Source organism: Henckelia pumila, chromosome 3 (assembly GCF_033568475.1).
Source record: "Henckelia pumila isolate YLH828 chromosome 3, ASM3356847v2, whole genome shotgun sequence".
Lineage (NCBI taxonomy): Eukaryota > Viridiplantae > Streptophyta > Magnoliopsida > Lamiales > Gesneriaceae > Henckelia > Henckelia pumila.
Window position 1 is genome coordinate 15,776,882 of NC_133122.1, and position 72,089 is coordinate 15,848,970.

Sequence of the window (72,089 nt, forward strand, 5' to 3'; positions counted from 1 at the left end):
TGTCTTTGGGATCAGCTAGAGTGACCTCAGGAGCTGATGAGGCACCTTCCCGGATTATCACACCTTTTGTAGGACGAGGAGCAGTAGAAGCAACAACGGTGGTAGTCTCGACCGTTGGCAGGGTAGGAGCAAGTCCAGAAAGAGACTTTAGCTTCTTGTGCTGCCTCTTCTTCTCGCCTGCAGGCGTGGATGACACAGCTGCTTTGGAGACCGAAGGAGATGACTTGCTGAAGGCTTGAATCAGTGGAACATTCTCACGTGATTCATCTTCAGAGTCAGATTCGATGATCAGTTGACGCTTGGCAGACTTTTTGGTATGGACTGGTTTGGCCACGATCGAAACCGTTGAAAGTGGTTGAGGGATAGCAATAACCTTTGCGGTTGAGGGCAAGGTGTCGACCGCAGTCTCTTTCTTGTTCAGGAATTTGAGAATCGTAGACTTGTTGAACCATTTGGTGGGATGCAGAGGCTCAGTCTTGGAAAAGTCCACTCCAAGGACGCCCAAGATGTGGCAGATTTGCAAAGCAAATCCCTCGGATTGCCCTTTGCCCCTGATCATTTCACATAGAATATTGAACAGAATGTCTGACCAGTTTATGTTGATCTTGGAGGCAATACAAGCCATGTATTGAAATTTCTCCAGCGTCACCTTGTCGTAAGATCCAGCCTTGGCCAGAAGATTCTTGGCCACGATATTAGTCAGTAGTCTGAATGGAGCTTTGAGAGATGTCTTCTGGGCCGGCAGTTTGATCGGAGCATCAGTAGTTGAGAACTCCTTCAACCAATAAGAGCAGTTACCATCTGGAAGATCCGTGCATTTTGTCAAACCCCTGGAGGGCAGATCAAATGTGCTGGCGAAGAACTTCTGATTGAAGGAGTAGGCCTCTGTCTTAATCAAGCATTTGATAGTCCCATGCTCGATTTGAGCGGTTGCGAAGAACTCCTTCAAAATAGGCAAATCGCAGATGGCGCTGCATTCCAGAAATTTCTTTAGTCCAGAGGCTTCAAGCATGGTGAAGACCTCAGTTATTCCTGCGTTGTTTGCCTTAACAACGGAATCAAAGTTGATGGCAAGGCAAGTCTTCTGGATCGACATGATATCTGTAGATAAGAACTCGAGCAAAGAGTAAGCAAGAGCTTGAGAGTAATTTGATGGACCGTTTAATACAATATGAAAGCTTTTAGCAAAGGTGAAAGATTGATATACGAGTGTAAAGAGGTATATATAGGAACCTATGGGCCATAGGGTGACGTCATGAAAAGTATTTTTGAAATTCAAAAAGTTTTGAAGTGCATAATCACGGCGCCTCAATTAATGTCATTTGGTTCAAAGCACCAAGCTGCTAGTACGAAGCCTGTCAGAGACAAGTTAAAGGCGGATGATATGCCAATATTTATGGCAATCGTAACAGCTAATCTATTAATGTCATATTGACAATCATTCCCCCTAAACACATGCATACTAACTTAAATCTACTAAGCCAAGAATATTTCGAAAATATGAAAACTTAGCGTCCGGTAGAGGCTTGGTGAATATGTCTGCTGCTTGCTGATCGGTAGAGATGTATTCCAGCCTGATTTCCTTCTTTAAGACATGATCTCGGATAAAGTGATGCCTGACATCAATGTGCTTTGTCCGAGAGTGCATCACTGGATTGTGAGTGATGGCTATGGCACTTGTATTGTCACAGTAGATTGGAGCTTCACTCGACCGAATCCCATAATCATTAAGCTGCTGTTGAATCCAGAGTATTTGAGCACAACAGCTGCCAGCAGCAAGGTATTCTGCTTCGGCGGTCGAGGTAGCAATTGATGTCTGCTTCTTACTTGACCACGAAATTAGTCTATCTCCAAGGAATTGACATGTGCCACTTGTACTTTTGCGATCAATTCTACAACCTGCATAATCTGCATCTGAATAGCCAATAAGATTAAGATTTGAATCTTTGGGATACCAAAGACCCACATTAGTAGTTCCTTTAATATATTTAAGTATTCGTTTGGTAGCAATGAAATGAGATTGCTTAGGTGCGGCTTGAAATCTAGCACATAAACAAACTGAATACATGATATCCGGTCGACTGGCAGTCAAATAGAGCAGTGAACCAATAAGGCCTCGATACATGGTTACCTCGACCGGAATTCCCCCTTCATCTTTATCAAGCTTAATTGATGTACTCATGGGGGTAGATACAGTTGAGCATTGTTCCATTCCAAACTTCTTTACCAATTCCTTGGCATACTTGGACTGATTGATGAATATTCCAGTTTCAAGTTGCTTTACTTGAAGTCCAAGAAAGAAGTTTAGCTCGCCCATCATGCTCATTTCAAACTTCTCCTTCATCAGTTTAGAGAACTTTGAGCACAACTTGGGGTTAGTTGACCCAAATATAATGTCATCAACATAAATTTGTACTAGTAACACATGATCACCTTTTACAAATTTAAACAGGGTCTTATCGACCGTTCCAATTTGGAAATCATGTTCCAGTAAAAATTTTAGCAAAGTGTCATACCAAGCACGCGGTGCTTGTTTTAATCCATAGAGAGCTTTGTCAAGTTTATAGATATATTGAGGATGAGTAGGATTGACAAAACCTGGTGGTTGTTCAACGTACACCTCTTCTTGAAGTAGACCATTGAGGAATGCAGACTTCACATCCATTTGATAAACTTTAAAATTCTTGAAGGCTGCATGTGCAAGAAAGATGCGGATTGCTTCTAGTCTTGCAACTGGCGCGAAAGATTCCTCAAAGTCTATGCCTTCTTCTTGTCTGAATCCTTGAGCAACAAGTCGAGCTTTGTTACGCACAACAGTGCCATGTTCATCGAGCTTGTTACGAAACACCCATCTAGTTCCAATCACATTTTGATTTTTCGGTCGAGGAACTAGATGCCAAACATTGTTGCGGGTGAATTGATTCAACTCTTCTTGCATAGCTTCAATCCAGCTGGCATCTGATAGAGCTTCATCTATTTTCTTGGGTTCTACCTGAGATATGAAAGCGGCATGCAAGAATTCATTAATCATTTGACCACGCGTTTTTCGAGGAGCAGAAGGGTCACCTATGACCAACCCAGGTGGATGATCTTTGTTCCACCTAAAATAATTCCCTAAAGGGTTGTCATCAATTGGTTGATGAACGTCCTCGTTTACTGGATCATCATTGGCTGGAGGATTGTTATCAACCGGTGGATCCACTTCTGGCCTTGTTTGATCACACCCGGTAGAGGGAACTGGATCATCCTTCTTTGGAGGATATAGATCACTGTCACTCTCTTCCTGTAGATTTGTGTTTTCCAGTCTGTGACTCAGATCATTTATGCTCCCTTGAGTTTGTTCTGTACATAGAGTAGATTCATCAAAAACAACATGAATGGTTTCCTCGACCGTTAGTGATCTTTGATTGAACACTCGATAAGCTCTGCTAACGGCTGAGTAACCAATAAAAGTTCCTTCGTCTGCTTTGGCATCGAAGGCTGTCAAATGGTTTTTGCCATTGTTGTGGATAAAGCATTTGCACCCAAAAATTTTGAAATAAGAAATATCAGGTTTTGTGCCATTCCAGATCTCATATGGAGTTTTGTTAAATCGTTTATTAATCATAGATCTGTTTTGAGTATAGCAAGCTGTGTTAACTGCTTCTGCCCAAAGTCTTTGAGAAACATTTGAATCAGCAATCATAGTTCTGGCTGCTTCTTTTAAAGTACGGTTCCTTCTTTCAGCCACCCCATTTTGCTGTGGGGATCTAGCAGCTGACAACTCATGCTTGATTCCCTGATCATCTAGATAAGTCATAAGAGTGGTGTTTAAAAATTCAGTCCCTCTATCACTCCTGATTCTATCTATCACAGTAGATTGTTCATTTTGCAAGCGTTTAAAAAGCTTAATCAGGTGAGGTGCAGTTTGATCTTTTGAAGAGAGAAAGATGACCCAAGTAAATCGAGAAAAGTCATCTATAACAACAAGAGCATATCTCATTCCCCCTATGCTTCTTACTGGTATAGGACCAAATAGGTCCATGTGAAGTAAGTCTAAACATTTGGAAGAAGACATACACCCTTTATTTTTAAAAGTTGCTCTCACCTGCTTTCCTTGTTGACAAGCAGGACAAACTTTGTCTTTTATAAAATCTCCTTCGGGCAGACCAGAAACCAAATCATGCTTCCTCAAGTTAAAAATGGACTTAAAATTTAGATGATTTAACCGCTTATGCCACAACCAATGTTTATCATGATGAGCAGTAAGACAAGTAGGTGAAGAACTATGTGAGCAAGACCAGTTTACCTTGTAGGTGTTTAGGTCTCGTACACCGGTCATAAGAGTCTCACCTTTGTCATTTTTTATGAGGCAAGTGTGTTTGTGAAACTCGACCGAATGATCATTGTCACATAGTTGACTAATACTTATCAAATTATAGCATAGTTTGTCAACAAGTAACACATCTTTAATAATGATGTTACCATGGATGATCTTACCCTTACCCACGGTTTTACCTTTGGAGTTGTCTCCAAAGCTGATCTTTGGTCCTTTGCACAACACCACTTCTGTTAGAAGTTCTGGATTCCCTGTCATGTGTCGTGAGCAACCGCTATCTAAATACCAGGTAGTGTCCTTGATAGAAGTGGTTTTCTCGCCCGTTTGGACTTTTAGTACCTGCAAAGAGTGAAGAACTTTTGGTACCCATATCTAGTAGGGTCCAGGTCGGATTAGCCCTTTCGGGACCCACACCTGGAACACCCTTACAGGTTTGCCCGTGTGTGTGTCCAGAAATCTGTGCGGTCGATAGGCAGTAAATGTGTGTGCTTGTGAGGTTGCTGTGTGCTGCTTGCCTTTTTTATTTTCATCAGTTAGCCTGTACCTCTTTTGAACTGGCCTGCAATTAAAGTACTGGTAAGGCTTCTCCTTTGACCATCTTTTCTTAGAGTAGTTAGACTCATTCCATGGCTTTTTGAAATTAGATTGGTTTCCCTTTCTTCTTTCATTAGGTTTTGGTTTGATCCAAGTTCCTCTTTGATTAGAGGTCTGGGGATCCACATATCCCAGCCCTCTATGCTTAGAGCTTCGTTCGTTCGATACTTTCTGATTTTTGTCAAAGCTGCACTTATCGTGTTCATATATCGTGCTGGACCTGACAAATCTTATTTTGTTAAGATTGCCTTTGTCCAGGCTTGACTGAATACAGGATTCCATAGACTGTTCATTTGTTCCAAACCCTAGACCGGTTTTATCATGTACCGGTCTTTGGATTTCTTGAATCTTGTCAATGGTTACCGAAGATTTATTCCTAGCCTTAATGGTTTCAAGTAGTTTTTTATTCTCAATCAAGGTAGCTTGGAATACTCTTTTCAAGGTGTCGTTCTCAGTAGCCAGCAGACTTAGCTTGACCTTAAGACCATCAAGCTCTTTTTGCTGCATGCAGCTTGATTTGCTTGACTTATCTTTTAGGTCAGCTCTTTCTGCCTTTACTTCCTCGAACTCCTTGGATAATGCTTTGTATTCATTAGCCATTTCGTGTAAAGCAGTAACTAAATCACTGTGAGTAAATTCAGGTGAGCCAAAGTCAAATACCTCCTCAGCTTCTTCTTCGATGTCGGCCATAAGGCATTCCACTTTTTCATCATCGCTGTCATCTGAAGAGCTTCCGGTATTGGAGTTGTCAGAGTCAGACTCAGCCCACTTGCTTTTGCTTTCGTCTGCTACTAGAACCCTTTGGTCTCTTCCTTTTCTAAACGTCCTTTTATCCTCCTTACCCCTTCTTCTTTCGGAGAATTGCTTCTGATCATTGTTCTTAGGCTTGGTGCAGTCTGCAATGAAGTGGCCTGGCTTTCCACAGTTAAAACAAGTAGGACCATCGTTTGTATGGTCCGATTTATGATAATTTTTAAATTTAGAATTGTTTTTACGCATAAATTTACCAAATTTCTTGACAAAGAGTGTCATGGCTTCATTGCTGATTTGCTCAGCTGATCTCTTTGGAGCTACCTCGACCGGTGGACATATCACGGTTGAGGTTAAGGCCTTGGTTGGTTGAGAAGTAGATGGTTCATCTTCTGTTCTCATGTTGAGCTCGAACTCATAGGCTTTGAGATCTGCAAAGAGATCATGCAGTTCAACCTTGCTCAAGTCTTTTGACTCTCTCATGGCCACTGTCTTGATCTCCCATTCTTTGGGCAGAGCTCTCATAACCTTCACAGCAATTTCACGGTTAGTATAAGTTTTACCTAAAGCAATAAGATCACAGATGATACTACTGAACCGTTCATCAAATTCAGCCATGGTTTCCCCTGGCTTCATTTTGGCGTTGTCATATTTTTGAATGGCCAGAGTGAGCTTGTTTTCCTTTGTCTGGTCATTCCCTTCACACAGCTGAGTGAGCTTCTCCCAAATCTCCTTTGCTGTGGAACATGACTTGATTTTGCTGAACATATTCTTGTCCAGTGTTTTGTATAGGATGTCCCGGGCCACATTGTCAAGATTGGCCTTCTTTTTGTCCTCAGTGGTCCACTCAGCTCTTGGTTTCTCAATCATTTGTCCTGCACCATCGGCTAGAGCTGGGTTGACCTTCATAATTTTGATAGGACCGTCTGTTATGACATATAGCATGTCATCATCCTGTGCTGCAAGATGTGCCTGCATGCGAATTTTCCAATCATCATACTCTTCTTTAGAAAACATAGGAATTCTGTTGAAAGAAGTCATGATTTGAAAACTTCAGATCAGCAGTTGAGAAAGGAACCCGCTTTGATACCACTTGTTGGGATCGGTTCAGAGGGTAGAGGGGGGGTGAATACACTCTGAAACTTTTCTTTTTCTTCTTTAAAATGATCAAGTGAGGTTTAGTTCACTTAACCAGTTTTCTCAACTTCTAAAACGTTTTGAACAACTTAAATAGTGCGGAAATAGTTCAGAGGTTTTAGTGATGCAAAGTTTATAATGCAATGTATGAGCAGGATGTAAGATAAATGGCAGTAAATGCTAAAGCACGATTTTATGGAAGTTCGAAGGCTTAATCCTTCTACGTCTCCCCTTCTTCCACTTAGGAAGGAATTCACTAGAAGACTTTGGTTATTACAACGTCTTGTAATACACCCACTTCAGACTTAGGACTTATCCAATGCCTAATCCGAAACTCCTAGATTTACACAGATAGGATTCTCAGTTCTTATCAGACTGGTGGAAGCTTTCAGAGCAGCTTCAAGTCTCTTCAACACTGAGTATAGTTGAGTTGAGCTTCTCAGACTGCAGAGCGGTCGAGAGGCTTGAAAACCCTAGGATGATCCTTGACGATCAGATGTGTGAACTGTAGGCGAGGGTTTATTTGAGCAGCAGATGAATGATCTTGTAAGTGTGCTTAAGTATATCAGATGAGGACTTCTGATATTATTCAAGTGATTGAAATTTTTCTGAGTTGCTTGTCTCTCTTCGTTGTCTCGTATCACTTGTTGTTGTTCACGTTGTATCTCTCTTTTTGAGCAATCTTCCCTTTATATAGGTCAATCATCAACGTCTTTATTTTGAACGTTCTGATGCTGCATTGAATGCACATTTAATGCTCATAAATGCATTGATGATTCTGCATGAGGATCGTACACTGCAGACAACTTCCAGGGTCCAAAACTGGAATAAACGGTCGAATGCTTTATCTGCAGTCATTCTGTGTTTTTGCCATTTTGGTACAACCTGTTGTCTTGATTTGCAGGAGTCAACAAATCTTCTGAAACGCCGGTTCTGCTTTTAATAAAGGATCCTGCAAAGAACATCTTGTCACAGGTACTTGTCTCGAGATATCTAGATAGGCAGTTGGCATTCTACCGGTAGAGATATTTGTCCTCTGCTGGTTTGAATAACCAGTCGATAAGCTTGTGACTTCAATCGGTCGAGAGATAAAGGCGGTTGACAAGCTTCCGGTAGATAGATTTATCCTCTGCTGGTTTTGATAGCCAGTCGATAGGCTTGTGACTTCAGCCGGTCGAGGGCAAAGGCGGTTGACAAGCTTCCGGTAGATAGATTTATCCTCTGCTGGTTTTGATAGCCAGTCGATAGGCTTGTGACTTCAGCCGGTCGAGGGCAAAGGCGGTTGACAAGCTTCCGGTAGAAGTTGTAGTAGATTCCTGAAATACAATGGTTGGCAGCACATTCCTATACAATGAGTTGTTGTTTGTTATCACCAAAATATCGGATTCAACAATATTCTTCCTTGAAGAATTAAACTACAGTGTATCAACTGTGTTCATTGGCACTCTCACATTCACTTAAAAGAATGGACCACATTAATCAGACAACTTTCATAATTGTCTTTCCTTGAACAAAATACTATAAATAAGATATTATAATAAAAGAATTAAAATTGAAAAATCGAACGTACCTTTTCAAATACATGTATGCATCAAGTAGATCTTTTACCTTCAACATTAACATTCGATCTATCACGAATATCATTTCACATTAAATTTGTATTCCTTTTCAAATTCTTGTATGCACCAAGTAGATCTTTTACCTTCAATAATGACATTCAATCTATCACGAATGTCATTTTACATTAAATCATGTTCCTACATGTAAGATAATAACATGTGATAAAAATACTCTATCATTTATTTAAAAAATGATAGATTAATAAAATGATTGAAAAAATTCAAAATTTATATCCACAATCAAAATTGATCAATTTAAAATCCATAATCAAATTTTATTAAATAAAAGATTTAACAACTCAATATATCGTTAAAATATAAAAATTCTCAAATCAAAAAATTTATCACCAAATTGCATAATCAATATCTCATGCAATATATTGACTAATAGAATAGATTCACAAAATTTTTAGTTTTTATTTTATATCATCAAAATAATTCATGTGAATCAAAACACAACACATGCTAGAGTTTTCCATAATTTAGTTTAAACAAATACAAAATTAATTTACCAAAGATAAATTAGTACAATAAATAAATAAAATGACTTGAAGTTAGTCATAAATCAACTCATTGACATCATCATGCATAGGCTACCATCAATCCATCATCGTCTTTGCCCAATATAGATGATGGTCCAATTCATTGGGTTTAACATTTATTTTTCTTTTCCGGTTGATAGTGTTGCGATCTTACTACCGCACATTCATAATTTTCAATCAATAGCCTATGCAGTTCATCATTGAACATCAAGTCTCTATTCATAAAAATAGTGACAAATAATAGATCATGCTTCTTCTAGAGCATTGAAAACAAATATATGATTTGAATCGATATCAATTCAATATCTTTTGATATATATCTCACATATATCTTTAATAATATTTTCTTATGGATATTGACTATTTTAGATCATATATCGATATTCATTGAGAAATTGTACTAAATTTCCCAATTCATAAGATCCTCAACAACCTTTCGCAGCGTTAAATTATATTCTTCGAGAATATTTCCAAATCTTGGATCTTATATTAATATTCTTCATAAATATTATCAAATCTTGCATCTTTTTATCAATATTTTAATATTGATACACTTTGACATGAGATCTATTTTTTCAATTATATTTATAGATCTTGGATATTATATCAGATATCAATCATGGTTTCTTCAGTTTCTTGATATACGAAATCATATATCATATCTTTATCATGAATCTATTCAGATTCTCTATATATTATATTATAACTAGGAATCTGTTTAGATTCTCAATATATTTGATCTTATATAAGATCTTAAACTTGAATATCTCAATATTTAATATATTATATTATGAATTCATGAATATCTTTCGATATATTCAAAATTGTAATCATGAATCTTTCAAAATTCTCAATATATTATATCATGATCATGAATTTCTTCAAATTCTCAATATAAAATCATGTTGTGCAACTTTATAGCCATCAACATATTCATGATATTTCATGGGAACCAATATATCAATTGTTTTCATTGTGCTACTTCTAGAGCATCAATGAATATCTCTTTATGTTACTTCTAGAGCACCAATGAATATCTCTTATAAATTTGAGTATTGACAACACGTTGTACTATTCCAATAACATCAATAAAACGAGAATTATTTTCATTCTCAGTTGGTTACAGCATCGTGCTGATAACGTGTTATAAATCACGAGAGAAATAAGAGAGATGAATAGAGAGAATTTATGAGAGAAGAGAGAATTCATATGAGTCAATACTCAGGTGCAGTTTTCATTAAACTCAATCACCCTTATTTATAGGAAAATATTACAAGATACAAATTTTTACAAATATTATCTTGACATATTTATCTTGATCACATATTTTTAATAAGATAATCATCTATAATAATAATATATTTATAACAGTGAAGATATTTTAAAATATTAAATTTTTTTAAATGTTTAGTTGTTCAAAATTGAAATATAGAACAAAATTTTTGTAAATGAAATTTTTTAAGGGCAATATTTTATTATTTAAGGAATGATATTATAAGGTCAATTTTGTCTAATAATAAGTAAGGAATGTGAAATGTTATTAATATTTGTTGGAATGCAAATAACAGTTTCTATATATATATTTATATATATATATATTCTTTAAGGATAATAACAAACACAAGAAAAGGTCAATATTTTGAACCGAAAAAGAGAACCGGGGCTCAAGTTTTTGTCATAATCGGAGAAAGATACAAAAGCTTCTCATTTATTTGTTTGCCTCCGTGAGTGGACCGACGAGAATTGCGTCACATGCAAATATTTTAGAAAATTGAGAATTACATTGGACCCATTTACTAATTATATAATAAAGACGAAAATTAAAAGCATTTTTCTTGATTTTTTACCATTAATTTAAAGTTGCTTCTTGTAATGTATCATATACTATACATATTAAACGACCCTCTTCTAATAGAAACTCGTGTAATTTTGTATACTTTCATGTACAAAAATAGTTTGAAAACTCTGAAAAAGTCAAGGCTTAAATTTTCAATCAAGAACAATGCATGAAATTTGAGGTAATTTCGTCTCAGTCAGGAAACTTTTTAATATGCGGAAAGCTTTCTACATAAACTTTTTTTAAAAAATAATTTCTATATAAATTCACTTTTGGTAGCTCTCAAATTAATAGAAAAAATTATTTTGTAATATATACATTTTATTTACACTTCAATAAATTCTAATTACGTCTCAATTTCACATTTCTATCTTATCAATTGTTTGAAAAACCCTCTCAAAAAAAAAAAAAAATTGTTTGAAAAACTACCTCTAATTATGACTTTCTTTATATATATAATTTGATTGATCCAGCAAAATTTGTACTTTTGCTTAATCTATTCTAGTTATTATATTAAAAAAAATATACAATTTTTATTATATAAAATAAATAATAATAATTTTATGTTTAGATTTCAATATATTTTTATATTTCATCTCGAGCATTGTAGGAATGAAGTGTATCAAATTTTATATGGCTAATTTTTTTTTTGACACCATGGTTGTATTTAAAAAGCATTATTATTTTATTTTAAATCATTATACTTTTGCAGCTTGTACGAAAAAAATAATATTTCAGGAAAAAAATATCATGTATTCATATTTTGATTATATTGTTTTTTTTTTTTGAAATAATTATTCAAGTACGTTAATATAAATTAACATAATATATTTCAAATATTGTACTATCGATATACGAACTATTCATTACAGCATTTTTTGTATTAAGATATTGTAGTGATATTGAAGATTGTATAATGTACACGGTTTAAAATATATATAGTTTAAATAGTAGATTTTTAAGAAAAAACTTTGATTACTTGATTACACTCAATTTATAAATTTGACCCCTTTAATTAATCTCTATTGTGTTGTGACTTTTTGATTTATATAACGGTTACATACTTGAATTTTGACCAAAAACATACGAAATTACTCGGATTTAGCCCCAAAACGGCCAAACCTTATACCAAATGAAAAAATTGTGACGCCTTTAGGGGTGTCCAAGTTGATAAAGTAGGTGAACTTTTGAATTTATCCGAGAATTACTTAGTACGCATTAAAGACAACGACCACAAATTCCCACGTCACAAAAAAATAAAAAAATCGTGACAACATACGCCAATAATTGCGTTACTCATATAACACAACTAATATTGAGAATTTGAAGCCAAATCTTTGTTTTCACATCTTTCTCTCTCATCCCGCCATGGACACCCTCGCATCCGCCCCCGAACACTCCGAAGAGTTTCCTCTGCTCCGGCGGAGGAACTCAATCTCCACCGCGGATTTATTGGTCCCGACCAAGCTCACCTTCCTCGACCACCTCAGCTCCTCTTCCACCGTCATCACCACCACCACCACCACCACCACCGCCACCTCCTCTTCCTCCTCCACCTCCTCCTTTCCGTCCGACGATCTGGAGCTGCTTCCGATCAAACGGAACCCCCACAGCTACACTTCGCTGAAGGACCTCCTTCCCTCAGCCGCGGTCAACTCCCCCAAGCCAAGCGCGGTCAACTTGTCCCACCCAGGATCCGACATCTGCATCCGTAACCGTCTCGTGAAGCAGGCGGCCTGGGCCTACCTCCAGCCCATGTACACCTCGCCCGGACCCTCCGGCGGTAGCTTCTTCCGCCGCTTGTGGCCTCGCGTCGCCGCCGTGTTCGACTTCATCTGCCGCAACGTTCGGATGGCCTTCGATCGGACCCTCCGGGCTCTCCGGATCCGCAGCTCCAGATAACGTAAACGGATATCCGGTGATCGATCCTGATCCGTATCCCAAAACCACAGATATGTACAATTTTTCTATTTCTTCCCAATTTTTGTCTTATGTAATCGCAAATTGAAATGTTTGTATGTATTCCGTAAGTTCCAAACAAGAAAAATGAAATAGAAAATACATATATATTTATATGCAGAAAATGAACATATAATTAATGTACATTTTGTTTTTCTTTGTTTCCTGGCACAATTCACACCATTTAGCTCGTGAACTATAATCCAAATTAAACCTGATATTCCTACAAACCCATAACTAATCAAGTATAAATGACATCCTCCGGTCGAATGAAATGTTGTTTATGATTCCTGAGTTTGGAAGGAGTGTATGGTTCCGGCGACCGCCGCTTGTCGGAGCTGTTCCTCTTGAATAATCTGGAAAACTTGCTCGGCGGCGGAGGAGTCGCCACTGAGCGCTGATCATACATGACAATCTGGTAGAGATTGAATGATTAAAGCATTGGTTAGAATTCGAATTTTTGGTGACACGAATGGGATTTTGATTTGTGAATTGTTAAGGAAGTGAGAGCCTAATTTTGTGGCTTCAATATAATGCACATGATTTGTCACCATTTCCAAGCACAATTTCAGTTGTCAATTAATCCATTGGAGATATGAATTTATATTCTAGCATATTCATCGTTTTATGATCTTTCGATTTATTTTATGGAACAATTCATAAGCAAATACTTGACTTAGCAACCAATTATTCGATGTAAAATAGCACTCAATATCTATACTAAGTTGTCAAAGTCATGTCGAGCCATATATACATATATAGACTATAGTATAGTATGGAAATTTTCTCCTCTAAATCTAAACTATATAAATGCTTGTATAAATGAGATTCGAACCCAAGACTTCGTAGTCTTAGAACCTCACTAGCTTTCGCTAAGAGATCTTTGAGGCCAGAGACTCGTATTATATTAACCATGTAAGTGAGATTTGAACCCAGTACTTCATAGTATTAAAACCTCACCTTTGCCGAGGGATCTTTGCATTTTAGAATAAGGGTGTAAATGCATGAAAAAATTCACCCGTGATAATTGTTGTAAAGTTCACTATTATATTTGCAGTTAATTCTACTTGTTAAATTTTTATTGACGTGATAGTTTTTTAAACATGTAAATTAACACACATGTGAATCAATTATTGATGTAACATTGAATGTTACACCATTTTATCACAAAAGAATTTTTCCCATGAATGCAAACAATAAGTCATTGGGAAAAAAATCAAGTTAAGTTTGAATTTGATAGTTTTAAATATAAATCGTATAATATTATTACTGAATTTAAAGGGAAAAAACTCACAATTCAACTTATTTCGTTCCTACCATTAAGGTAATTGACATGTAAATACGTGGCATTAATCCTCCTTTCAGATTTTGAAATGTGGGATGTTCTTCTATACATGCACACATATTTAATTTATTAGACAAACCGAAGATAAGGGACTAATTTCATTTCGATTACTGTTTTTTTTTTTTTTCAAAATAAATAAAGTGGATACTTTTACGATAGTAACGATGTATATAAATTAAGATATAAAAAGACTTGTATAGTTATATGGTGTGTGCTACACGATAGAAATTTGAAATATTCTCTTCTTATCATATTAAAAAAAATGTATATATATATGCATAGGAAGAAGTCGTATTTGAACTCATCTAAATCTTATTTGACAAAATTTATTTAATAGTAAGTGTGGGTATAATACCTCAATGGGTGGTGGTGTGATGTCCGTAGATCGGGAGGCGGCGGATTGGAAAAATTGAAGAATCTTAGTGGAACCCAATTCAGTGCAATTATCCCAGAAATAAATGGCTAAATTCCAGGCCCTGTCCCTAAATTCCAGTAAGCTTCTCTCAATATCTAACTCGTGCTTCCTCACATAAGGCCGCAACATACTTTCGTAGATAAATCCACTTCCCTGTAAAAACCATTAATAAATCCAATACTAAATAAATAAATATATAAAAGACTATATATAAATCAATGTTTGTGTTTGTGTTTTTGTATTTGTTTTTTTTTTTAGAGGACAATGTCTGTGTTTTTAATTACCTTGGTTTTTGGATACCATAAAAAGATGAAGAGTGCCAATTTCAGCTCACCATATATCGGGATCCTATAGAAGGATTCGAGCGATTAATTGTAAGGAACAACAAAATTATAAAGCAAGAGTTGTGACGGGGAAATGGAAAATTGAAGTACATTGTGTAAAATACATACCAAGAAACCAAAACATCGCCAACTTTCTCAAGAATGGTCAGTATTGCGACAATTATCCTTAAAAAATTACATGGTAAACAAATAATAATAATAATAATAATAATAATAATAATAATAATGATGAAGATGTGAAAGATCAAGAATGATGCCATACAATCATCGTGCTAACAAAAAAATTATACAATGTTTGAAAAAAGTAAGATATTGAATTATTAGGAGTGAATGGGCGTGTATCGTGCATAATAATTTACAATAAAAAGTTCTAAATGAAGTATTTTGTTTTTTAAAAATTATTCTTCACTCCATTAGCTATTTCCTTTCGAGAATATATATACTTCTATTTTCCATTGAAGAAGATCACTTAGGTACGATTTGCATGGAAAAATAAATAAATTAGGTGTGCACTTTTATTTAGAATATAATATAATATTTATAGTGCGTTTCTTGATCTCCCACGATTGGTTAGGAATAGAAGTCAATTTCTTGCACACATAAATTGAGATCATAAAAAAGGAATTAGGTGTCGTGTAAAATAGTTTTTAAAGTGCTACTTAGCGGGGTCCCAACTCCCAAGTACCAACAAATAAGATAGTTCAACCAAAAGCAACAAAACAGTATATAATAATTAGTCTAGTACTTTATTATAGACCAATTTACTTTTTTAAAAAATCATTAGATTAATTGATTCAACGTTTCTAAACATTAATTATTAGCTTTTAACACGTCATTAATTGTCGTCAAAATGATAATTAACTACAATTTGTATGTAACGATTTGGGTTCATGAATTAATTCAATGAACCAATTTATAAGTAAAATTATAACATGAAAAAGAGCAATTTTTTTTTTAAAATTATTATTTGAATAATAAAAAGAAAAATATTGGTCTTTCTTTTTGGGGGCCAAAATTGATGGGGAAATGCATGCTTGCTTGCTTACCAATATTGACACCAAAACCGGAGTTCTTGAATCTCAACTTTATTTTTCTCCATGGATTTGAAGCACTGTAATGCGGGATAAGCGTATCCAAGAACCAATCTAACAAGAAAATCAAATCCAATTCAAAGAAGTGAAATAATATGAACGAATTCCAAGAAAAATTTGCCCATTAAAGAAGAAAAAGATCAAATAATATTAAAGCAAAAAGAAGGCTTGAAGCAGATCATGGTTTCTTCGCTGCCAAAAAAAGCAAAAGGATTTACTTACATTAAACTTGCGGTGACGAATTCCCCGATCATCTTCAAAACAAAATTATAATTCTACAAGAAAATTAATAAAGAGAAAGGACATTATATAATTTTGTTTACGTGAAAAAAAATTAAAATACTAATCATTGAAGTAAACTCAGAGAAGATATAATAATTATATAATAATGCAATTCAAGTGACCAAAGAAAAATATAATTGGAAATTATGTTACCTCTGTAGAGTTGAGGAATTAGAAATCTTGTTAATTTGTGAAGTGAAAGGAGAAATGAAGCGGCGAGAATTAGTTGTGAAGATGGATAAAGATTGAAATATAAATAATGGCGAGAGATAATCAAATGAAGGTGGTTTCTTGGCACAGACGCCTCCTGCTTTATTTTACACGTAACTCATGTGATGATTTTTCTTTTATTTTCCTTTTTCTTTCCCTTCCATTTTAAGGTTGTTTGTTTAATTGTAGGTAACAACAAATCGACAATTGGTTGCCGATGAGGGTGATTGTGTCTTTTTATCTCTGCCGGATATTAGGTAGTCTAATTTGTCTTCGCACGACCGATTTATTTTGTCGAATTATGGATTTTAAATAAATTTATTTCAGAAAAAAATCGAAATATGTTACATTCACCCTTAATTAATGATATGTAACTATTTGGTTTTTTTTTTTTTTTTTTGAAAATGAAATAAATGTATGGAACTCAAACAAGCACCGTGATGGATTTTCATCTGAAATATATATACATTTTATTGACTTCAAATCGTCTCTTTTTTTCCCAAACACATCCTAATTCTTGTATCGTAGAAAATTATTGCACAGTAGTCAACAATGTGATTTTAAGCATATTATATGTTGGAATCTTTTTTAATAATAACTTCTTAAAGAGGAGAGTCATTTCAAAAATTGTTAATCACATTTCATTTTGTATTTTAATATTTTATTTGACAAAACTGTCCTTACATGTGATCATAATATTGATTTATCGGCCTTCCAAACTTAAAATTTTTCATATTAACTATTATAATTTTTATTTTTATTTTTTATGTATTTATTTTTTTTGAAAGCATTTTTTATGTATTTATAATCATACATGTAATCAAATAAAATAATATTAAATCTACATTCTAAGTTTAATTTCTTAATATATATATTTTTTTATCAGTTCTCGACTTAATTGAAAGTGTATAAAGCTTTCATTAAACAAAATCAGACATCAGATATTAAATAAAATTACATGTATTACTAAATTTGATTATCTTATTCTCTTTTGATTTTTAATTTTGAAAATACATGTTTTTATACAGTTTGAAAATACATGTTTTTTTTTTGTTAATTTTTTTGCAGAATTGAACGATAAATCAAATAAAAGTTCCAGATGAAAATATTTTTTTTAAAAAAATTAAATTATCTTGATTTTTCGATGTTATTACTTATTAGTTCGAAATAGATTCACAAGATTTTATTCAATTGGTAGCCAAATCAAGTAATATACAATATTAACCATGTAAATTAAGTTTACAAAGTTGGAAGTTAGAAATAGTAGTGAAGTAAAACTAATAATTTGAACGATTGGCTAATTTGGCTTAAATTAGAATCAAAGTGGGACTTAAATATTTTAACTCATGGAGTTGCACACTATTTGAAATCGCTTTGTCCACATCTCTCCTTGTAATTTCAAAAATTTCCAAAGAAGTTATTTTTCTCCAACTTATTAATGCACTCTTTGTCCCTATCCGACGTAAATGTTGGTTTGTCATCAAGTGATATGGTAATGGATCACGTCCGAGCAAGAACACGTAAAAAGTAAATTCGGGAATTTAGATAATAAGGTATTTTAAAAGATGTGTATATAAAATAGAGAATAGATGGAAATAACAGTATAAAGCTTTTAACAATCATTTACAATTATTTATCAAAACAAAGGAAGAAATGTGTCATGAACCGGTGCCTTCATGTGTATTCTGGAAATATATAAAACATGGTGCAATGCAGATGTTGCATATATTCTAGAACACTCTAGAATCTTCACGAGCTAGCCTGGTATAGAACACTCTAAAACTCACTTGTATATATAAATTTGTAGAGAATCATGTAGAAGGAAGTATCTAAACTTATGTAGATGCTAGAAACTTTTGGAAAGTTAATCTCCACCATCGGATCGAATAGATCTTAGTCATCCATTGTAAGAAGTCTCTACTATAAAAGGATGAAGCACTCATTTATAAACCATCAAATTTTGAAAGCAATACAAAAGCATTCTCAAAGATCTCTTGTGTTATTAAACACTTGCACACACACTTGCGCTACAAAGACTACTTTGCTAGTATTCGCAAGGGGCGAATAAAGAGAGATCACTATTATGAAACACATCTTATAGTCACTGTATATTCTAAACAGTTGCTAGTCAATTGAGCCGTTCGCTAATAAGGATAAGGATCGCTCGAGATTGAGACTAGCATTTATGATGTCAAGTACCACGTTTCATTGGTAATAGACATGGAGATGTTCAAAGCATGCAAATGGATATTCATATGATGAATGATCGAACAACCCTATTCGGACTTTCCAAGTGGTTATTATTATTTGAGTGGATAAGTCCGCGGTTTTGGTTGTACACCATTAGTCCTTACTACTTGAAACATCATTGAGACTCTATATGCTAGTACTGTACTTTGACTCGTTTACCGACTCTATTGGGGTCATCAGGTGTCGGGATTGGGTACAGTTATGACACATATAGGAGTCGATGCTTTGTTGTCAAGGATTCACCACATACTTGCGAGTGTGGATATCCTATGCGATCTGAGGAGATATTAGTGTGACAAATCTCTGGCCAGAGTACATGATGTGCTTTAAGAAATGGTTTCCTAGTAGCACATGCGATGTCACTATTTAATCTTCAAGATGCATTGCATAATTATCGAATCTCGAACGACTCTCGATGTACCAATGGTTGTTGATTCGATCGGGATATATGGATGAAGGGACCGTACTCTACGCTAGCCAAAACCTACTGGTTCTTGCAGGCACTATCAGTGATACCTAGGGAATCATGGGGCGATATTGCTAGGCGCTCTTACCATGATTCGATGGGTAAGTCGGAAATTGTTGTTCCGAGTCACAAGGAGTTGTGAGCCCACGGCTAGCTGTATCCCTGAACCATTGAGGGTCACACAAGTAATGGATTACTAAACCCCGTTGAGATAGTTAAATTTAAAGAGTTAAATTTAATTAAAGAGAAGTTGGACTTCTTAACTAAAATGGAGTTGAATTTCCTAAAATGACATAGGGATGAACATTTTTTGAAAATCACTGAATTCGGATTCAGAAAAATTATCTTGACTTTAAAAGATGTAGAAATGGTTTCTGTGCACATTGATAAAATCAGTTTATCAATCGGAGTCACGATGAATTTTATATTAATTTCTATAATAACAGGCTTGGCTTGTTGGGCTTAAGTTATGGATTGTGGGTCCTAAGGAGTTAGTGTCCTAATACAATTATAACTTAATCTAGTCTAGAAATTATCTATAAATACATGTGTAGTGTTCGAAAATTACATAGCATTCACTCTTGCAATTTTCGAAAATATTGCATAATATTTCAAGGGGAATTTTCGAATTTCTCTGCTCCTTTTTGAGATAATTCAGTCTGTAATTTTTGTGAAAAATTACATTCTGAATTGACAGATCAAATCTGTTTATTCTCTTCGATAAACATCTGATTGATTTGTAGTGCAATCAATCATAGGGTTTCTGTTTTCTATTCGTGAACCTAATTCCGGAGATTGATCGAGCGAGTCATCGGTTCCCGGAATTTACAACAAGAGCAGATTAAATCTGTTGGAACACGCGTTCTCTGATCACACGGATGTGATACCCGAAGCAGCGAAAGTTTAAAAATTTTGTTCTTTGATCAAACGATTAAAATTAATCGATTGTACAAAATTTTTAAGTCTCGGTTTTTGAAAAACAAAACAAAATTTTAAACGAAAATTAAATTTGAACAGGGCAACGGGGCAGCAATCGTTGCTGCCAAGGGGCAGAGAGATCGCTGCCCAAAAGGGCAGCAAGCCAAGGGGCTGCCCTACACCCCACGTGGGGGCGGGGCTGCCCAGGAACGTCCCGGGCAGCCCGAAAAATTAAATTTTTTATTTTTCCAGAATTTTAAATTTTTGAAATTTTAGTTTTTGGTCCGATCGAAAATTGTTTTTGATTGGTCCGCGAGGCATCAGATCAAATTGTTTGAGTCCGAAATTTTTAAAATTGATTTTTGGATAAATTTGAATTTTTGAAAAATTTATAAATTTTATCCGTTAAATTAGATTTTATAAAAATTAATTATTTTGATACAATTGATGATAAGATATGATCTTATGAAAGGATGAGATAAAATTTGATTTTATCTTTTTAATTATGATGCCATTGCATGTTATCCAATTATTTAATTATTGAATTAATTATTGGATAAAAGGATGATCGATTGCCATGACCAATATTATAAGTGTATGTTAGGTTGTTTACATTTAGTTTTATTGTTATTGGGTTTTATTAATGGGCTTGATTTATGGCCCAATTTGAATTGTCATTTGTAATAAAAAGTGGGCCTGGTTTATGGCCCGTTCCCACCCTTAAATATGTATCCCCTACTTGTCATCGAAATTTATTGTAAATTTATTAGACGTAGTGGGAGATAAAGATTTGAAGACAATGGTGGGCCCAGCAGACAATAAAGACCGAAGAAATGTAAATTGGAAGCTCAATGTAATAGGATTGCATTGCATACCTGCATATCACCTAGGATTGGACTTAGACTCGTGATTGGCAACCACGGGTCGATTAGTGATTGGGATCGATCATCCTTTAAATAATATATGATATTATTGTTGTATGCATGTTTAGACTAAATTGTATGAATCCCGCAAGCATACAAATATTAAATGATGAGACAGTTTTCAAAATTAAAAATCCCTCATTATAAATATGATTTAAAATTGATATCAAGATAAATAAAGGGAATTTAAATATTGTTTAAATGTTCCTACCTTCCATCAACGATCAATGTATGAGATGCTACCCGTGGGCACGGTCCGACTCATATTATTGGGGGGGCCCGTTCATCGGAAAGCTGTACATTGGATCGACACAAGTTGTAAGTTGGGTGGAACTCCCATGGGATTGGCTCATATTATTGGGGATCCACATGGCGACCGTCCATCATAACTTAATATTGATGGGTTATCTTGACATGTCACAATAAACGGCGTCATATTATTGGGCCCTTATTGGACATGAGGTAAAAACATGGGGATTGCTTTGGAAGCAATTGGACTCTACCTTTTGAAAATTATGGTTGGCTGATATTATTCGGGACTATAGTTTGTCAATTGGACTTCATGTTCCCACTAAGAAAACCAGTTTTCCGTTTTCACTAGAGGGTAGTGAAATCGTTAAAATAGTGGGAGTGAAATTTATAAAATAAATTTTGCCATATTTTATGTCTTAGTAAATTAATTAAACAATCATCGATTATTGTCTGTTTCATCTCAGTATATCATTATGATGAATCTTCGTAATCCACATGTTTCAATTCTCGAACAAAATAAACTTTCTGGCGCAAACTATACGGAAAGGTTCCATGAGTTAAGATTGTCCTGAATTCGGAAAAGATTTTCTAAGTGTTAGAAAAGGCTCCTCTGAAAAATAGCCCCGGCTGATGTAACTTCGGAAAGGTTGGCCGAACTAGAGAAATGGTAGGACCATGATCTCAAGGCCAAATGTTACATGCGAAGATGGACAAGTCTAAATAAGTTTTCCATCACTGCAAGAAACCCGGTTACTGGAAGCGCAACTGCAAAGAATGTATATCGAGTAGTTACGAACTACAAAGGATATATTTTATAAATGTTTCACTTAATATTATTTCTTGGGCATTGGATACCAGATGTAGATCTCACATTTGCAATGAGTTGCAGATGATGACAAGAAGTCGTAAGCTTAGGATGGGTGAGACCCAGTTAAGGCTCGGGAATGGTTCCAGAGTTGAATCCAAAAGCTATGGGAAACATTTGTTTAATTTTGCAAAAACAATTTTAAGCTATATTTTGAGAGAGATGTTTTTATTTGTACCAAGATTTCATTAAAACATTATTTCTTTTTCTATTCTTGATAGAGAAGATATTTCTTGAAAATTTGCGAATGAGATTTGCAATATTTACAAGAATGAATGCTTGATTTGAAATGGACAATTTAAAAATGATCTATATAACTTAAAATTAAAAGACGTTCCAGTTGATTATGTTGATAAACCGGTAACAACAAACAAAAGAAAAAACGATAGTCAAAACCCGGCAAACCTTTGGCATGCTAGGCTAGGTCATATTTCTTCAAAGAGGATGAACAAGCTAGTGGGAGAGGGCATGTTTGATATGCCTGATATTAACTCTCTACCTACTTGTGAGTCCTGCCTAAAAGGAAAAATGACTAAATCTCCTTTCAAAGGGAAACCTGAGCGTAGTCAAAATCTGTTGGATTTGATCCATACAGATGTTTGCGGACCATTTAGTATCGGTACTAAATTTGGTCACACCTACTTCATTACCTTTACTGATGATTATTCTAGGTATGGGTATTTATATTTAATGAAATATAAGTCTGAATCATTTGAAAAGTTCAAAGAATTCAAGGCTGAAGTAGAAAACAAACAAGGTAGAAGTATTAAAGCACTTCGATCAGATCGAGGTGGAGAATACTTAAGTACCGAGTTTTTGAGCTATCTAAAAGAGAATGAGATTCTCTCTCAGTGGACTCCTCCTATGACACCTCAGCTGAATGGTGTCTTGGAGCGTCGCAATCGAACTTTGTTGGACATGGTTTGATCTGTGATGAGCTTCACTGAGCTCCCTCCTTCATTTTGGGCTATGCACTTGAAACGGCGGTGTTGTTGTTGAACAATGTTCACACAAAACAGTGAATAAAACTCCATACAAGTTATGGAATGGCAAAGCTCCTAAGTATTCGTACTTGAGGATTTGGGGATGTCCTGCTTACGTGAAGCAAAGAGTGGGAGATAAGTTGGATAGTCGATCCACCTTATGTTATTTTGTAGGATATCCGAAGAATTCAATCGGATATTATTTCTATCATCCTAATGAAACAAAAGTGTTTGTTTCGAGGAATGCCACCTTCATGGAGAAGGAGTTCTTATTAGATAAGAAAGACAAGATGATGAAACTCAAAAAAATTCGAGAAGAACCCGAGATACAAAATAACGATCCCACACCTCAAGAACCTTCAACGGACATGCCAATTCCTAGAAGATCCGAGAGGACTTCTAGACCTCCTATTCAATATGGTCTTCTTCTTGAAGGGGATCAAAGTGAACCCGACATTGGATGTGATCCAAGAAACTTCAAGGAAGCAATTACTGATGCGGATTCGAATTTATGGCTTGATGCTATGCAGTCGGAAATAGATACGATGCATACAAATCAAGTTTGGTCTTTAGTAGATCCTCCCGATGGAATTGTTCCAATAGGGTGTAAATGGATCTACAAGAGAAAACTTGGGCCTGATGGCAAGGTACTAACCTACAAGGCATGATTGGTAGCAAAAGGTTATACTCAAAGACAAGGAGTTGACTATGATTAAACCTTTTCACCAGTCGCAATGTTCAAGTCCATAAGAATCCTTATTGCCATAGCAACATGATATGACTATGAGATATGGCAAATGGATGTGAAGACTGCATTTCTTAATGAAAACATTAAGGAAGAAATCTATATGATGCAGCCCGAGGGATTCACATCCATGGGAAGCGAGCATAAGGTATGCAAGCTTCAGAGATCAATTTATGGTCTCAAACAAGCATCAAGAAGTTAGAACCAGAAATTTGATGAAACAATAAAAGACTTTGGTTTCATCAAAAACCCGGAGGAACCGTGCGTGTACAAGAAAGTAGTTAAGGATGCGGTGATGTTCTTAGTGCTTTATGTTGATGACATCCTACTCATTGGGAATGATGTAGGGATGTTGCAGTCAACAAAGATATGGTTATCAGGTAGATTCTCGATGAAGGATTTGGGTGAGGCCTCATATATTCTAGGGATACAGATCTATAGAGATAGATCTAAGAGAATGATAGGACTCACTCAAGCAACCTACATCGACACCATATTGAAAAGGTTTTCTATGGATGAGTCCAAGAGAGGACATCTACCTATGTGTCATGGAGTTTCTCTATCCAAGTCTATGTGTCCCAATACTGACGAAGAGATAGAGAAAATGACACACATACCATATGCGTCAGCCATAGGTAGTATTATGTATGGGATGATATCTACCAGACCGGATGTAGCCTTTGCTCTGAGTGTCACGAGCAGATATCAGGCCAACCCCAGTCAAATGCATTGGAAAGCCGTGAAGGATATTCTTAAGTACTTGAGAAGGACTAAGAATATATTCATGGTTTATGGAGGAAGAGAATTGAAATTGGAAGACTATACCGACTCTAGCTTCCAAAGCAACGTGGATGACTCGAAGTCAACCTCTTGATTTGTATTCATGCTCAATGGCGGTGCTGTCTCTTTGAAGAGTTCCAAGCAGGACACCACAGTGGATTCCACCACTGAGGCAGAATACATTGCAGCATCAGCTGCTGCTAAAGAGGCCGTTTGGATGAGGCATTTTGTCCAAGAATTGGGCGTAATTCCTGAAGCTGTAGGTCCAGTTCCGGTGTACTGCGACAACACTGGTGCCATTGCTCAGGCAAAGGAACCAAGGTCTCATCAAAGATCCAAACACGTACTGAGAAAATACCACATTATCCGAGAGATTGTGGAAAGAGGAGACATCACTGTCGAGAGAGTGGCCTCTACAAACAATATCGCTGATCCACTTACTAAGCCCTTGCCAGGACCATTGTTTGACAAACATCGCGAAGCAATGGGATTATGTAGTATGAATAGTTGGCTTTAGGGCAAGTGGGAGATTGAAAGAGTCGGTGCCCGGTTAGCCAACTTGTGGCTAAGGGCTTTTATGACTCTATGTATGAACAATCTTTGTTTAATATAATTTACATTTATTAATGGCATTTTCTTTATCTTTCTTCATATTGTTATATTGTGATATACTATTGTTGTTTTGATAAAGACCTTGAATATACTATAGTGTAAGTAAGATGAGATAGTGAATAAAGAGAGATCACTATTATGAAACACATCTTATAGTCACTGTATATTCTAAACAGTTGCTAGTCAATTGAGCCGTCCGCTAATAAGGATAAGGATCGCTCGAGATTGAGACTAGCATTTGTGATGCCAAGTACCATGTTTCATTGGTAATGGAAATGGAGATGTTCAAAGCATGCAAATGGATATTCATATGATGAATGATCGAACTACCCTATTCGGACTTTCCAAGTGGTTATTATTATTTGAGTGGATAAGTCCGCGGTTTTGGTTGTACACCATTTGTCCTTACTACTGAAAGAGTGGGTGCCCGGTGAGCCAACTTGTGGCTAAGGGCTTTTATGACTCTATGTATAAACAATCTTTTGTTTAATATAATTTACACTTTTATAATGACATTTACTTTATCTTTTATCATATTATTATGTTGTGACATACTATAAGATGTTTAGATGAAGACCTTGAATATACTATAGTGTATGTAAGATGTGGTGGCACATGGGGATGGCTATCATGAAACACATCTTATAGTCACTGTATATTCTAAACAGTTCCTAGTCGATTGAGCCGTCCCTTAATAAGGATAAGGATCGCTCAAGATTGAGACTAGCATTTGCGATGCCGAGTACCACGTTTCATTGGTATGGAACATAGAGATGTTCAAAGCATGCAAATGGGTATTAATACGATGAATGATCGAACTACCCTATCCGGACTTTCCAAGTGGTTATCACTTATCGAGTGGATAAAGTCCGCGGTTTTGGTTGTACACCATTAGTCCTTACTACTTGAAACATCATTGAGACTCTATATGCTAGTACTGTACTTTGACTCATTTACCAACTCTATTGGGGTCATCAGGTGTCGGGATTGGGTACAGTTACGACACATATAGGAGTCGATGCTTTGTTGTCAAGGATTCACCACATACTTGCGAGTGTGGATATCCTATGCAATCTGAGGAGATATTAGTGTGACGAATCTCTGGCCAGAGTACATGATGTGTTTTTAAGAAATGGTTTCTTAGTAGCACATGCGATGTCACTATTTGATCTTCAAGATGCATTGCATAGTTATCGAATCTCGAACGACTCTCGATTTACCAATGGTTGTTGATTCGATCGGGATATATGGATGAAGGGACCGTACTGTACGCTAACCAAAATCTATTGGTTCTTGCAGGCACTATCAGTGATACCTAGGGAATCATGGGGCGATGTTGCTAGGCGCTCTTACCATGATTCGATGGGCAAGTCGGAAATTGTTGTTCCGAGTCACAAGGAGTTGTGAGCCCACGGCTAGCTGTATCCCTGAACCATTGAGGGTCACACAAGTTATGGATTTTTAATCCCCGTTGAGATAATTAAATTTAAAGAGTTAAATTTAGTGAATAAAGAAGTGGGACTTTTTATATCAGAGTAGAAGAGTAAGATTTCCTAAAATGACATAGGGATGGGCATTTTTGGAAATCACTGAATTCGGATTCAGAAAATTTATCTTGACTTTAAAAGATGCAGAAATGGTTTCTGTGCACATTGGTGAAATTGGTTTATCAATCTGAGTCACGATGAATTTTATATTAATTTTTGAATATGCAGGCTTTGCTTGTCAGGCTTTAACTTATGACTAATGGGCCCTAAGCTGTTAGCAGCCCATATTATAAATAAGTTATTGCAGTGCAGAAATTAGACACAAGTCTCATAATTTTCGAACACTAGGGTTTTGAGACCTAGAGTGGCCGCCCCCCTCTCTGTGTTTTTCTCTCTGAAATCCAGTTTGTGAATTTCGAATTTGCAGTCTGGTTTAACGGATCAAATTTGTTAATTCTCTTCATAGAAACTTCTGATAGATTTTCTAGTGCAATCTATCAGAGGGATTCGAATTCTGTTCGTGGACCTGATTGAAGAATTGTTCGTCCATCAGTTCCTGGGATATACAACAAGAGCAGAGTTATCTGTTGGTGTCCATAATCTTGTTTCGAGATTCAAGGTAAAAATTTAATTGTTATTTAATTTTTACACGCACAATTTAATCGTAAAGTTTTGATACCCATGATATGGAATCGTTCCATATAAAATTTTAAAACTTCCGCTGCACCGGGTATCAATTCTGATTGATCTGAACACCGTGTTCCAACAACTACTTGAAACATCATTGAGACTCTATATGCTAGTACTGTACTATGACTCGTTTACCGACTCTATTGGGGTCATCAGGTGTCGGGATTGGGTACAGTTATGACATATATAGGAGTCGATGCTTTGTTGTCAAGGATTCACCACATACTTGCGAGTGTGGATATCCTATGCGATTTGAGGAGATATTAGTGTGAAAAATCTCTGGCCAGAGTACATGATGTGCTTTAAGAAATGGTTTCCTAGTAGCACATGCGATGTCACTATTTGTAGTAACCTAGATTCCATTTTAAGATAATAATATGTTAAACATGATTAAGGGTTAGTAATTTCGGAGTGTTATTGGACTTCGGAATGGAATATGGGCTTTTTACTTTGGGCCGGATCGGAAGCTCCGAACCTAGATCGGAAGCTCCGATCCTAGCCACTTTGGAACCTCATCAGAAGCACAGAGATCGGAAGCTCCGATCCTGGAATGGCAGTTCCGATCTCCAGCTGCCAGCAATGCTCGATGACTCAGCCACGAGTTTTGACAAGTGTTGAACGTAGAGCAGATCGGAAGCTCCGATCGCCCGATCGGAAGTTCTGATCCCGACGTGTCACACATGCATGCAGTGAGCTGGATCGGAAGCTCCGATCCTGAAATCGGAAGTTCCGATACTGGCCGGGAATTTTGCCTATAAATAGGGCTTCTCAGATTCATTTCTAAATACGAATTCCCGAGTTTCCTTCTTCAGTTATATAGTGTGAGTTATACACTTGAGGGCCCTATCGGTTATAATAGAGGTTCTGGAATAACCAAGGTGTGGTTATAGTCATCCGAAACTAGCGACTCCAAAGGGCTAACTATGGACGAAGGTATGGTCCGGGAATCTATTTAAGTTTTGGGAGTACTTATTAGCTTAGTTAAGGCTTATAGAATTTATGTAGTGATACGGTGAACTTTTGAATATAGGCTTTGAACCTAGGATCTTACTATACTTGAACTAGCCTAGAAGTACGTACACATTGACTGAGATTGCCAGCGAGTATACATGTTTATATGTTGCATTTATTTGGCATTATTATATGGCATGAAATATGATTTACCGCTTTCTATATTTATATATCATGTGCATATACACGTTGAGCCTATACCTTGTTATACCTGACTATAGAGCCGCTCAGCTCTATACTCGATAGTCTGTCACTGAGAGTACCGCGATGGCGGGGGCATTTATGTCTATCTACTCTGGTGTACTAGACGAGTGTGGTTGCACCCAGAGGTTGATCCGTGCGGTGGCAGCACTCATGTGGCGCCGGTTCTGAGCATGATTTTTCAGATGACCCTGTACCAGTCATCATGTTGCATGCATTATATACATATGTTTACTCATGTCTATGTACTGGGCGTTAGCGCTCACGTCCTAGTTGTTATCTTGGACACCCTATCCATGGGGCAGGTCGCAGGATGGACGAAGCTGGTAGTTCAAGGCAGGACTAGGGAGCAGGAGCTTTGAGGATTTTATTATACAACAGTATTCGATATAGCTATATAATGTTTACTGTTTAAGATTTTGATTTCACTACAGATTTAAGCCTGGATTATGTTACTAAGCTGATATGTAAATTATGGTTTTGTTTCCGCATGTTTTACTCTGTTAAGTTATTTTGCTGTATTAAGTTTAATGCATGCTATTAGTTGCCAGTTAGTAGGTGATACCATGCAGGGTCACTACATTTTTGGTATCAGAGCATGCTTAGATTTTGGGATTAGTACTTGGGATTTAGAATTAGTTTTGAGTAATTCTTGCGCATTTGGGATTTTAATGTGCAATTATTTTCAGGATATGGCTGACGAGAGTCACGGTAGTGTTGGCCAGGAAGGTGGTCATCATCATCGTCGCCATCATCATCAGGATGATCGAAATCATCATCATGAGGGTAGACGTCGCTACTCTATCAATAAGTTCATGCAAGTAGGACCGAAACCCTTGGTGGGAGGCGAGAATCCTGAACAAGCGTGAAGTTGGATGTCTAAACTCAAGAGTACTTTTCGTGCTTTCGATTGTACTGAGGATCAGAAATTGGAAGTTCTAGAATTTGTTCTAGAGGATCGAACACGTTTTTGGTGGGATGCCAAAACTGCTCAGGCACGTACTGAGAGAGGACAGGTGACTTGGGGGATTTCTGTCGGGAGTTCCAGAAACTGTATTTTCCTCCGGCTGTTCGCCAAGCACGATCTATGGAGTTGCTTACTCTGAGGCAAGGATCAATGACTATTGATCAATATCAGCAACGATTTCTTGATCTGCTACCTTTCAGTCCTCATATTAATAAGAGTGATGCATCGAAGTATGATATCTTTTTACAAGGTTTGAACCAAGATATCTACTCTCAGGTTGTCGTCTGTGATGACCCGGTATCTTTTGAGACTTTGGTGAACCGTTGCTGTCTTGTGGAGACTAGCAACAGGCGGGCACAGTTGATGATGCCAGGAAAGCCTAGTGGATCTTTTGAGCCTCGAGCTCAATCTGTTGTGCAATCTGAACCTATGTCTTCTTCTACTCCTACTACTTCATCTGGATCTCGTGGTTCACGAGGTATGTTCCGTTTTGGGAAGAAGAAGAAGAAGGATGAGTTTTGTAGTCATTGTGGAGGGAAGCATCCTGCAGCTTCATGTCAGAGAGCTACTGGTGCTTGTTATATTTGCGGTCAGCAGGGACATCTGCGGAGAGATTGTCCTCAGCGCATGGGTTTTGCTAGTGGATCGGGATCACAGGTTGGATCTCAGGCTTTTATTGTTCCACATCAGCAGCCAGCACCACAGAGTTCTTCTGGATATCGTCCCCAGACTCAAGGGCAGGTGTTTGCTCTATCTCAGGAGCAGGCTACAGAGGGAAGCGATCGCATGTTGGCAGGTACCTTTCTGTTATGTGGTATTCCTGCACTTGTATTAATTGATACTGGAGCATCGCATTCCTTTATTTCTAGTCACTTTGTTAAGAGACATAGATTACCTTATGTATCATTAGATATGAATTTAGTTGTATCTACTCCGTTGGAGCAAGAGATACTAACTAAGCGTCTAGTGATGGGTTTCCTTCTGGAGTTTGAGGGTAATGTGTTAGCAGCTAATTTGATGATATTAGCGATGACAGATTTTGACTGTATCTTGGGAATAGATATGCTGACTTTGTATCACGCTACTGTGGATTGTTATCAGCGTCTGGTACAGTTTCATCCGGTTGAGGGTGATAGCTGGTATTTTTATGGTGAGGGTGCGCGACCTCCGATGCCACTTGTTTCGGCTCTTAAGGCATGTCATGTCTTGGAGTCAGGTGGGGAGGGCTACCTCATCTATGCAGTTGATATGTCCACGAGTAGTACAGGTATTGATCAGTTACCGGTTGTCAGCGAGTTTCCTGATGTATTCCCTGATGAGATTCCTGGTTTTCCTCCGGTGCGAGAGGTTGAATTTGGTATTGATCTAGTACCAGGAACTACGCCTATATCCCGAGCGCCTTATCGTCTAGCACCTTCAGAGATGAGGGAATTGAAACAGCAGTTACAGGATCTGCTTGATAAGGGATATATTCGTCCGAGTGTTTCTCCCTGGGGAGCACCTGTTTTATTTGTCAAGAAGAAGGATGGATCGATGCGATTATGTATTGATTACAGGCAGTTGAATCGTGTCACCATCAAGAATAAATATCCTTTGCCGCGGATTGATGATCTATTTGATCAACTACAGGGTACTTCTGTTTAATCCAAGATAGATCTGAGATTTGATTACCATCAGATGCGGGTACGAGACTCAGATATATCTACGACTGCTTTCAGGACCAGATACAGACATTATGAATTTTTGGTGATGCCATTCGGTTTAACGAATGCACCGGCAGTCTTCATGAATCTGATGAATTAGATATTTTGAGAGTATCTGGATAGATTTGTCATCGTCTTCATTGATGATATTCTTGTCTATTCTCATGACAAGGATGAGCATGCACAACATTTGAGGATTGTTTTACAGACATTACGAGATAAGCAGCTGTATGCGAAATTGAGCAAGTGTGAATTTTGTCTTGATCGGGTAGTATTTCTCGGTCATGTGATTTCTAATGAAGGGATATCTGTTGATCCTAGTAAGATAGAGGCAGTGCTGAACTGGTCTCGTCCGATGACGGTTGCTGAGATTCGTAGTTTCTTGGGTCTAGCTGGATATTACCGTCGGTTCATCGAGAATTTTGCACAGTTGGCAAGGCCTTTGACACAGTTTACACGGAAAGATGTTGCCTTCATATGGTCCTCGGATTGTGAGGAGTCATTTCACGAGCTACGTGGACGTCTTACTACTGCACTTGTGCTAGCTCTACCTTCTGGATCAAGAGGTTATGTTGTCTATACTGATGCCTCTGGTCAGGGGTTAGGATGTGTTCTGACACAGCATGGACATGTTATTGTCTATGCTTCTCGACAGTTGAAGACGCATGAGACTAACTATCCAGTGCATGATCTCAAGTTGGCCGCCATTGTATTTGCGCTCAAGATCTGGAGGCATTATCTTTATGGCGAGAAATTTGAGATATTCACGAATCACAAGAGTTTGAAGTATTTATTCACTCAGGCAGAATTGAATATGCGACAGAGACGCTGGATGGATCTTCTGAAAGATTATGATTGTGAAATCAAATATCATCCAGGTTCTGCCAATCTTACTGCTGATGCCTTGAGTCGGCAGGTGAGACTTTCTGCACTTCAAACTAATGAAATATCTCATATGATTCAAGAGTGTTGTTCATTGAGTTTTACACTCAAGCACAAGAAAGGGAGGAATGAGATTCGATTGTATACTATTTTGTCTGAGCCAGCATTGTATTCTCGGATTAGAGATGCTCAGATATCTGATGTTAAGACTCAGCGTTTGGCATATTTAGCCAATGGAGTTAATACATCTGGATTCCATTTTCAGGCAGATGGTTTATTGTGCTTATCTAATCGAGTGGTTTTACCTAATGATGCGGAGCTCAGGAATCATAATATTTCTCAAGCTCACAGGAGTCGATTATCAGTTCATCCTGGTAGCATGAAAATGTATAAGGACTTGCGAACTAGATTCTGGTGGAAAGGGATGAAGAGGAGTGTGTATCAATTTTTTTCGAGATGTTTGGTTTGTCAACAGGTCAAGGCTGAACATCGACGACCAGGTGGATTACTGCAGAATCTTGAGATTCCCGAATGGAAGTAGGAGCACGTGACTATGGACTTTGTTACCCACTTACCTATGACTACACGTCAGTGTGATGCTATCTGGGTTGTCGTTGACCGTTTGACTAAATCAGCACACTTTATTCCTTATAACCGGGAGTATTCTTATGATCGCATGACACGTTTATACATCTAGGAGATAGTGCGATTGCATGGGATTCCAGTGAGCATAGTCAGTGATAGAGACCCGCGATTTACCTCACGTTTTTGGGGTAGTTTTCAAGAGGCGTTGGGTACCACTCTGAGTTTGAGCACTGCATATCATCCGGAGACTGACGGGCAGTCAGAACGGACGATTCGTATGCTGGAGGATATGCTACGTTCTTCTGTCATGGATTTTGGCTTATCTTGGCAGGATCAGTTACCTTTGATCGAATTTGCCTACAATAACAGTTATCATCGTAGTATTGATATGGCACCTTTCGAGGCATTGTACGGTCGACGGTGTCGTACTCCGTTATTCTGGGATGAAGTCGGGGAACGACAAGTCAAGGGTCCTGAATTGGTGCAGTAGATTGTAGACAAGGTAGATTTGATCAAGCATAGGATCAAAGTTGCTCAAGATAGACAAGCCAGTTATGCTAATATTCGTCGCAGGCCACTTCAGTTTGAGCCTGGTGAATATGTGTTCCTTCGAGTATCACCTTTCAGGAAGGTGATGAGATTCGGCGTGAAAGGCAAGTTGTCTCCTCGTTTCATTGGGCCTTTCCAAATACTAGAAAAGATTGGAGATGTTGCATATCGTTTGGCTTTACCGCCAAATCTTTCCAGTATACATAATGTTTTTCATGTGTCGTTGCTTCAACAGTACATAGCTGATGAATCTCATGTGATTCAGTCTACTGATATTCAGCTAGAGCCAGATCTGTCTTTTGTTGAACGACCAATCCGTATCCTAGACAGGAAGGAGAAAGTTCTTCAGAACAAGACTATACCACTTGTGATGGTACAGTGGCAGCGCCGAGGCATTGAAGAAGCAACTTGGGAAACTGAGAGTCGTATGCAAGCGGAATATCCTGAGTTGTTTGCTTTGTACTTTGATTTACCATGTAAGATGTAATTACAGTTGTTGTAATAAAACATGGTTTGATGTTTCATATTGTTATCTTGATGTTGTCTTTAGATGTTATTTCGCGGACGAAATATCTAAAGGTGGGGAGAATGTAATAACCCAGATTCCATTTTAAGATAATAATATGTTAAACATGATTAAGGGTTAGTAATTTCGGAGTGTTATTGGACTTCGGAAGGGAATATGGGCTTTTGAATTTGGGCCGGATCGGAAGCTCCAAACCTAGATCGGAAGCTCCGATCCTAGCCACTTCGGAACCTCATCGGAAGCACAGAGATCGGAAGCTCCGATCCTGGAACGGCAGTTTCGATCTCCAGCTGCCAGCAATGCTCGATGACTCAGCCACGAATTTTGACAAGTGTTGAACGTAGAGCAGATCGGAAGCTCCGATCGCCCGATCGGAAGTTCCGATCCCGACGTGTCACACATGCACGCAGTGAGCTGGATCGGAAGCTCCGATCCTGAAATCGGAAGTTCCGATCCTGGCCGGGAATTTTGCCTATAAATAGGGCTTCTCAGATTCATTTCTAAATACGAATTCCCGAGTTTCCTTCTTCAGTTATATAGTGTGAGTTATACACTTGAGGGCCCTATCGATTATAATAGAGGTTCTGGAATAACCAAGGTGTGGTTATAGTCATCCGGAACTAGCGACTCCAAAGGGCTAACTATGGACGAAGGTATGGTCCGAGAATCTATTTAAGTTTTGGGAGTACTTATTAGCTTAGTTAAGGCTTATAGAATTTATATAGTGATACGGTGAACTTTTGAATATAGGCTTGGAACCTAGGATCTTACTATACTTGAACTAGCCTAGAGGTACGTACATATTGACTGAGATTGCCAGCGAGTATACATGTTTATATGTTGCATTTATTTGGCATTATTATATGGCATGATATATGATTTACCGCTTTCTATATTCATATGTCATGTGCATATACACGTTGAGCCTATACCTTGTTATACCTGACTATAGAGCCGCTCAACTCTATACTCGATAGTCTGTCACTGAGAGTACCGCGACGGCGGGGGCATTTATGTCTGTCTACTCTGGTGTACTAGACGAGTGTGGTTGCACCCAGAGGTTGATCCATGCGGTGGAAGCACTCATGTGGCGCCGGTTTTGAGCATGATTTTTCAGATGACCCTGTACCAGTCATCATATTGCATGCATTATATACATATGTTTACTCATGTCTATGTACTGGGCGTTAGCGCTCACGTCCTAGTTGTTATCTTGGACACCCTATTCCATGGGGCAGGTCGCAGGATGGACGGAGCTGGTAGTTCAAGGCAGGACTAGGGAGCAGGAGCTTTGAGGATTTTATTATACAACAGTATTCGATATAGCTGTATAATGTTTACTGTTTAAGATTTCGATTTGGTTGTATCACTACAGATTTAAGACTAGATTATGTCACTAAGCTGATATGTAAATTATGGTTTTGTTTCCGCATGTTTTACTCTGTTCAGTTATTTTGCTGTATTAAGTTTAATGCATGCTATTAGTTGCCAGTTAGTAGGTGATACCATGCAGGGTCACTACACTATTTGATCTTCAAGATGCATTGCAGTTATCGAATCTCGAACGACTCTCGATGTACCAATTGTTGTTGATTCGATCGGGATATATGGATGAAGGGACCGTACTGTACGCTAACCAAAACCTACTGGTTCTTGCAGGCACTATCAGTGATACCTAGGGAATCATGGGGCGATGTTGCTAGGTGCTCTTACCATGATTCGATGGGTAAGTCGGAAATTGTTGTTCCGAGTCACAAGGAGTTGTGAGCCCACGAATAGCTGTATCCCTGAACCATTGAGGGTCACACAAGTAATGGATTACTAAACCCCGTTGAGATATTTAAATTTAAAGAGTTAAATTTAATGAAAGAGAAGTTGAACTTCTTAACTAAAAGGGAGTTGAATTTCCTAAAATGACATAGGGATGGACATTTTTTGGAAATCACTGAATTCAGATTCAGAAAAATTATCTTGACTTTAAAAGATGTAGAAATGGTTTCTGTGCACATTGGTAAAATCAGTTTATCAATCGGAGTCACGATGAATTTTATATTAATTTCTATAATAACAGGCTTGGCTTGTTGGGCTTAAGTTATGGATTGTGGGCCCTAAGGAGTTAGTGTCCTAATACAATTATAACTTAATCTAGTCTAGAAATTATCTATAAATACATGTGTAGTGTTCGAAAATTACATAGCATTCACTCTTGCAATTTTCGAAAATATTGCATAATATTTCACTGATGAGGCAGCTAGACACATCAGCATTTTCTGATGCCACATCATCATTTTCCGATGTCACGTCAACATTTTTTGGTGCCACATCATCCGTTGGACCAAAATACCCAAAAACTAAAATTTAGTGTACCAAAACAAAATTTTGAAAAGTTAATTGACCAAAATCAAAAAATGGACAAGTTAATAGACCAAAAAAAATTTACCCTGCCATTCTTGGCTTTGCAAAAGTTGAAGAACTTGGACGCTCGTTCAAGTTTCTTCTAATTTTTGTGGACTGTGAAGCACACGATACTCCCAAGCCTCCGAAAACAATTGTGTATGAAACAGAACAGATTCGATCGTACTAAATAACACAATCACTTTCTTCTGCTCATTCATCTTCATAAAAGACAGGCGAATTAAGCAATCTCTTTTCTGTAGGCATAAAACAGTAAAGTAGCTTTGTCTTCTCATTAATTACCTATACCAATCAGTGAAAATGTTCGGTATAAATTGTATCATCATATGTCTGTTATGAACCCAAATACATTGGGCCCTTAAAAAAGGTATTAAGAACTTTTATGTTATGAGCAGCAATACCGAGGCCAAAAAAGAAAATCAAGCATCACTAATGTCACTCTGATCAAAATGCACATTAATTTCATGACACCAAAAACCATGAGACCCAATGTGATAATATGAAAACAGATAAAGGATCTACAACCCACAAAGATAAAAGTCTAACAAAGCCCAAAATGCTCCAAGAAGATAAAAACTCAAAGCCCAAAGAAATCAGCCCATGCAAAGTTTACAGCAATACATTTGGTGTAGAAGATTACTCTCTCGATTGATTGTTCCAGAACAGAGGCATTGGTTAATTTGTTGTAACAAACTTTTAGATCTTGTGACGCATGTCAAATCTTGGCTATCGTCTTTGTAAATATATACGAGAGTTTTGTATTTGTAAATTCATTGAGAAATGGAATCATTCATCGATTAAACTTGTTTTTCTAACTTAACATCAGAGCCTTTAATGGCAGACGCCTCATCACCTCCTGGCTTTGTGGGAAACCACTTTTCTGTTTCCACTAATTCAACTCCCATCCTCATTAACCCAGCCAACCAGATTAACTCGGTGAACTTGAGTGAAGATAACTTTCTCTTATGGAAGCTCCAAGTGCTCACTGGTATTCGGGGATTGGGGCTTGAGCCTCTTATTCTAAATGATCCACATGTTCCTCACAGGTTTGTCTCTAAAGAAGAAACTGATGATAATGTCAATCCTCATTATACTCTATGGTGCCGCCAAGATCAGCTCTTATCTTCACTTCTATTAGCCTCCATGACTGAGGTAGTACAAGCCCAGATGATTGGTTGCATCACTTCATCCGAGATTTGGACCCGAGTCTCGCGGATCTTTGCAACTCGATCTAAGGCTCGTGTCATGCAGTATAAATTACAATTGAAGACACTCAAGAAAGGGGCAATGAGCATGAAGGATTATCTCAGTAAGATGCCAGGTTACGTGGATATTTTAGCTGTTTGTGGTCACCCCGTTACAGAAAAGGATCAGATTTTACATGTTCTTGGTGTGGGGATTGAATATGATTCAGTAGTTGTACATGTGACCTCAAGAATCGACACTCTGTCACTACCTTAAGTTGGAGCACTCTTGTTATCTCATGAGGGAATACTTGATGTCTACAACCCAATCAATCTACAAATTCTATTAATGCCGCTCATTTCTCTCATCAGAAGAAGACTGAGATTAATAATCGTCTCATACCTCATTTTTTCGAGGTCGTGGTCGCGGAAGATACGGAATGGTCGTGGTTATCGAAGAGTGTGGCAACCCAATAATGGTCGCCCGGTCTGTCAAATTTGTGGTTGGAATGGGCATAGTGCTGAGATATGATACTATCGTTTTTAAAAGGATTTTGTGCCAAAATCTGCTGGCACTTCTCAAAAACCACAACAACACTTCACATGACTCTTCCTCATCCTTATGCTATAGCTCTGGCCTCTAATTCACTTGAATCAATAACTGAAGACTGGTGGTTTCCTAACTCAGGTGCATCGCATCATGTGACTAACGAACTTGGAAATCTCTCCCTTGGCTTTGATTATTCTGGTAATGGTAAAGTTCATATGGGCAATGGTGCAGGTTTGTCGATTTTACGTATTGAGCATTCTAAATTTCAACCCCCTTCTTCCTCCCGATCGTTTATGCTAAAAAAATTACTCCTTGTTCCGTATATTACCAAGAATCTTCTTAGTGTCAGCAAGTTCGCTCACGATAACTGTGTTTTCTTTGAGTTTCACCCACAATTTTGTCTTTTGAAGGACCTAGAAACTTAGGCTCTTCTGGAGCAAGTAGTGATGTCTGAATCATTTAATAAAAAAAAGTACAATAATTTGTCCAAAGAGACATGCAAAAAATGAATACAAGCATGTAAATGGTTTTTCATGATCAAGCTTAAATATACATGTGCATACATTAAACAATCTTAAGAAATGACGCAGACAAATAGAAACAGATTTGAAATAAAAAAAATGTTACATATCACGCCTCTTCTACAATAACAATTGATCGCTGTAGTTTCTAATATAATTTTCCCAAGATCAGCAAGTTGAAAGAAAGAAATAGATTTCATTCTCAAAAAAATAAATTTAGTTGTTCGAACTTAAACCTAAGACTAATAGTACTTCCCCTATAGAAATAACTTTCATACCTGCTTAGACCTTGTCGAGTAGAATAAAACTGTTTGTCTTCCCTACAAGATAATCAGAATAATTTAGTGATGAGTAAAAAACGTTCAAGTTTTCCAAAAATGATTACATTGAAAATTGTATCTAAAAAGTCGGCCTAAACAAGATAATTCAATTCATTTAATACTTTGGTATATAAATATGTTTGGTATAATTTCAAAAATTTTATTCACCGGTTCAAAAAAAAAAATCACCCAAAAACTTATGTGTGGCATCGATCACAAAGTACTGAAAATAACAAAGAATTTCTTATAACTTAAACTAATCAACTACAACACAATTATCACACATCAATATTGTTGAAACACAATCAAGCTTAGCAGCAAGTCACAAAAAACATGACATTAAATGGAAAAATAAATCAGCATATACCATATATGCATGAAGGTTTTCATAGTGAAAACCTTCAGTATTCTTGATGTGGTAACGAAGACGTCCATGTGTGGAAATGAGGAGATTGACTCCCTCCTCCAACGGCTTGGTCGGATCTAGGGATGAAATTTTTTTCCAAGGATTCAGGGACCCGCGGGGAAAACCCGAAACGGGACGGATATTGAGAGATTTTTTGGGTATGGTTTTAGGTTCAGGGATTTTAAAAATTCTCGAATCATATTGCGGTGGTTATGGGGATGTTATCTCTATCTCCGAATCCGCCCCTATGATGATGATGATGATGATGTATTTAAGTATAAATATTGACAATTGTATCTAAAAAATCGGCCCAAACAAGATAATTCAATTCATTTAATACTTTGGTATATAAATATGTTTGATATGATTTCAAAAAATTTCCTTCACCCGTTCAAAAAAGAAATCACCCAAAAACTTATGTGTGTCATCGATCACAAGGTACTGAAAATAACAAAAAAATTCTTATAACTTAAACCAATAAACTAAACCACAATTATCACACATCAATATTGTTGAAAAACGATCAAGTTTAGCAACATGGAATAAAAAACATGACATTAAATGGAAAAATTAATCAACATATACCATATATACATGAAGGTTTTCATAGTGAAAACCTTCCGTATTCTTGATGTGGTAACGAAGACGTCCATGTGTGGAAATGAGGAGATTGACTCCCTCCTCCAACGGCTTGGTTGGATTTAGGGATGATAATTTTTTCCAAGGGTTCGGGGACCCACGGAGAAAACCCGAAACGAGACGGATATGAAGAGCTTTTTTGGGTATGGTTTTAGGTTCAGGGATTTTAAAAATTCCCGAATCTATTGGGGTGGGTATGAGGATGTTATCTCTATCTCCAAACACGCCTCGATGATGACGATGATGATGATAATAATAATAATATTTAAGTATAAATATTGAAAATTGTATCTAAAAAGTCGGCCCAAACAAGATAATTCAATTTATTTAATACTTTGGTATATAAATATGTTTGATATGATTTCAAAAAATTTCCTTCGCCGGTTCAAAAAAGAAATCACCCAAAAACTTATGTGTGACATCGATCACAAGGTACTGAAAATAACAAAGAATTTCTTATAACTTAAACCAATCAACTACAACATAATTATCACACATCAATATTGTTGAAACACGATCAAGTTTAGCTGCATGACACAAAAAAACATGACATTAAATGGAAAAATAAATCAGCATATACCATATATACATGAAGGTTTTCATAGTGAACCTTCCGTATTCTTGATGTGGTAACGAAGACGTCCATGTGTGAAAATGAGGAGATTGACTCCCTCCTCCAACGGCTTGGTCGGATCTAGGGATGATAATTTTTCTCAAGGGTTCGGGGATCTACGGGTAAAACCCAAAACAGGACGGATATGGAGAGCTTTTTTGGGTATGATTTTAAGTTTAGGGATTTTAAAAATCCCTGAATCATACTGGGGTGGGTATGAGGATGTTGTCTCTATCTCCGAACCCACCCCGATGATGATGATGATGATAATAATAATAATAATATTTAAGTATAAATATTGACAATTGTATTTAAAAAGTCGGCCCAAACAAGATAATTCAATTCATTTAATACTTTGGTATATAAATATGTTTGGTATGATTTCAAAAAATTTCCTTCACTGGTTCAAAAAAGAAATCAGCCAAAAACTTATGTGTGGAATCAATCACAAGGTACTAAAAATAACAAATAATTTTTTATAACTTAAACCAATCAACTACAACACAATTATCACACACAAATATTGTTGAAACACGATCAAGCTTAGCAGCATGACACAAAAAAAAACATGACATTAAATGAAAAAATAAATCAGCATATACCATATATACATGAAGGTTTTCATAGTGAAAACCTTCCGTATTCTTGATGTGGTAACGAAGACGTCCATGTGTGGAAATGAGAAGATTGACTCTCTCCTCCAACGGCTTGGTCGGATCTAGGGATGAAAATTTTTCCCAAGGGTTCGGGGACCCGCGGGAAAAACCTGAAACGGGACGGATATGGAGAGCTTTTTGGGTATGGTTTTAGGTTCAGGGATTTTAAAAATCCCCGAATCATATTGGGGTGGGTATAGAGATGTTATCTCTATCTTCGAACCCGTCTCGATGATGATGATATGATAATTGTAATATTTAAGTATAAATATTGACAATTGTATCTATAAGGTCGGCCCAAACAAGATAATTCAATTTATTTAATACTTTAGTATATAAATATGTTTGGTATGATTTCAAAAAAATTTCTTCACCGGTTCAAAAAAGAAATCACCCAAAAACTTATGTGTGACATCGATCACAAGGTACTGAAAATAACAAAGAATTTTTTATAACTTAAATCAATCAACTACAACACAATTATCACACATCAATATTATTGAAACACGATCAAGCTTAGCAGCATGACACAAAAAAACATGACATTAAATGGAAAAATAAATCAGCATATACCATATACATGAAGGTTTTCATAATGAAAACCTTTCGAATTTTTGATGTGGTAACGAAGACGCCCATGTGAGGAAATGAGGAGATTGACTCCCTCCTCCAACGGCTTGGTCAGATCTAGGGATGAAAATGTTTTTCAAGGGTTTGGAGACCCGCGGTGAAAACTTGAAACGAGACGGATATGGAGAGCCTTTTCGGGTATGGTTTTAGGTTCAAGGATTTTAAAAATCCCCGAATCATATTGGGGTGGGTATGGGGATGTTATCTCTATCTCCGAACCCGCCCCGATGATGATGATGCTAATAATAATATTTAAGTATAAATATTTTTTTATTTATCAAATTTTATTAAATCTTTGAATGATATATAAATTATACTAAATATTAAAATTAAAAATAGTAGTATCTATTAGTTTGTATTATTTTTTATGTATTATATGTAATGCATACGTTTATAATAACATAATTTTTATAATATAAAAAATATTATTTGATTATATAACATAAATAAACTATTAAGATCAATCATTTATATTTATTATTTATTTGAAAATATTTGAGAAAAAATATATTCTTACTAAAATTTTGATATATAATATTCTATTTTAAAAGAACGATTTTCATTCACTTAAAAAATAATCTTGATTGATAGGTATATTTTTTATTCAAGATATTGCGATTAATGTTAAATTTTAATTTTACAATCAAAATTTATTACACCAAATTTTTTTTTTTATGTATTTTATAATAAAATTGACTATATATATATATATATATATATATATATAACTATAAATATATATATATTCGGGTATAGGGACGGGGATGGGGATTAAGTTCCCACGGCTATGGGGATGGAGAATCCCAGATTAAAAATAACGAGAAATGGAGCAAGGATGTGGACGAGTTTTTTATTTGGGGACGGGGATGGGGAAGGCATCAATATCCCCTCTCTGTCCCATTGTCATCCCTAGATGGATCCGAATGACCGACAAACAAAGAAATGGATGAGCCAGACTTGAAAAGTTTATGGGCTAAGTAGTGGGTCTCTTGGATTGAATATTAGATTATAACAAGTCAAGGATAAATGATAAGTAAATATTTTATACCTGTGCAGCCATGACTGAAGTTGAGCAAATGACAATGACGACAGTGCCGTCCTAAGGTTCGGTGCTTTTTTATGGAGCAATTCCACGGCAGGAATTAGTAAACCAACAGTTTTTTCCTAGTCATACCTATTACATCCTTGAACGTTGTGTTCTTCTAAGAGAAGTTGGATGATTTTTCAGAAGCTCAATTCATCTCTAAAATCCCTCCCGGTGATTTTTAGCAGCTCGTTTCCCCCGATCCATCATCGATGATTTTTTGGCAGGTAGTTTCATTTCTAAAATCTCTCCCGATGGTGATGATTTTTGAGCTCTTCGTTTCCGCCCATCCATCAGTGATGATTTTTAGTAGCTCATTTCATCTCTTCAATCTCTCCCGACGGTGATGATTTTTGAGCTCTTTGTTTCCGCCCATCCATCGGTGATAATTTTTCAGCAGCTCATTTCATCTCTTCAATCTCTCTTGATGGTGATGATTTTGAGCTTTTCATTTCCGTCCATCCATCGGTGATTATTTTTCAGCAGCTCGTTTCATCTCTTTAATTTCTCCCGGTGAATTTTGAAACATCTAATACTCTTTAAACTTAAAATGCGGAATTTTTTTTTTAAATAATATCAATACATATATGCCCATACATATATGTATCACATTTAAAATAAAATACTACTTCTTAGTAGTAACTTAAATAATAATAAACAAATAAATAATTAAAAAGGGTTTCATGCATGAAACAAAAATAGTAAGTAATACATGTTTGAAACTCTCATATGCGGAAATAATAAATAGAAAAAAATGCAATTTGTTTAAAGACTCAACATCATCAAAATAAATGTATCTTAAAACATCATCTAAAAACAGCAACGGTCACGGGGCCATTGATCCGTGAGCTCATACATCCTCACCACCGGTAGAAGCTACATAAAAATCATCTGTCTCACCTGCACCATATAAGCGTAGTAAGCCTAGGGGCTCAACATGTCTAAACTTGAATATTAAGGTTTAAAATAATGCATCACATAATCATACTAATACATATACATGATACATGAACATGCATGAAAACATTTTCATAACATAATTGTTGAATCATAATCTTAAACATAATCATAATATTTTCTTCGTCATACATAACATAGTTGAGCATGCCATTATTTTGAAACAGTTTATGGTCCTATCCGTAAGTGTGACCCTATCTGTGCCGACTGATCAATCTCCTGAACCAACGTACGTGGAGGTGATAAATCACCTCCTATGGTAGTAAACTACCTCATAAATCATATGGTAGATAACCAACCTTATGTCACACTACATCAATTTCCATCAAAAAAATATTTTATTGCTCAACACATACATAATCATAAGCATGTAAAATTTCATGAATGCATGCACTGAAAATTTGTCAGTAATATATATTTAATTGATTTGTCATAATATATACGTATACTTAAAATATTTTCATGCACTAAAATAATTAAATATATATTTCGGAATTAGGGATTTTTTCATGGTTTCGGTCCAGACTGTTGGTCTTCCTACTAAGCCCCTTAACTGACTTAAAGCCCATTATCTAACTTACCCCATAATTAATAAATAATTTTGAAAATTATAATTTTTACTAAAATAAAATACTTAAATGTTATTGGGCTTAAATAAAAATATTTAGGCCCATTAACTAATTAATTACTAAAAATTCAAGGACTTGCCCAATAAAATCACTAACTGGCCCAAAAATTTCTATGGGCCCACAAGCCCATAAAAATCATTGGGCTAACTTAAAAATAATTTTGAAAGCCCAAATAAAATTATTTGGAAGCCCAAATAATTTTATTTGTAATTAATTGGCCCAAAAACCAATTAAAACATAATATACTTAAAAAAAATTAAAAGACTCGAGCCCGGCCCACCTAACCTAGACCCGGACTGACCTAACCCGACCCTAGACACCCCAGACCCGACCCAGACCCCAAGACCCGACCCGGACCTAACCCAAAACTCAAAGAAACGAACAGCCCCTTCCTAAGCCTTCTCGGCAGCGGGCAGTGGCCATTTCCGGCGTTCGTCCAGCCAACTCTGGCCACCAATGGCCGAAGAACCACCACCCAAGGCTAGCCCACATCTAGGGGTTCTAACATGACAATAATCAGACCAAACCATGGCTCGAGGAGTGAGAATGAGGCTCTGCACCAGACGCCTTCTTTCTCCTCGCGCGCAGACTGAGCAGTCGCCAAACTTTCGTTTGTGCCGCTTTCTCCGACCACCAAAGACCATGAAACCACATTTCACTCTTATCCAACATCTAAAGCTTTCAAACAAGACCAATATCACCCAAAATGGTGTCCTGAGGAAGGAGAACGAAGTCTTCTTCCTCAGAACCCTAAACTGCCCGATCTGCTGCACCCGAGTAAAACAGCTTCGACTTGTACCTATCCAGCCCCAAACCAACCACACCACTCGACCATAAGGACCCTAAGACACCCCTTGACCATCAGCCATCAGCCTTGGACCGCACCATGCTAGTTAAAAATGTGATTCATGACCAAGAACACCAAGAACATGCAACAACACAATTCGTACTTGTATAAAATCAGATTATCCATGATAAATTCTGAAATAAAAACATCCTGCATGAATAATAGCTTATATGGTTGCCAAACGAAAGATTTAAACATGCCTTTTAAATCTAGGACGATGATTGATGCGTATTCGGGGCTTCGGGACGACGAACGGACCAAAAACTTCAAGGACGACTGAGGGATCGGCTATGGAGGCTAGGTTTTCTGGAAAATGGCGTGAAGGAGGGTTGAAGATGAGGAGGGAGGCGGCTGATCCGATTTGGAATCGGTTAGGGAGTGATTTTTGGGATTAAATTTTGGGTAGAAAATAGGATAATAACTAATATAATTTAATTAGGTAGATAATATAACATAAACATAAGATTTTAAACTTTTAAAAATACCTACTAATCTGATATAAAACATAAATCCCGAAATATTAAAATAGGCAAATTTAAAATTTAATAAAAGTCAATAAAGGGACTAATTTTGGCTAAAAATCAACCCTTAAATAAATATATAATTAAATACTAAAGTTTTCTTGACAAAATATCTTAAAATATTATTTTAAAGCTCATAAAACTCATAAAATATTTTTGGCTAAGAATTTTGGTATCTCGTCCGTCCACGGTCCCGTCTACGCGATCAACTCCATAAAATTCTCAAAAATCTAAAAATCCTAATATTGCGGGTTAAATGCTAAAATAAATTAAATCATGCATATAAATCACATAATAACACATAAATACATTTAACCCTTATTTTTATGCGGATTTACGTTTTAAAATTTTCGGGTGTTACAATTCTCCCCCCCCCCCCCCCCTAAAATTGAATTTCGTCCTCGAAATTAAAGTATTTACCCGAATAGCTCCAGGTAGCGAGTCCTCATGTCTGCCTCGGTCTCCCAAGTGGCTTCCTCCTCGGAATGATTCAGCCACTGGACTTTGACCATCGGTATGACCCGCGTCCTCAATCTCCGCTTCTCTCTGGCTAAGATCCGAACAGGCCTTTCCTCAAATACTAGATCCGGTGCTAACCGCAAAGGCTCGTAATCCAATACATGCATCGGATTCGAGACGTATCTCCGAAGCATGGATACATGGAAGACGTTGTGTACTGCCGCAAGCCCTGGTGGCAAAGCCAAACGGTAGGCCAACGTGCCAACTCTCTCCAATATCTCAAAAGACCCAATATACCTCGGATTCAGCTCACCTCTTCGACCAAATGTAGCGACCCAAACCGGATTCACTACCTAATCAGAGTTTAGGAGCATAATTAAACATGCATTAAATAAATCGCTGTGGAAGACTTAAATTAAAACAGACCGGCAGAATACAACCGGATAAATAAATTCGATTTATACAACCCAATCGAAATAAATAACCTAAAGGCAAAACCTACAGCTAAATCCTGCTATCTTCACTGGTCACTGGCTACTCCAAGCTCCTGGTGCCCAACCATGCACCTATAACTGCCCTGTAGAATGGGGTGTCCAGACATACAGAAACACTGGACGTGAGCTCTAAGCTCCATACGAAAGCAATGATATATATTTTATATGCAACACATAAGTGACTTCAAAAATCAGGGTTAAATCACTTTCTCTGGGCGCCTGGAATACATAGTACCGGGCTAGAGAGCGACTCCGCGTGGTACTCGTATATTCCCAAGACACGAATCCTTAGGAAGAATCGCCTCGACTGATGGAAACTGTCATGACTCACATCATCCCAATGCAGTCTCCGTAAAAACATATGCATGTGCTAAAGCCGTAAAACATGGTAAAACATATAGCACATACTCATGCAACACATATAATATATATCATGCTGGTCATCTCAGTCAGTACTTACGTACCTTACTACAGGCAAGTCCTAGCAGTCCCACTCTAGGTTCCAAGCCTATCATCAACTCTACAATGCAAATATCCATGCATCATTCAATAAGCTCTAAAAGCCTTAACTAAGCTATTGCATACTCCTAAATAATTTAAGGAGACCATAGCTATACCTGCGTCCGTCGTCAGCCCACTGATGGCGACTATCCCGCAACTAGGGGCACACCCCTGCTACAGCTCCACAGCTTCGAGCACTGCTCCGCTACACGAGCACTGCCCCGCTACTATGTCAGACACTGTCTGACTATACTAAAATATATTTCCTACTCCAACTCTAAAATAAGAGTACCCGAAGCCCAAAATAGAGCTACTAGGGCGAAGGAGAGGAATTCGGAATTGGCAAGAAATGAGGAGCTCGGACCCTATATTTATAGACGTCGATCGGAAGTTTCGTTTCTTGATCGGACGTTCCGATTGTTGATCGGAAGCTCCGATCCTAGATCGTTGCTTCCGATCCCACTCGAGTCTTGGAACCCTTTAAACCAATTTCGAGTGTCCTGGATCCATTTTTGGGCTCCGTTAATCCTCCTTGAATTTCCTTAATCATGTTTTACTTAACCCAAACATGATTACATGATTAATTACTCATTAATCATTAATCACGGATACGGGTCAATACATTCTCCCCCCCTTACAAGATTTCGTCCTCGAAATCTAGGGTAACACCTCGAGAACGTAAATACAGACACTTGCCCGAGTGTCTAGTCGAAATAGCTTCCGACATACTCAGACTCTTGTCGAATTATATGCAAGCTGCATAAATGCTAAATCACAATAGCATTCTCCGAGCTGGAAACCACTGCATTAATTGATGACAATTAACCTCGCTTGACACTAACGTACCACAGCACTGATACATCCTTCATCACAATCACGATCTTACTGATCACGAAGCATACAACATTCCACTGGTCACCAAAAGTCCTCAGTGCCCAACACCTCTAGTGAGGAAACACTAATCCCAACACTGTGCTGACACAACAAAGCTCTAATCCTCTTCAAGAGAATCTAAATGACACAGGGTTATACTGCAACATAACTGCTTAACATGATTCCATAGACTGATTATCCTTCCCATGCCTCACCAAAGCAAAACAGCTTCCCAAGGGCAACACTGGGAACTCAGACCATCCAGTATAGTACAAATCACAGTTCATGTTTCTTAGTATAACTCAGCCATAGGTTATTCACCCAAGAATTCCCAATCAATAGACATTCTCCCGATAGTTATACTTACTCGCAATCACTGTATACAAATCAAGACTAAGGCAAGCTCCCACCAATATGTTCGAGTGGGACATTCCACAGTACACAGACATATGGAAACTCTTCCTATACCGTCTCGAAACTCAACAGTTGCAAGCGTCTGGTATAACTCAACTCGGAGTCTCTGATGAAGCCATCATCGCATACCAACCTCCCAAGATTAAACACACTGATCCTGGGACTAAATCCCAATGGATTCTCACTAGTCAAATAGCTTCCCTTGCTGAACTCATCAGCCACAGCAATGAAAAGACTAATTCGTCGATTCCCTAGCCGATCCTGGGAAACACTTGTCCTCTAATAGCTGGTCACACAACGCTTCTGACTGTCGTCATAGCTGGAACGTAAAATCTCTGACAAACAGTCAGCACGGATGTGATTTACTGACTGGAAAGAACAAATTTGCTGCATCGCTGTCTTGCGAAGTCTTCAATTCCCACAACAATCTTGTTGACCACTAAGCCGATCAATGACTGCTTCAATCATTTCCATGATCTCACGCACCACATGCTAAAATTTAGTGACACCCCTTGCTGGATCTCGAAAATAGACCCCAGCTAATGTCACACCTCGCGATCATACAACTGATGTCCATATGAGTATCCAATCCTCGTTGGATCCCAAACTCCAATGGTACACTTAAGACATCATCACAAAAGCACTATCCTGGAAGTTACCAATTCCTTCACTTGTGTCTCCTGTCAAGTTAACCCTTAACTTGACCCTTCAAGTCAATTGAAACTCTTTGGTGAATTCATCTCCGGCAACCTAGAGATTTCAAAGCACCACCTGCTCCGAGACTGTACCAAGTACTCATCTCTTAAGCATTTGAACGACAAAATACTATCCCAAGTATTTCTCGATTGCTACATCCAAATCATCACCGATTGGACTTACTAATCGACCTCGTCGATTTATTGATTGATACTCACACTTATCAAATCAGATAACCACTGATCGTCAACACCTAAGTGGCTTGATCAATTACTCTTGACTCGACTGTCCCAAGTCTACTATTCCAAACACTGGATTACTCAAAACTCTCTGGTTTCAACAAACCCATGCTTGGTAACCGAACCATAGCTATTAGTAATCTAATGACACATCCTCGTGTCTTACTACTGACAGCTGCCTCGTACACTGACTTAACCAATCTAACCCTGAAAGAGTTAATCAATATCCACTAGTAGTCATTAGCACAAATCTTGCGCCGTCTCAGCACTACTACTCGTTGTCTTGTTCACTCGAGATGAACATCAAGACAAACTAAGTCCAAGAAGCATAACTAACGAATACCAAATATTTCCACAATCTTCGAATGCATTCCTGATCATATTCCTTGCTAAGACTGTACGAAAATTCAAGACTTAGGGTAGCTTACCACGATATCCCACCTGGACAATCACCAAGGCTTCACGGGTATAGGCCACGCTTCCCTCAGATCTCAATAATACTTGTACAATACTTATCATATGATCCAACACTTGATGAAATCAATCATCATGAAGTAGTCCTCGTATTCGAGTCGAAGTCTCAAAACTACATCCCATCCTGGATCCTGAATAATTCCTATCACAAGGAAACTTTATCCACAACTCTGATGACAACCACATGTCATTGCTGGTAGAATTCCATCCACCTACTAGATCCACACGTCTAGATGTAATCCAAAGGTCAAACTTATCTGCTCATAGCACACACTCGTCAAGGAAATCCCTCCAAGACTGGTTCCTATAGCAGAACACTATTACTGATATCTCTGACACACCAGACGATATTGAACCATCAATATCAAACCTGATATCTAATCCAAGGTCATACCCTGTCGTGACTGTCACCAAATCCCTAGACTGAGTAGCCTTGCCACCGCCGTCTCCTGAAGCACAAGGGCTCCCAGGTAACCTCTGAAGTAAAAAGACTCCCAGAGTAACACTGACATAGGGTCGCGCCCCATCACGTCTATTCATGGTCATAGTCCACAACTCTTGGTATATACTCGACCTGTCATCCTGATGAAATCCCATCATCACAAGTCTCAACCTAACAAAGGTCAAACAGTACACTGTTCTAAGGAAACAACCTAGAACCAAGCCCAATGTCCGAAAACGAACAATATTCCCATGCCTCTAGATGAGTCCACCCATCGCTGGCACTATTTTAGTCCACTGACTAACTAGGTCAATCCTAGGAAAACACTTAGACTAACCACAAGTCAAATAGTCACAGTCGGCCCACTCAAATCCCATGAGCTACTATAGTTGAACAGTAATCAACTAAAACCAAGCCAACCTTAGCAAAAACATGCAATCATCCACGAATTGCAAAATAAATAATACATGCATCATTGTTTCAAGTTATGTACAATTTCTTGATTACAATCCCTGTGTAATACAATTACAGTATTCCGAAAATACAAAATGTACAATCAATAAGTTGAATGATACAACCGAATCTGATGATTTATTACAACTGAAACACTGTTTACAACTACAACAATACATTATTTAAATCATTGTACTAGTCTTCGTTCCTTGAGCATGAAACTTCTAATCGACACACGCATCGATACAAGTATACTCCCGTCCAAGTCTCTCTACATGTCCTCCCGCAAAGAACTCCAGAGAAATGGCACGTGTTAGCTAACCAGCTATGCTCTGCGTCAGTGCATGTCAATCGACCTCTTATGCTCACGATCTACCATCAGCTTTCTTCTTGTAACTAAATCATGCTTTTGAACATGAAGTTTCCCGTACGCGTACCAAAAGCATCGATACACGCACATCGGCAAAACCATTTTCTGCATGAGTTTAAATGACAATCTCTCCAACTACGAGTGGAGAATCTCTTCGGACTGGAACCACATGGGTTATTACACACCATTCGTTCCAAAAAGCCCTCAGAGATATCTGACGTGATATTCTCTTTCTTCTCTCACAGTCTTTTCCTGCTGGAAGCCATATGTTCTTTGATCAGCATCCCAATGCATCAAATGATGAACTGTAGTCAGCACATTCATGCTACTACCCGTGTTCTCATCACTGTTGCCTTCCTTATAGCGAAGACTTATGCCGCAAACCTTGGCAATGAAGAACCAAATAATCCTTAGGTCTCACCAATCCTACAAGGATAATCCAAAGTCTCAATACTATATCCCAAGTCTCTTGCATGTATATGCTCTGATACCAATGAATGTAGCGACCCAAACCGGATCCACTACCTAATCAGAGTTTAGGAGCATAATTAAACATGCATTAAATAAATCACTGCGGAAGACTTAAATTAAAACAGACCGGCAGAATACAACCGGATAAATAAATTCGATTTATACAACCCAATCGAAATAAATAACCCTAAAGGCAAAACCTACAGCTAAATCCTGCTGTCTTCACTGGTCACTGGCTACTCCAAGCTCCTGGTGCCCAACCATGCACCTACAACTGCCCCGTCGAATGGGGTGTCCAGACATACAGAAACACTGGACGTGAGCTCTAAGCTCAATACGAAATCAATTATATATATTTTATATGCAACACATAAGTGACTTCAAAAATCAGGGTTAAATCACTTTCCCTGGGCGCCTGGAATACACAGTACCGGGCTAGAGAGCGACTCCGCGTGGTACTCGTATATTCCCAAGACACGAATCCTCAGGAAGAATCGCCTCGACTGATGGAAACTATCATGACTCACATCATCCCGATGCAGTCTCTGTAAAAACATATGCATGTGCTAAAGCCGTAAAACATGGTAAAACATATAGCACATACTCATGCAACACATATAATATATATCATGCTGGCCATCTCAGTCAGTACTTACGTACCTTACTACAGGAAAATCCTAGCAGTCCCACTCTAGGTTCCAAGCCTATCATCAACTCTACAATGCAAATATCCATGCATCATTCAATAAGCTCTAAAAGCCTTAACTAAGCTATTGCATACTCCTAAATAATTTAAGGAGACCATAGCTATACCTGCGTCCGTCGTCAGCCCACTGATGGCGACTATCCCGCAACTAGGGGCACACCCCTGCTGCAGCTCCACAGCTTCGAGCACTGCTCCGCTACACGAGCACTGCCCCGCTGCTATGTCAGACACTGTCTGACTATACTAAAATATATTTCCTACTCCAACTCTAAAATAAGAGTACCCAAAGCCCAAAATAGAGCTACTAGGGCGAAGGAGAGGAATTCGGAATTGGCAAGAAATGAGGAGCTCAGACCCTATATTTATAGACGTCGATCGGAAGTTCCGTTTCTTGATCGGACGTTCCGATCGTCGATCGGACGCTCCGATCCTAGATCGTTGCTTCCGATCCCACTCGAGTCTTGGAACCCTTTAAACCAATTTCGAGTGTCCTGGATCCATTTTTGGGCTCCGTTAATCCTCCTTGAATTTCCTTAATCATGTTTTACTTAAACCAAACTCGAATCTGAATCAAAATGTTTGCAGTCTGCTGTACAATCTCAGGACCAAGTAGAATCCTCTCACCAACCTCATCTCAATGCACGGGATATCTGCATCTCCTTCAGTAGAGAGCTGCATAAGGAGCCATACCTATAGATGCCTGAAAGCTGTTGTTATAGGTAAACTCCACCAACGGCAATCTAGTCTCCCAAGAGCCCTGAAAGTCGATGAAACAAGCTCTCAGTAGGTCCTCGAGAACCTGGATCACTCTCTCAGACTGACCATCTTTTTGGGGATGGAACGTTGTACTGAAAAATAATCTAGTCCCCAACGCTGTGTGCAAACTCTTCCAAAAAGCAGATGTAAATCTTGGATCCCTGTCTGATACTATCGACAGTGGTATGCCATGCAGTCTAACAATATCCTTGATATAAAGCTCTGCATACTGTGTCAACGAGTAAGTAGTCCTCACCGGCAAGAAATGAGCTGACTTGGTGAGTCTATCCACGATCACGCAAATAGCTGTACATCCTCTAGCACTCCTTGGAAGGCCAACTACAAAGTCCATCGTGATGTTCTCCCACTTCCATACTGGAATGGGTAGAGGATTAAGCAACCCTGCTGGACGCTGGTGCTCTGCCTTGACCTGCTGACAAGTCAAGCACTCAGATACAAATCGTGCGATATCACTCTTCATGTCGGGCCACCAATATTACGACTGCAAATCTCTATACATCTTCGTACTTCCGGGATGAATGGAATACGGAGATGTGTGAGCCTCTGTCAGGATCTCAGTACTCAGCTGATCAATGTTCGGTACGCACATACGACCATGGTACTGAACAATACCATCACTGACAGTAAAAAGAAGATTGCCCTTGGCCTCATCCATCTGCCTCAACCGCTGCAACTCCTCATCAGCAGGCTGTCCATCCCTGATACGATCTCGAAGATTTGGCTGTACTACTAACATTGCCAAACTCGGTGCATGATCGCCCGAATAGTACTCCAAACCGAATCTCTGAATCTCCTCCTGAAGTGGCAACTGTACTGTCAAACAGGATACCAATGAAGTCTTCCGACTCAACGCATCAGCCACCACATTAGCCTTACCCGGATGGTAGCTAATGTCACAGTTGTAGTGATAAGTGCAATTTTTACACTTATATTTTATATGAATTAGCTTGGCTTTTGTTGTGTTTTGAACGACATTATGCATTTCTCTTGTTGTTTGTGTTGTTTGCAGGAATTTGAGTGTTATTCATTTTAGTTGGTCAAAAGAAGTGAAAAAGAAGTGAAAAAGAGTTGAAGAACAAAGAAATAAAAGTGCTCAGATTAGTGCTCCAGCGCTACAAGCCAAGCGCTCCATCGCTACACGGATTTTTCCGAAGGGTGAAAAGTCGAGGAAATAGCGCTCCAGCGCTACATATACAGCGCTCCAGCACTGTTGGAAGAAAATGACGGGCGCTTCAGCGCCGATGATTAGCACTCCAGCGCTACGCAATCCTAAAATTTGGAAAGTTTCTGATCGAGCTTAAGAAAGGATTTTAAGGCTTATTCTGAGGATACGAGGGTTTTTAGGGAGTTTTCAGAGGAGAAGACGGCTATTGAGAATTTTTGAAGTGCACAAGAGCTCGAGATTCCGGTACGAAGACTGAAGATGGCGGCATCCGGCGACGGAGAAGCTTCATTCTAATTCGTTCTAGTTTCTCTTTGAACTCTATTTTTCTTAGTTTATGGATTGTTGGAAAAACATGAGTTATTTGATTTTGAATTGCGTTATGAACTAATTTCTTAGTCTAGAGGTAGACGGATCTTGACTGGAAACCATGATTGACATATTTTGATTTAGATATTTAAATTTCTTCGCGCAGTTTATTTGTGTTTTCCTGATTTTAATGCTTTCAATTTACTGGCCATAGATTGAATGATATTTTATTTAGAATCTATCACTCGAGAGAGGAGATTTTGAATACGACATAGGAAAATACATCTTTGATGTTTATATTGTTCGAGAGGCATATAACTTCATAGAAGTCATTAGAATAATTCTTGTGCTATTTACCGGATTTAATAGTTGAACTTAGATAGAGATATTGAGTTTGCTATTGAATACGAATTTCTGCTTGACACTCGAGAGAGGTAGTAGAAAATAATAGGGATTCTTGGCTAATAAACTAGAAGATTTGATAATTAAACAATCATTAAAAATAAATTGTGGTGGACAGTCAAGTGAAGTCGAACCTCTAGCATTCATCGCTTATTGAATTTTCATATCGTGAACTCGTGGTTATTTAGTTTTGTTTCTTGCAAATTTTAGTTTTATAAAAATCAAACCAATTTCGTAGCTTTACATAGGATTAGGATTTTATTAGTTGCAAATATTTGATATAATATCATTTATTCATTCTCCATGGGATCTACTTGGACTTAATTCCTGTATTATAACTTGACATCGTGTGCTTGCGAGCGAAAAACACGCAACATGTTTTTGGCGCCGTTTCCGGGGATTGAATTTTATTTGATTTATATTAAATTGTGCTAATTAGTCTTAATTTTGATTTAGAGCATTTTTTTATTTTATTTTGTTGGTTCTAATTTTAAATTTTCCCTGTTTATGCAGTTTATGCAAAAAAGCCAAAGTTACGACTCGCTGCTCTTTGATCCAAAAATCGAGAAAACTGCTAAAGCTTTGAGAAAAGCTAGAAGAGAAGAGTTGCAACAAATGGCTGAAGAAAGAGAAAGAGAAAGAGCTGTCAATAATGTTCAGGTGCCGATCAGAGATCACTTTCGACCGGTGATCAATACACATTATTCTGGGATAGCTCGGCAAAACATCACTGCGAATAATTTTGAGTTGAAGCCAGCTCTGATTAATATGGTGCAACAGAATCAGTTCAGGGGTGCAACTACTGATGATCCAAATTTGCATTTGCGTACTTTTTTGGAGATTGCTGACACAGTGAAGATTTATGGTGTTGCTAAGAACACCATCAGACTACGATTGTTCCCGTTCTCTCTTAGGGACAATGCTCGTAGTTGGTTGCAATCACTACCTCTTGGGAGTATCACTACATGGGATGATATGGCTTCCAAATTTCTGGCTAAGTATTTCCCGCCTGTAAGTCGGCTCAGTTGAAAATAGAGATTACTACATTCAAACAACAAGATTTTGAGCAGTTGTGTGAAGCCTGGGAGCGATACAAGGAGTTGCTTAGAAAGTGTCCAAACCATAATTTTCCAGATTAGGAACATATTGAGTTATTCTACAATGGTTTAAATGGGCCAACTCATATTTCTGTGGATGTTGCAGCTGGAGGTTCAATATTTTCTAAATTTCCTGAACAGGCTTATGAGATGCTTGAGCAAATGACTGTTAACAGTTATCAGTGGCCAAGTGAGAGATCTGCAATAAGAAAGCCTGCTAGAATTCATGAAGTTGATGCATTCACTGCTTTGACTGCTCAGATGGCTACAATTTCTACACAGTTGGATGCACTGACCAAAGGGAATCAAAGTTCTACTGAGACAGCATCACTGGCGACTGTAGTAAATTCTGCTGATGGATTTGAGAGTGTGGAGCAAGCGCAATATGTGAACAACAGGAATTACAACAATTATCGGGGTAATCCTGTACCCAATCAGTATCATCCTAGTTTGCGTAATCATGAGAATTTTTCCTATGCAAACAATAAGAATGTTTTGAATCCTCCACCGGGGTTCAATACTCAGAATGGTGAAGGTAAGACATCTTTGGAACATTTGGTGCATAATTTTATTTCAGAGTCTTCCACAAGATTTAAGAGGAATGAGAATAAGCTGGATAGTATGGAGACGCACTTGACCAATGTGAGCGCTTCTATAAAAAATATTGAAACACAAATTGGTCAATTGGCGAATGCATTGAATAATCAGCAGAGAGGTGTGTTTCCTAGCAATACCTAAGTTAATCCTAGAGAGCAATGCAAGGCTGCTATTCTTAGAAGTGGCAAGGAACTTGGAACAGATAAGCCAAAGGCAGTGGATGATGAGGAAGTTGAAGAGATTATGGTGGAGTCCAAAAATTCTGATAGCAAAAAGTCTAGCAAGTCTGCAGTTGTGCCTGAGAAACCGCCTGTGTCAAAAGCTGTTCTGCCATAGCCTCAGCGGTTCAAGAAGAAAGCGTTGGATGAGAAGTTTTCTAAGTTTCTTGACATATTCAAGAAAATTCATATAAATATTTCATTCGCTGATGCTTTGGAACAGATGCCGCATTATGCAAAATTCATGAAAGATGTGATGGTGAGGAAAAGAAAGCTTGAAGAGTTTGAAACAGTGAAGTTGACAGAGGAGTGCAGCGCCATCCTACAAAAGAAACTGCCATAGAAATTGAAAGATCCAGGGAGTTTTACTATTCCTTGTATTATTGGTGGTGCGACTGTTAATAGGGCATTATGTGATTTAGGTGCAAGTATTAATTTAATGCCTTTGTCTATTTTCAGGTTTTTGGAGCTTGGCGAGGTGAAACCAACCACGATTACTCTGCAGTTGGCTGATCGTTCTTTGACATATCCTCGAGGAGTTGTGGAAGATGTCTTGGTAAAAGTAGATAAGTTTATCTTTCCTGCTGACTTTGTAGTGCTTGATATGGAAGAAGATCAAGATGTCCCTCTAATTTTGGGGAGATCATTCTTGGCGACTGGCAGAGCGTTAATTGATGTGCAGGAGGGTGAACTAACTCTACGAGTTGGTGGTGAAGCTGTCACTTTCAATATCTATAAAACCATAAAATACCAAGATGAGGTACATTCTTGTAATCGCATTGATTTATCAAATTCTTATGAGAATAATTTTTGTGCAGGATTGGAATTGGAGGACGCATTGGCTAGGTGCTTGATTAATTCCATAAATCAAGTGGATGATGATGATTGGGAACTTAGAGAGCAATTTCTTGCTCTTGAAAGTTTGCCAAAGGAAAAAGATGGCAAAAACAAAATTGAAGCATTGCCTGAGGAAGCCAGCAAAGAGGTACCAGTATCTACTCCTGGATTGAAAGAACTGCCTGGTCATTTATGTTATGCATTTTTGGGAGAAAATTCGACTAATCCGGTAATTATTTCATCCTCTCTTACTCATGATGAAAAGGATAAATTATTAAGAGTTTTGAGAAAATTTAAATCTGCTTTGGGTTGGTCTATTTCTGATATTAAGGGAATTAGTCCCAATATTTGCATGCATAAGATTTTAATGGAGGAGTCATATAGTCCCTATGTTGATCATCAAAGGAGGTTGAATCCTGCCATGAAGGAAGTGGTAAAAGCTGAGGTTTTGAAATTATTGAATGCTGGTATTATTTATGCTATATCTGACAGTTCTTGGGTGTCGCCAGTACAGGTAGTGCCGAAAAAGGGAGGTATGACTGTAGTTAAAAATGAGAAAAACGAGTTGATTTCAACTCGTACTGTTACTGGTTGGAGAGTTTGCATTGATTATAGAAGGTTGAATAAGGCTACTAGAAAAGATCATTTTCCTCTTCCTTTTATTGATCAGATGCTTGACAGGTTGGCAGGTTATAAACATTACTGCTTTTTAGATTGCTATTCTGGCTACAATCAAATTGCTATAGTGCCAGAGGATCAAGAGAAAACAACTTTCACATATCCCTATGGTACTTATGCTTTTAGGAGAATGCCATTTTGTTTGTGTAATGCACCGGCTACTTTTCAGCGGTGCATGATGGCAATTTTTTCTGACATGGTGGAAGAAGTCATGGAATTTTTTATGGATGATTTTTCTGTGTTTGGGTCTTCGTTTGATCATTGTTTGCACAATCTGACCCTTGTTTTGCAGCGTTTTCAAGGGAAAAATCTAGTGCTTAACTGGGAAAAATGCCACTTCATGGTGCAAGAAGGTATCGTACTTGGGCATAAAGTGTCAGCTAATGGGCTTGAGGTGGATCGAACAAAAGTGGTTGCGATTGAAAAGCTTCCACCACCAAATAATGTGAAAGCCATTAGAAGCTTCTTGGGACACGCCAGGTTCTATCGTCGCTTTATTAGAGATTTTTCTAAAATTACAAAGCCTTTATGTAATTTATTAGAAAAAGATACATCATTTATTTTTTATGATGCGTGTTTGCAGGCGTTCACAAAAATCAAGGAGGCACTAATTTCTGCGCCTATTATGATTGTGCCTGACTGGAAGGAGCCGTTTGAAGTAATGTGTGATGCCAGCGATTATGCTGTGGGAGCAGTTTTGGGACAAAGAAAAGATAAGATGTTTCGGGCGATTTACTACGCCAGCCACACTCTTGATGGAGCACAACAGAATTACACTACTACGGAAAAAGAGATGTTGGCTGTGGTTTTCTCCTTCGACAAATTCAAGTCCTATCTCATTGGCTCTAGAGTAATTGTTTATACTGACCATGCAGCAATTCGCTATCTATTCGCCAAGAAGGATGCCAAGCCAAAATTGATTCGGTGGATACTCTTATTACAAGAATTTGATTTCAAAATTAGAGACAAGAAAGGGAGTGAGAATTTAGTGGCGGATCATCTGTCTTGCTTGGAGTTGGAAGGAAAAGTTGAATATGAACTCATCAAAGAACAATTTTCTGATGAACATCTTTTTGAGGTAACTTCTAAACTTCCTTGGTTTGCTGACTTTGCTAATTTTCTTTCTTGTGGTGTTTTGCCTCCAGATCTTAATCATCACCAAAGGAAGAAATTTTTCCATGATGTCAAGTTCTATCTATGGGATGATCTGTTGGTGTACAAGAAGTGTTCGGACCAAGTGATAAGGAGATGTGTAGATGACGCTGAAGCAACAAAAATTTTAGAACTATGTCACTCTGCGCTGTATGGTGGTCACTTTGGAGCCTCACGGACAGCCGCCAAGGTACTTCAGTCTGGTTTTTATTGGCCAACTTTATTCAAAGACAGTTATACCTTGGTAAAATCATGTGATAGATGTCAAAGGATGGGAAATATATCTAGGCATCATGAATTACCTCTCACAAATATTTTAGAGGTTGAATTATTCGATGTGTGGGGTATTGATTTTATGAGACCATTTCCTATATCTTTTGGGCAATCTTATATTTTATTGGCTGTTGATTATGTCTCTAAATGGGTGGAAGCAATCGCCACCTCCACTAATGATGCTCGTGTAGTGGTGCAATTTGTACAGAAAAATATTTTCACGAGGTTTGGAACTCCATGGGCCATTATCAGTGATGAAGGTACGCATTTTTGCAATAAAATCTTTAATTCATTACTGAAAAAATATGGTGTTAGGCATAAAGTGGCATGTGTATACCATCCGAAAACAAATGGGCAAGCTGAAATATCCAACCGGGAAATCAAGCAAATTCTGGAAAAGACGGTCAACACGAACCGGAAGGATTGGGCAATCAAGTTGGATGATGCACTATGGGCATACCGGACCGCGTTCAAAACTCCTATTGGCATGTCGCCTTACAGATTGGTCTTTGGTAAAGCATGCCATCTGCCAGTGGAGTTAGAGCATCGTGAATATTGGGCGGTGAAAAAGTTGAATTTTGATATGAAAGCTGCTGGCAAAGAGTGACTGTTGCAATTTCATGAGATCGAAGAGTTTCGTAATCATTCATACAAAAATGCCAAGCTCTATAAAGAACAGACCAAAAAGTGGCATGACAAACTATTGTTAAAAAGAGAATTTGAGCCTGGACAACATGTATTATTGTTTAATTCTCGTCTTAGATTGTTTCCAGGTAAGTTAAAATCGAGATGGTCTGGTCCATTCACCGTGGTGAAAGTGCATCCCTATGGAGCCATTGAACTGAGCTGTCACGATGGTCAAACCTTTCAATTCAATGGGAAGAGATTGAAACATTACTTTGGCAATGAAGTGCGAAACATGGAGAAAGTTGCTTTGATCGACCCTGCATAAAAACTCCAGAAAGTCGGGCTGACGACGTTAAACCAAGCGCTCTTTGGGAGGCAACCCTAATTTTTATTTCGTTTTATTTTTATTTTATTTTATTTTAGTTAATTTTATTGAATTTCAGAATTTTTAATTATTTTAATAATTTTAGTCCTAATTAAGAGTTTTATTGCAGGTATTTTTCTTCACAAAAATCGCATTTTGTAGTCTGCAATTCGAGGATTAGGCGCTCCAGCGCTGTTCTTAAGTTGGAATTTTATTTTTGTTGTTCAAAGTCGAAGGTTCAGCGTTCTAGCGCTAGAAAGACAGCACTCCAGCGCTAGTATGTGAGTTCCAAAGTCGAAGGTTTAGCGCTCCAGTGCTTCAATTTAGCGCTCCAGCGCTCTCTCAGAAAATAATCGGGCGCTCCAGCGCCATTAATATAGCGCTCCAGCGCTATCGCGGAAAATATGAAAAATAAAAGGGGATCTCATAATTCATTCGTTTGAACCCCTGTTTCTTTCCCCAGCCTCGTCTCTCTGCCTCCACGCGATCCGCCCCTGCAATTTACAGAAATTTCCAGAAATTAGGCAGCTGGGGTTCTTCGGGAGGATAGTGCGTTGTCCCACTTTATTTCTATCACAGAGGTGAAATTTGATTTCAAGGCACAGTGACGTGTTGGTGTTTTAAAATTGCCGGATTCGTGCTATAAAACCGAGGTATATCAAAAAATTCCTTCTCCGTAGGTGTTTGAGATTCCTGTGGTCCGATTTTGGACTAGGGTTTGATTCATGTTCCCTTGTAAATTAATTGGTGATTATCAGATATTGTTGTGGCACAAGGGTGAATTGTGTGTGTATCTCCAATTGGTAGAAGTTGAGTTATTGTTTTGTTGGAGAATTGTGAATCTTGCTTGTTGTGCGTGTATTTGTGCGGATATTCTAGAGTTGTTCTGAGGACGTGTTTATTGAGTTAGAGGTGGATATTGACAGTGGAATTGTTGTGTGGTTGAAGAGTTGTGATTTGTGTGTTTATATCGTATTGGCAGAATTGTGTCGATTGGTTGAGGTTTGAACGATATTGTTGGAAGTGGTGCATTGCTGTTTATTGTTGTTTTGTGGAGTTGTCATTGCACTATTGTAATGGCACCGAGAAAGAAACAAAAGCAGGGGGCATCTTTGTCCGGTACTTTCGATGCTCATCGGTTTTGGGATGAAGAGGCCACCAAGAATTATCCTCTCATGGTGAGCAAGATCATGGTTAGAGAAAGAGGTTTTGATCCTAATTCCCCTTTACCATTGTGGGATGTGCGACATGCAGCTGATGAGCGAAGATGGACGAGTTTTGTCCAACCTCCCAGTGATGCTGTGATTTCTTTAGTCCGGGAATTTTATGCCAATCTGAAATGCAAGCATGAGCAATACCATGTTTTAGTGCGAGGTAAGCGAGTGAAATTTGATGGACATTCTATTAACACCCTCTTCCATATGTCATCTCTTGATATGGATGACTATTCGGAGTTCCAGGCCGGTGAGATAGACTATGATGAGATTCTAGCGACCCTGTGTGAGGAAGGGGCGCAGTGGAAGATGAAATATGAGAAGGTGGTGCATTTTCCGTCTGGGAAAATGAAGCAAGACGCGAGGTCTTGGTTTTTCTTGGTGGCTGCTTGTGTTTTTCCCACAGGTCACACTTCTGAGGTGACGAAAAAACGGGCTGTCTTGACTTACTGTATCGTCACTGGGAAGACGATAAACTTGGGAAATATCATTCAGGAATCCATTCTTGCAGCAGTTAGGGGCGCTACTACTGGAGGATTGCCGCACCCATCATTGAGCACTGCCCTTTGTGCACGTGCTGGGGTTACATGGGGTGCAGATGAAGAGCTTTTTAAGGTCCAAGGACCGATTACTGGGACTACACGTGAGAATGTACCGCCACCTCCGCGAGCAGCAGCGCCTCGGGATCGCCATGAGAGTAGCAGCCAGCCACCACCACTACTACTTACTGGAGCGTATGAGCATTTTTATGAGCGATTGACGCGAGTGGAGCAGCGGCTAGACCTTCATTGTCGTCGGACTGATATTTTCATGGATTATATGTTGGATTTCACGATGACTCTAGCCCAGCGCTTTCCTGGCTCCAGTGAGGATCCGCAGTTTCCCCCACCTCCTACTTGGCCCCCTCGGGATGATGACATGGACGATGACCACTAATGGTCATTGTCGTAGGTAATGTGTTTGTTCCTTGTTTTTATTGATATTGCACATTGAGGACAATGCACATATCTGAGTTTTGGGGGATGTTGTTTGTTGTTTTAGATGAGTTTTGTTGAGCTGTTTGTTGAATGGATTGTTGTTGAAGCTGAAGCGAAGTTGAGTTGCGAGTTTGATGGGTTGTTGCATGCTAAATTAGTCACTAGTTCCTGCATCTGTGTTTTTAGTTTTCTCGTTCGTATTATGTTTTTGCTTGTTTTGCTTTGTGTCAGTTTTATAATTTCAGTTTGTCATTTTTTTTTATGTTGTCTGTGTTCGTTTGTGTGGTTATTTATTTGAGAAAACAAAAACAAAAATGCGTAAAATGAGAAAAGAAAAAGAAAAATGGCCTATGACGATGAAGTTGAAAAAAAGAAAATGAAAATATAATCTAGTGTTGGCGACATTGGATCTTGAGTTCTCACTTTTTCTGCACTATAGCCTTGACTGTCGATACTCCTGATAAGTAGAGAAAATTGTGTGGATTTTGTGAGAAGATTAGCTGATTTGATTCTTAACTTTGGTGATACATACTCGAAACTGAGGTAGATTTTTACAAACATATAAATGATTTAGGCAACTTTGTTTTTGAGCCTGCAAGCCTTTGATTTGTTAGTCTTTCATTTGTAGCCTTGCGATAAAAAAAGAAAAATCCAAAACTGAAAAAAGAAAGAAAAAAAAAAGCAAGAAAATATAGAAAAAGATGGAGAAAGTAAGGTGAGGGGAGGCATTGAAAATGGATTGAAATTCGAGTCCAAAGAAAATGCAAAAAGGTGTAGAATGTATGGAGTAGAGGAGTCAGAAAAATGTCTGACAATGCCCTGCAACTGATAAACCTAGCCTACTCAATACCGCAGAAAATTATAAATATCCAATTCCCTTTACTTGAATCCTATATGCTTACATTGAATATCTATACTGGATACTTCTCTGCTATAAAAAAAGTGATTGCCTAATAGAACTACCTGATAAGTCATGTTGATCTTTGTGAGTAACGATTGAACTTGGTAGAGAGTGTGTTGAAACTAGAGAGCGGGGTTAATGATTCTTTGAGGCTTACTGATTGCATGATTTGATTGAAAGTTAGGTGGGTAGACAAGATTTGCTAATCACACACACACGAAAACTTTTGAGAAAATTAGCTACACATGGATTAATTGCTGAACATCTGAGGCCAGTTGGGTTATTTTAGTTTTACTGCTTTCTTGTGTGTTTTTAATTCCTTGTGCGTCTTAGTATTTTGTTTGTTTTGTTTTGTTTTGCTCGGGACTAGCAAAAGTTCAAGTTTGGGGGATTTGATAAGTGCAATTTTTACACTTATATTTTATATGAATTAGCTTGGATTTTGTTGTGTTTTGAGCGATATTATGCATTTCTCTTGTTGTTTGTGTTGTTTGCAGAAATTTGAGTGTTATTCATTTTAGTTGGTCAAAAGAAGTGAAAAAGAAGTGAAAAAGAGTTGAAGAACAAAGAAATAAAAGTGCTCAGATTAGCGCTCCAGCGCTACAAACCAAGCACTCCAGTGCTACATGGATTCTTCTGAAGGGTGAAAAGTCGAGGAAATAGCGCTTCAGCGCTACATATACAGCACTCCAGTGCTGTTGGAAGAAAATGACGGGCGCTCCAGCGCCGATGATTAGCGCTACGCAATCCTAAAATTTGAAAAGTTTCTGATCGAGTTTAAGAAAGGATTTTAAGGCTTATTCTGAGGATACGAGGGTTTTTAGGGAGTTTTCAGAGGAGAAGACGGCTATTGAGAATTTTTGAAGTGCACAAGAGCTCGAGATTCCGGTACGAAGACTGAAGACGGCGGCATCCGACGACGGAGAAGCTTCATTCTAATTCGTTCTAGTTTCTCTTTGAACTCTATTTTTCTTAGTTTATGAATTGTTGGAAAAACATGAGTTATTTGATTTTGAATTGCGTTATGAACTAATTTCTTAGTCTAGAGGTAGAAGGATCTTGACTAGAAACCATGATTGACATATTTTGATTTAGATATTTAAATTTCTTCGCACGGTTTATTTGTGTTTTCCTGATTTTAATGCTTTCAATTTACTGGTCATAGATTGAATGATATTTTATTTAGAATCTATCACTCGAGAGAGGAGATTTTGAATACGACATAGGAAAATACATCTTTGATGTTTATATTGTTCGAGAGGCATATAACTTCATAGAAGTCATTAGAAGAATTCTTGTGCTATTTACCGGATTTAATAGTTGAACTTAGATAGAGATATTGAGTTTGCTATTGAATACGAATTTCTACTTGACACTCGAGAGAGGTAGTAGAAAATAATAGGGATTCTTGGCTAATAAACTAGAAGAGTTGATAATTAAACAATCATTAGAAATAAATTATGGTGGACAGTCAAGTGAAGTCGAACCTCTAGCATTCATCGCTTATTGAATTTTCATCTCGTGAACTCGTGGTTATTTAGTTTTGTTTCTTGCAAATTTTAGTTTTATAAAAATCAATCCAATTTCGTAGCTCTACATAGGATTAGGATTTTATTAGTTGCAAATATTTGATATAATATCATTTATTCATTCTCCGTAGGATCGACTTGGACTTAATTCCTGTATTATAACTTGACATCGTGCGCTTGCGAGCGAAAAACATGCAACACGTAGTCCTTCACTAATTCCAACCATCGGTGTTGTCTCATGTTCAACTCCTTCTGAGTGAAGAAGTACTTGAGACTCTTGTGGTCTATGAAAATCTTGCACTTCTCACCGTACAGATAGTGCCTCCAGATCTTCAAAGCAAAGACCACTGCAGCAAGCTCCAAATCGTGCGTCGGATAGTTCTGCTCATGAATCTTCAACTGTCTCGACGCATAAGCAATGACTCTGTCACTCTGTATAAGCACGGCGCCTAAACCCAGTTTAGACGCATCCGTGAATACCACTAACTCCTCATGGGGCACTGGCATCGCCAACACTGGCACAGAAGTGAGTGCTTCCTTAAGCTGATCGAAGCTCCTTTGGCAGTCTGAACTCCATATAAACTTCGCATTTTTCTTGGTCAAGGAAGTCAAGGGTACTACAATAGAAGAAAAACCCTTGATGAACTTCCGGTAGTAACCTGCCAAACCCAAGAAACTGCGAATCTCTGAAGCATTCTTCGGAATTCCCCAATCCTGCACTGCCTACACCTTCGTCTGATCCACTGCTATCCCATCTCTCGAAACCACGTGGCCTAGAAATGCCACCTGCTCAAGCCCAAACTCGCACTTACTGAACTTCGCATACAATCGATGCTCCCTCAAAGTCTGTAACGCTGTCTACAAGTGTTGTCTATGCTCCTCAATGCTCCTCGAGTAGATCAAGATATCATCAATGAAGACTATGATAAACTGATCAAGGTACGGCTGAAATACCCGATTCATGAGATCCATGAAAATCGCAGGAGCATTGGTCAACCCAAAGGGCATCACCAAAAACTCATAATGCCCATAACGTGTCCGGAATGCTGTCTTGGACACATCTGCATCTCTGATCCGCAACTGATGATAGCCAAAACGCAGATCAATCTTAGAGAAAACCGAAGCTCCCTGTAACTGATCGAACAAATCTTCTATCCTCGGCAGTGGATACTTGTTCTTCACTGTAACTCTATTAAGCTCTCGGTAGTCGATGCAAAGTCTGAAACTGCCATCCTTCTTTTTCACAAATAACACCGGGGCTCCCCAAGGAGAAAAGCTAGGGCGAATAAAGCCCTTCTCCAACAATTCTTGAATCTGCTCCTTCAGCTCTTTCATCTCAGTAGGAGCAAGTCGATATAGTGCCTTAGAGATTGGCACAGTACCTGGTATCAGATCAATACTGAACTCTACCTCTCTAGCTGGTGGAATCCCTGCAACATCATTGGAAAAAAACGTCTGAAAAATCACGTACCACCTCTATATCTGCTAGGGAACTGGTAGGTGGCACTGCTGATGTGACTACACTGGCTAGAAACCCCTGGCAACCACGTCTCAATAACTTCCTCGCACGTGCATAAGAAATCATAGGCAAGATCTCACAGCTCGAAAATGCATAGAAAATAAACTGGTCGCCCTTCTCTGGTTTCACTGCCACCGACCTCTGTCGAAAATCAATCACTGCCCCGTTGGCTGCCAACCAATCCATACCCAAGATCAAATCGAATCCCGTCAACGGTAAGACCACTAAATCTTCTCTGATGGTATGCCCCTGCAAATCCATTTCCAAGCCTCTGCAGATACTAGTGGTAGACAGAATCTGTCCAGATGGCATGGTCACATCATAACCTGTCTCAGCAACCTCGGGTCTAATGCCTATCTATCTGATAAACTCCAGGGAGATAAACGAATGCGTAGCCCCTAAATCTAGCAACACATACGTGGAGTTTCCTCCTACTAGAATTCTCCCTGCACACAGAAAATCCCAATAATCGCATACTAAACTTACTCTCTCCCAATAAAAGTTATAAATATTTTTCTTAATTAAACACAAGTAAAAGTACATCTTACTCTTGCCTCAAGCAATAATTCTATTGCTATCACATAAACTTAATACCTCTTATCGTAATTTACCTTTATTGTTTTATTTATCGCTAAATCTTTATAAAAAAAATTTTAAATAGACCCGCTATCTCTTACCATCACAAATCCAATAATTTATCAATGAAATCATTCTAACATAAAATCAATAAGTTACTACAAAAATTCAAGTGACAACCCATATATCAAAAATATCAAACTTAGTTTTAACAACATAAAACCGAATTCCCAAATTCGAAATTCCTTGTGGTCCACCTGTCGTATAACATGTCTTGGGGCATACTGCATCACCACACATTCTTCACATAAATTGCAATGCATAACTAGGGCTCAAAAGTTTTACTAAGTATGAAATGCTTAAACTACTACATAAGTGTTGGAACACGCGTTCTCTGATCACACGGATGTGATACCCGAAGCAGCGGAAGTTAAAAATTTTATTTTTCGATATGGAACGATTCCATATCGTGGGTATCAAATCCAAACGATTAAAATCTTGCAAGTAAAATAAAAATCACAATTAAATATTTTTACATCTTCAAGCAATGGCTTGATTAGTGGACTCCAACAGATTTAATCTGCTCTTGTTGTAAATCCCGGGAACCGATGACTCGCTCGATCAATCTCCAGAATCAGGTCCACGAATAGAAAACAGAAACCCTCTGATTGATTGCACTAGAAATCAATCAGATGTTTATCGTAGAGAATAAACAGATTTGATTTGTCAATTCAGAAAGTGACTTTTCAGAAAAATCACAGACTGAATTTTCTCAAAAAGGGAAGAGGAGAATTTGAAAATTCCCCTAGAATAATATGTAGTATTTTCGAAAATCACGAAGTGGAATTATTGTCTAATTTTCGAAACCTACACACACACACACATATATATATATATATATATATATATATATATATATATATATATATATAATTTCTAGACTGGATTAAGTTATAATTGTATTAGGACACTACCTCCTTAAGGCCCACAATCCATAACTTAAGCCCAACAAGCCAAGCCCGTTATTATAGAAAATAATATAAAATTCATCATGGCTCCGATTGATAAACCGATTTCACCAGCGTGCACAAAAACCATTGCTGCACCTTTTAAAGTCAAGATAATTTTTTCTGAATTCGAATTCAGTGATTTCCAAAAATGTCCATCCCTATGTCATTTTAGGAAATTCCACTCCCTTTAGTTAAGAAGTCCAACTTTTCTTTCATTAAATTTAACTCTTTAAATTTAACTATCTCAACGGGGTTTAGTAATCCATTACTTGTGTGACCCTCAATGGTTCAGGGATACAGCTAGCCACGGGCTTACAACTCCTTGTGACTCGAAACAACGATTTCCGACTTACCCAACGAATCATGGTAAGAGCGTCTAGCGACATCGCCCCATGATTTCCTAGGTATCACTGATAGTGCCTGCAAGAACCAGTAGGTTTTGGTTAGCGTACAGTACGGTCCCTTCATCCATATATCCCGATCGAATCAACAACCATTGGTACATCGAGAGTCGTTCGAGATTCGATAACTATGCAATGCATCTTGAAGATCAAATAGTGACATCGCATGTGCTACTAGGAAACCAAGTAACCTAAAGCACATCATGTACTCTGGCCAGAGATTTGTCACACTAATATCTCCTCAGATCGCATAGGATATCCACACTCGCAAGCATGTGGTGAATCCTTGACAACAAAGCATCGACTCCTATATGTGTCGTAACTGTACCCAATCCCGAAACCTGATGACCCCTTAGATTCGGTAAACGAGTCAAAGTACAGTACTAGCATATAGAGTCTCAATGATATTTCAAGTAGTAAGGACTAATGGTGTACAACCAAAACCGCGGACTTATCCACTCAAATAATAATAACCACTTGGAAAGTTCGAATAGGGTAGTTCGATCATTCATCATATGAATATCCATTTGCATGCTTTGAACATCTCCATGTTCATTACCAATGAAACGTGGTACTTGGCATCACAAATGCTAGTCTCAATCTCGAGCAATCCTTATTCTTATTAGCGGACGGTTCAATTGACTAAGAACTGTTTAGAATATACAGTGACTATAAGATGTGGTTCATAATAGTGATCTCTCTTTATTCACTATCTCATCTTACTTACACTATAGTATATTCAAGGTCTTTATCAAAACAACAATAGTATATCACAATATAACAATATGAAGAAAGATAAAGAAAATGTCATTAATGAATGTAAATTATATTAAACAAAGATTGCTTATACATAGAGTCATAAAAGTCCTTAGCCACAAGTTGGCTAACCGGGCACCCACTCTTTCAATCTCCCACTTGCCCTAAAGCCAACTAGTCATACTACGTAATCCCATTGCTTCGCGATGTTTGTCAAACAATGGTCCTGGCAAGGGCTTAGTAAGTGGATCAACGATATTGTCTATAGAGGTCACTCTCTTGATAGTGATGTCTCCTCTTTCCACAATCTCCCGGATGATGTGGTATTTTTTCAGTACGTTTTTGGATCTTTGATGAGACCTTGGTTCCTTTGCCTGAGCAACGGAACCAGTGTTGTCGCAGTACACCGGAACTGGACCAACAGCTTCAGGAATTACGCCCAACTCTTGGACGAAATTTCTCATCCAAATGGTCTCTTTAGCAGCAGTTGATGCTGCAATGTATTCTGCCTCAGTGGTGGAATCCGCTGTGGTGTCCTGCTTGGAACTCTTCCAAGAGACAACACCGCCATTGAGCATGAATACAAATCCAGAGGTTGACTTTGAGTCATCCACGTCGCTTTGAAAGCTAGAGTCGGTATAGCCTTCCAATTTCAATTCTCTTCCTCCATAAACTATGAATATATTCTTAGTCCTTCTCATGTACTTAAGAATATCCTTCACGGCTTTCCAATGTATTTGACCGGGGTTGGCCTGATATCTGCTCGTGACACTCACAGCAGAGGCTACATCCGGTCTGGTAGATATCATCCCATACATAATACTACCTATGGCTGACGCATATGGTATGTGTGTTATTTTCTCTATCTCTTCGTCAGTCTTGGGACACATAGACTTGGATAGAGAAAGTCCATGACACATAGGTAGATGTCCTCTCTTGGACTCATCCATTAAAAACCTTTTCAATATAGTGTCGATGTAGGTTGCTTGAGTGAGTCCTATCATTCTCTTAGATCTATCTCTATAGATTTGTATCCCTAGAATATAGGAGGCCTCACCCAAATCTTTCATCGAGAATCTACCTGATAACCATATCTTTGTTGACTGCAACATCTCTACGTCATTTCCAATGAGTAGGATGTCATCAACATAAAGCACTAAGAACGTCACCACATCCTTAACTACTTTATTGTACACGCACGATTCCTCCGGGTTTTTGATGAAATCAAAGTCCTTTATTGTTTCATCAAATTTTTGGTTCCAACTTCTTGATGCTTGTTTGAGACCATAAATTGATCTCTGAAGCTTGCATACCTTATGCTCGCTTTCCATGGATGAGAATCCCTCGGGCTGCATCATATAGATTTCTTCCTTAATGTTTCTATTAAAAAATGCAGTCTTCATATCCATTTGCCATATCTCATAGTCATACCATGCTGCTATGACAATAAGGATTCTTATGGACTTGAACATTGCGACTAGTGAAAAGGTTTCATCATAGTCAACTCCTTGTCTTTGAGTTTTATTTTTTCTACCAATCGTGCCTTGTAGGTTAGTACCTTACCATCAGACCCAAGTTTTATCTTGTAGATCCATTTACACCCTATTGAAACAATTCCATCGGGAGGATCTACTAAAGAACAAACTTGGTTTGTATGCATCGAGTCTATTTCTGACTGCATAGCTTCAAGCCATAAATTCGAATCCGCATTAGAAATTTCTTCCTTGAAGTTTCTTGGATCACATCTGTAAGGCCCGAAAATATTAAGTTCTTAATTACGGGATTTAAGATTTAAATTCCAAAGAAAAGTGAAAAGATGAATTTAAGAATTTATGGAAATTGGAGATTTCAATTTCGGGTCAGAAATATTTAATTTGAGGATTTTCGGATTTTAAGAAGTTTATTATCCGGAATTCTTAAATTAAAAGATTAAAAATATTTGCAATTGATATTTATGGAAGTTAAGATTTGAATTCCAAGATGATAAATATCAAGGATTTAATTTGAGGATGAAATCCGAGCAAGGACCCATTTGCAAATATTGAGTAGTTCAAGGACTAAAATGCGATAAGGTCCGAAATGATTTAATTTTAATTCGAGAATATTTAATTTAAGAATATTTAGAGTTGAGAATTAAATTCTAATATTCTTAAATTATTTAGGATTGAAATTGAATTAAAAGATTGGCCGAGGACCAAATTGTAATTATTGAAGAATTCAGGGACTAAACTTCAAATAGGCCAATATATATCTAATATTCACTCTTTTCAGCAGAATTCACGTGGGATTCAGAGGGGACACAGAAGAAACC

General features: G+C 37.9%; 2 protein-coding genes and 1 non-coding gene across 3 annotated transcripts; 1 reads left to right on the forward strand and 2 right to left on the reverse strand.

The window, feature by feature from the left end:
• Positions 1–12,165: 12,165 nt before the first annotated feature.
• LOC140888135 (uncharacterized) lies at positions 12,166–12,699 on the forward strand. The gene has a single exon (XM_073295819.1). It carries the CDS (start codon positions 12,166–12,168, stop codon positions 12,697–12,699), a length of 534 nt encoding a protein of 177 aa, XP_073151920.1.
• Positions 12,699–16,520, reverse strand: LOC140890414 (putative HVA22-like protein g). Its single transcript, XM_073298179.1, has 7 exons — positions 16,387–16,520; positions 16,174–16,226; positions 15,907–16,005; positions 14,969–15,025; positions 14,801–14,864; positions 14,457–14,669; positions 12,699–13,171 (listed from the first exon to the last, which is right to left on the reverse strand). Exons 2-7 carry the CDS (start codon positions 16,203–16,205, stop codon positions 12,998–13,000), a joined length of 639 nt encoding a protein of 212 aa, XP_073154280.1. The 5' UTR covers positions 16,206–16,226; positions 16,387–16,520; the 3' UTR covers positions 12,699–12,997.
• Positions 16,521–56,075: 39,555 nt separating this feature from the next.
• On the reverse strand, positions 56,076–56,181 carry LOC140893960 (small nucleolar RNA R71). Its single transcript, XR_012153518.1, has one exon. It is a non-coding gene; the product is annotated as a small nucleolar RNA R71 (small nucleolar RNA).
• Positions 56,182–72,089: the final 15,908 nt, after the last annotated feature.

Bases quoted from the DNA above. Each gene is read 5' to 3' on its own strand.
- LOC140888135 (XM_073295819.1), top strand. From the start codon at position 12,166: ATGGACACCCTCGCATCCGCCCCCGAACACTCCGAAGAGTTTCCTCTG.
- LOC140890414 (XM_073298179.1), bottom strand. From the start codon at position 16,205: ATGATCGGGGAATTCGTCACCGCAAGTTTAAT. The intron at 15,026-15,906 runs GTAAGCAAGCAA...TAATTTTTTAAG, and splicing joins CGGTTTTGGTGTCAATATTG to GATAATTGTCGCAATACTGA. The intron at 14,865-14,968 runs GTATGTATTTTA...ATCCTTCTATAG, and splicing joins GGCGATGTTTTGGTTTCTTG to GATCCCGATATATGGTGAGC.